At 39.1% G+C, this 72,089-nt stretch overlaps 2 protein-coding genes across 2 annotated transcripts; both read left to right on the forward strand.

The window, feature by feature from the left end:
- The first annotated feature begins 249 nt into the window (after positions 1 to 249).
- cox10 (cytochrome c oxidase assembly factor heme A:farnesyltransferase COX10) lies at positions 250 to 31,916 on the forward strand. The gene is made up of 7 exons (XM_004080592.5): positions 250 to 388; positions 1,700 to 1,842; positions 1,979 to 2,375; positions 3,911 to 4,035; positions 24,032 to 24,102; positions 29,346 to 29,578; positions 31,048 to 31,916. Exons 1-7 carry the CDS (start codon positions 358 to 360, stop codon positions 31,467 to 31,469), a joined length of 1,422 nt encoding a protein of 473 aa, XP_004080640.1. The 5' UTR covers positions 250 to 357; the 3' UTR covers positions 31,470 to 31,916.
- A 2,298-nt stretch (positions 31,917 to 34,214) lies between these two features.
- hs3st3b1b (heparan sulfate (glucosamine) 3-O-sulfotransferase 3B1b) lies at positions 34,215 to 56,035 on the forward strand. Its single transcript, XM_020711996.3, has 2 exons — positions 34,215 to 35,065; positions 52,564 to 56,035. The coding sequence occupies exons 1-2, from the start codon at positions 34,500 to 34,502 to the stop codon at positions 53,180 to 53,182; spliced, it is 1,185 nt and encodes a 394-aa protein (XP_020567655.1). The 5' UTR covers positions 34,215 to 34,499; the 3' UTR covers positions 53,183 to 56,035.
- Positions 56,036 to 72,089: the final 16,054 nt, after the last annotated feature.

A 72,089-nucleotide genomic window follows, 5' to 3' on the forward strand; every position in this document is an offset into this window, starting at 1 on the left:
CTAGTTTAAAAATTTTACTAAAATAGATGTTTAAAAATGTCCCAAGATTAAATGCCTACAAGTTGATGCGGAGAGAGAGGGCATCATTCAGAACACTTCTGGTTCTGCAAATTTCCCTTTCAGCAAAATTTTCTTTTTTATTTTATTTTATTTTATTTTATTTTATTTTATTTTATTTTATTTTATTTTATTTTATTTTATTTTATTTTATTTTATTTTATTTTATTTTATTTTATTTTGACAGACCATCTGACGTTTCGTGCCCCGGAAGTTCTTCTTGTCATCCAGTGAGGTCAAAATGGCGGCATGCTGCATGTAAAGAGGTCGTAACTACAACCGGCTTTTTGTTTCGGGAACATGTATAAAACACCATGTAGAAGGCTGTCAGGTTGGTCAAGAGGAAATGTTGCTTTGTCTAATGTGTTACATTGTGTAAAGTCTTTTTTCGTTAGCGTGTACCTATTGCAAGTCCGGAAGCTAAGCTGGAAATTAGCTAAGCATGTAGCCTCCCGTCCCGGTGAAAGCGATCCGTAACAGTGAGCCATGTTATGACCTTAAATGTCGGGGATAAAAATAAGCAATTATGGAACTGTTTTATCATGTATTAGATGATTGAACGCTGTTTTACTCCGTCTCAGAAATATAAGCCATGTGTTTGTACTAGTTTATTTTATGTGTGTGATAGTGAATTATTATGCTAAAAACATTCAAAATTATCATTGAAAAAGTTTTTATACTGTCATTATTCTTACTGGAGCAACAAATATTATCATGTAATGTGCAGTCAATGTTGCCCCCAGTTGCACCAACACCAGAGAAGGATGTCAGAAATTTATTGCTTCATTAAATTGGGTCACAATTCGTAATCAACTGTAAATCTGCTAGCCTATTTCAGATTTTCTTGCTCCTTCTGAAATTTAAATAGGTCAGTGTGTTTCCCAGCTCTTAAATTATGCCAAATAGTGAGATGTTGGATACCTGTAAGGAAAATAAAGACATAAATGCTTTGGAAGAAGAAAGGTGACAGAATTATCAGCTACTTATTTTTCTATTTTAACATCTTGCAGTTTAAACTCATCCGTTCTGCACAAAATAAAAACAGAATGTTGTATACCTTTTCACATAGGTTTGTCATTTTTTTTGGATCAAATGTATAATAATGGTTTTCTGATATCAATCAGAAATATTGGTATGATTGCCAAGGAGGCCTGATATGAAGCCATATATCCTCAAAAAATAAATACCCACTCTGATGAAAATCACGTTTTTATTTTCTTTTTTTGATGATAGAGAACATGAAAGAATAAGATTAAGATTAAATGACATTTTTTAATATTTCGTTATTTAAATGGCAGCAGGAAAGATCGGGGCTAACTCAGCGTCAACAATCCCGCTCACAAATCAGACGCAAATCTCTAAAGAACGCCTGCTGCTCTGCAGAAACTATCTCTCAGGAAACAACACAGGTTTTTAGATTTCGATTAAAAATGGGTTAATCATAATTAATAGACCACTGGGGGCGCTTTTTATGATCAAAAGATGACCGGAGTAGGTCTTTAACGATAAACAAATTACTGGATAACAAGTGTAAACCAATGCAGTCTTTGTCACTTGTAGTCTATTCAACTATCATGTTACAGGAAAACAGTTGTCATGCCTCTCTGATAATCAATTTAAATTTACACGATTTGTCTTGCAGGTTTTGTTGGAGTGCATGTGAAACAAAAACTGCTTCAAAATGCTCCTCAAAGTAACCAGACTTTTAGCTGCCTCATCCAGCTGCATAGAAGAGACCCTTCAACCTGGCTGACGTATCAACATCTTAATTTCCTTAAGCGACTGGTAACTATTTTCATTTTCAATACTTTGACTTGAAACAGCACTAATTTCTCCTCCGGATAGAATTTATGTCGACCATCTTCTGGTTCTCATTTTTAATTTGCCAAAAATTTTGATTCACTCTCGTTGGTTCTTGCAGTATGTTACAAAAAAAGGCAGCGAGCTCCACCAGCGTGCCATCCCCAAACAGTCACACATCATGAACACTGTGGATGAGAAAGATGACAGTCTTGAAACTGAAGTGGAAAGAATATCGGCCATTAATCCTCTGATGCCAGATTCTGTTTCCCAACCGGATTTTGTTGCCGCAAAGTTGCAGCCCAAACTCTCCACTCCACAACCTGCTATGGAGAAGAAGACTTTGCCGGAAAGAACGGTGTCTCAAGCCGAAGCGTCTTCAGCGGAGCCGCCGCACATCTATGTTGAAACGGAGGAAGTGAGGCAGGCGCGGCTGGACAGACAGTGGAAGCAGCTGAAGCTTGATCTGTCGGAGTTACCGGATATCTACTCCAGACTTTCCAAAATCAAACTGACAGGTAGGATGCTATGTGGCTTTTATTGTGTGAAGCAGTTGGGTTTTGAAAATCTCAGCTATTTCATATGGAGAAAATATTTCTGCAATCTGCCCGGAAGCTATAACAGTATTGAAGAGGTGCATCCATCTGCATAATCAGCCAGACTGTAACAGGTTTGAGGAAAACTGTTAAATTTAGAATAATTGTTGGTGGTTATTCTTTGCTGAGTGCGTTGATGTTCGGGGCTGTGTTCAATATTAAAATCAAGTCTTTTTTTTATTTGAAAAATTAATATTAACTCATTATATTTATGAATCTATTTTCATTTAAAGTAATTTACGAGTTTTTTTTTCAGACAAAAACACATTTCAGTTTATTTCTACTGCAAGGATTTACATTTTTTTAATTTAGAGTCTCACTTTTGTTGAGTTTATGTCATGTGTTATATAAAAAGCACTTTTTATAAACAAACATAATTTTTTCATAATCATGAAAAATAGTTTTTTATTCAAACAGAAAATCAAGCCTAAACTTGTGAATTAGGACTGTATCCATGCAGTACAGCCTTGGGCAGTGATACCCAAGGCTTGTCGGGGTCTCCTTGGGCAAGGCTTTCAAGCTATACGTGTTGTTAACCCACTCTATGAAAAAAGGCTTTCACCTCTGAATGCTGAGTATCATTAGAATAAATGAATAGAAGCTAGGGCTGCACGATATGAGGAAAACTCGCGATATGCGATATTGGTAATTAATATTGCGATAACGATATAAATTGCGGTATATAAACAAATAACAAAAAAAACAAAAACATCATTTCCATTTCACTGCAACAGTTTAAAAATTCTACTCCAAATGACCCTCGTCGACGTAGGAGGCAAACATCAAACATAAAAGGGCTCATCTGATTGATCAACAACGTAAACGGGTCCTTCTGATTGGTTAAATGCATAAAGGGATTTATTTCATTTGTTCAATATTTCAAGCTGCCATGAGTTTGTTTTAGCACATTTAAGGTAATCATTTATTGCGATTTTTGCCGTCTTTTGCGGTATGCATATTGCACAGCTTGATTTCGGGATAACGATAAATTTGCGGTATATTGTGCAGTCCTAATAGAAGCTTACTTTTTTAAAGAAAAAATACATGCAGTTTTAACGGGATGAAAAAAAGTAGACATTTGGCTAAAAACTGTAACAAAGTGCCTGAGTATTTAGAGAAATATTTACTTTTGTGCTGATGCTTTGATTTGACTTTGTTGCACCATGAAATACAGTATATGAAATGATGATGTTCTAAATTGATGTTGCTTGGTTATTGTTGACAAACATTAATTAAAAAAAAAAAACTGACGCACGTGAATCATATTAAACTTTATTTAAAACGAAATGGCTAAATCAGTGAGGAGGGTTAGATACAAAATCGCTCCTCTGGATAGTTTTTAAAAGAAGTTTCTGAAACTTTTAGAATGTTTGCCAGAGACAGCGATCTGGTTAAAGGTCTTAAAAATATTTCTGATGAAATACCCAAGCTTTCCATTTTTTTGTTCTTGATTTCAGCTCTGGTGGTTATTACTGCAGCTGCTGGTTTCTCAATGGCTCCAGTGCCCTTCGACCCCATCAACTTTGTAGTTTCTTCTCTGGGAACAGGCCTTGCATCTTGTGCAGCCAATACAATTAACCAGGTTGGTCGTGTGTGTATACATATTATTATTTTTTTGCTTGCATGAATGCAAAAGAGTGGTGCAAACGTTCAGAACTTTCTGTGGCTTTCATGGTACATAAAACACAAACAGAGAATGTTTTCACTTTTTAGTTTAATTTTTTTTTTGATTAGTCTAATAGGGTTTATTTCTATCTTGACTTGTTAGAAAATGTGTTTTCTACATTTTTGACTCCACAATCAAGCCAAGAAATGGCTGAAAAGTTCCATCAAAAGATGTCCTAAGACGGCACTAAAAATGAAAACATGCAACATTATTGTGTCTATCCACCTGTAATTCAGCTCTATACGCTGCTTGTTGATATGTTCTTGTTTTGGCAGATATCTGTAATAGTGAATTATTTTCCAGAACCCTTAGAAACACTCAACTCATCCTCTTGTTTATCCACTCATCATTCGTTTTTAGCGGGTATCTGAAAAATGCATTAAGCTGACTGTAATACTGTCATTATTTGCCCGCTGAAAGCTTTGTTCCCAGTATAAACAAAGAAGCTCTTTAGTTTAAGTACAGCGTCCATCTGCATCCTGGTGTTGACATTCTACAAAGGAATTTGCTCTGTGACTTAAGGATTCTTTGATAATGGGCGACCTCTCCCTTAGCCTTGGCTTGAACTGTGCTTAGTGATGTTTTTGGCCTGTAATTTGGCATAGACCTTGATTACGCTAAAGTTTAGTGTCCTTGAGGCAGACCTCCTCTCCACCGGAGCCAGAAAACAGGTTATGCTCCAGTTTCTGTTTTGCGCAATAGTGTCCCACAAAGTAGACAACGTGGTTTCATATGTCCACGCTAATACGCACGTGTTTATCCACTCGTATTTGTCTTCTCTGGCTTGAATCACGCGAATTATTCATTTTTTTGTCTATGCAATAGCCCGAAACGGGGTTTCTCTTCATCACAGCCAGAGCAGGTGTGTAAATATGCAGATATTTGAAATATGCTGTGCTCTGTAAATGCCAAAGAGCAAAGCTCAAACATTCACAAGAAATTCAGACCTTTGAGTGACCACTAGACAGCCGGCGCTGGCTGAGTCTAGATGGACGGCAAATTCTTCGCCTTATATTTTCTTAGTCCAGCCTGAAAAGCATATAAATAGAAAATATTATCTTATTTTTTTACTTCATTGAATTTTATAGTTACAAATCGTGAGTAGACAAATTAATTAGCTAAGCATGTACTGCAAAAAGAATTTAAATTGTGTCTGGGAAAGAGTTGGCCTGGAGGATGCCATCATGTGAAGCTTGATCATTTCTTAAAGTCTAGTCAAACACTGATATACAAGTGTGTCCAACATTCTTGTTTTAATAATAATAATGATGGATTGGATTTATCTGCACTTTTCCAGTCGCTCAAAGCGCTTACAGTGTGTCCATTATTCATTCACTCCTCATTCATACTTGGTGATGGTAAGCTACGGTTGTAGCCACAGCTGCCCTGGGGCAGATTGACAGAGGCGTGGCTGCCAGTTTGCACCTACGGCCCCTCTGACCATCACCGGGACATTCATACGCGTTTACACACCAGTGGAGCCGCACTAGAGGGAAGGAGGGTGAAGTGTCTTGCCCAAGGACACAACGACAGTTGGCTGGGGGGAGCAGGGATCGAACCACCGACCCTTCGATCATTGGACGTCCTGCTCAACCGCCTGAGCCACTGCCGCCCGTTTTGCACATTTTCATTTATATTTTGGTTTGTGGATGCAGTGTTTTGTCTTGTTTCACTTTAAATTTGTTTAAAATGAAAAGATGTAAAGAATTATATAGTTGTAAGTAGGGTTGTAGTTTTTTGTATTTTATAATTTATTTTTATATTTTATCAGCAGTGAACAAAAAACAGCATATTTTACACACATAATAAGAAAACTTAAGTTTTTTTAACATTATGGATTTATTTTGTGCATATTTTTTTCATTATTATCAATCATGAATTAATTTAAGCAACAAAACAATCTGTAGAGCTGATTGGGAGCTGAAGGAGTCGGCTCTTTTCAGTGAGCAGAGCCAGAAGAGCCAGTTCTCTCTAAGAAGAGCCAGAATTCCATCACTATATGAGCAGTGAAATCTTTGCTTGCATTGTTGCTGTGGTCACTTTGCTTTGTTAACAGGGAAAACTTTAAATCCATTTGGTAGAACTTTTAATTTTAAGTTTTTAGTTGCAATTATTTGAACTCGCGGGCCACATCGGGTTCTAAAATTCGATAGAATGGCCGGACCAGGAGCAGATGCGTGGAGTGAGAATGATATAACATGGAATGTAAATGAAAACATTTGGATTGAAAATTATATTCTAAAACAGAATATTCTAGAGTTTTTAGTTTAAAAATTTGTTCCCATTTTAGATCATTTTTTTATTGTGAAGCCCTTTGGTACCTTCAACGAGTTGTAAAGTGCTGGATGAATAAAGTTTCATTAATTCATGATCCTTTTAATAAAATAAATAACACTATTTATGAAATAAAGCAATGACCAAATAACACTATGATTTTCAAAGACAAAAATTCAGGAAAAATATACTGATACATAAAAAAAAAGCAATAAATAATGGATCCTCTCCCGTCAGAATTCCGCAGAGACTTTGAGCTCATCACGCGTCTCACAGTTTGCGCAGCTGCGCTGTGACCTGCGCGTCCGTTTCTCATCCAGTAATACTGAAAAAGCACATTTTTATGTCTTCTGCTGCAGCTACGCATATACCTGCGTTACCTTTTCACCAGAACAGTTCCCTCATTTATTGCAGGAGTTACGTTCTAAAAATAACCGTGATCGGTGAAATCCACTGAGACTGATTACAGATGTTTATGGCAGTAAAACTCCTCACTGCACACTTTCTACACTTTTCTCACACAAACATGAACATTTTCTCCTTTTTTTCTCTTGTTTAAATTCTCAAACCTTCATAGAAATTATGTCCAGGATCTTAGAATGAAAACAAAGATCTGATCGATCACAGATTTCTGATCTGAAGAGCTCCGTGTTTTTGTACAGGATACACGGAACGGACTGAGGAGATTGATTGACAGGGTCTCCAGCCAATCAGGACACAGAACAGGATGCACTGTTTAAAAAAGGCAGCATAATCGCTCTACAAGAATGAGCTAAACCGGAAAGATGAACTGCGACGTAGAAAGGGAAGACTGTCTTCTGTTTTATTTGACAGAGACTTTTAGAGGGTTTCAGGTTGGAGCACATACTGCAGAAGGGTCTCTGATATTGTTCCGTGGGCCGGACCAAACATGGAGGTGGGCCGGATCCAGCCCGCGGGCCGCAGTTTGCCCACCCCTGATCTAAACCTTACTCGGGGCCCCTAAAGATGGATTTGCTTGGGTGGAAAGATCACAACCATGTTTTGTACCAAGTGGATTCTTTCTGCATTGGTGTCCTGTCTTTTAATGATAACTATATACATTTACACCAAGATGGAACTTGTGTGGTGGAAAGTTGCATCTCATCAACCCAACAACATTTGCGTTACAATATGAGTCCTTGTACATATAAAAAAGGTGATAAACTTGAAGTATCTTAAATTGTTTTAGAAAGAGAGTTCAGTTGAAGGAAAACATTCCACCTTAAGATCTAGTGACAGGGCCTTTTAATTTTTGTTTGTTCCGTGTGATCCTTTAAAATAGGGGTGCCTCATCATAGATGTGGTTAGAGTCTGATCAAAGCTCCAGGTCTTTTTATCCAAATAATCAAGTGTACGGCTTGTCAAACAAATCAAAGCACAGGAAGACCCAAGGTTGTTTCCTACAGGTTCTAGATCTCCAACCTAATCCTTTAATATTTGACATCAAAGGAGGCAGAACGTTGTACAAAAATGCAACCATGCTACTTTTAAATTAGCTTGTGGAAAGAAGGATAATGTCTTGAAGCTGCTGGAACAGTCCGAAGCCAAGGTTTCTCTCATTCTTCTTAGGAAATACCCAGAGGACAAACGACAAGGTGGTTTCTCCATAAAACTTTATTGTGTTCACGGAACTGACAAAAGGAAGTCACGCAGCAATCGTTTTTGAATATATGCCAATCAAAAGACATGTCACATCTGATTTATATTCAGATCCAGTGGTAATTTGAGCCTCCTTTTGAAACTGTTTTGTGTTGGCAAAGACGTTTTCGTAGTGATGTCTGTACTTGTTTATTATAAATGCGTTTAAAGACCTCAGCAAAGAGAGTTTTTTTTCTCTGGTCACTGGTATTTCTGGAATGGTTGTTGCTCCGGCCTTTGGGGAGCCGGGGCTGCCTTTGCTGGTGTTCCAGTTATCATCACTCTCTGGTCTGACCAGGGCTTTAGCTAATTGAATAATTGGGTCAGATGAAAGTTTGAGGCTGGAGCCTGAAAGACCCCAGGGAGGTCTGATGTCCCTCAAACTGTGGCAATGGGACCTGATTAAGCCTTTTGTTGTCACACAAGAGCCACTCAGCTGTTTTGACAGCATCTGTACCGTAAGCCAACATTGTCTGTTTGCATGTGTTTTAATGAAAGATCAAACTGGCTTGTTGACAAAGGACTGTTTTTTTTTTTTTAAGGGGGAGTAGCGTGCATGCATGTGTGTTTTCTGTGGTGAAGCTGGCACGAAAATAGGAGCCCTGACAGGCCCTCAGACCTTCCCCTCCTCAGTTCAAGCTACACCCTTCTCTTTGTCCTGCTCAGGCATACATTACCCTCCTTCAGGCTTTCTGTTGGAATTTGTCGATTAATGGAGGTGAAAACGGTGTTTACAGGACAGTACACCATAATTGTGCATTTATTCTTTCTACTTTTTATCTTTATTCTTAAAATGGCAACTCTTTTGGAAATACATTACCTAAACAACATATAAATGCTTTTGTTGTTATGGCTATACATAAGATTTAAGTAGAGGGATATATGAGGAACAGTAGATGGTTTTTATTTTCTTAGAATGGGTTTGTTTTACTGAGCCTCAACAGCAATGATTGCTGCTGCTTTTTTTCATCTTCTTCTGTTAGATTTTCGTGAGAGGATCTTTTGTTGTAACAAGATATCCTAACTACTGAAACTCCATCAACCATCACACTCTTTCAAGAAAAACACCAGACTTGTCTGTTTCCATTTAACAGCAAAATGGGAATTTTGAGGACTGTTTTTTATTAACAAAGTCCAGTTGTTGTGCTCAGGTGGATTTTTAGAATTGAACTTTGCAAAATTATTTTGCAAAATATACAATTAAGGCAGGATCTGAGATTTAAAGGAAAACATAAATGTTATGTTTCAAACTATAATTATTTATACGGAATTGTTTTCAGTAGATGTTGGATTAAATTTGATTCTATGCTGAGAACATATAATATAGCAATGTTCTTTCTGTATTATTACCTTGTTTTCCACACTGTAGGGCGCTCCAGATTACAAGCCACACTATCAATTAATGATTTATGTCAAATTTATGTTAGAGTCTGAGATCAGGCATTCAGTCAGACCTTATTAACAGTAATTCTAGTACTTATTTGGAACCTGCTACAAGTTAGCCATGTTAGCGTATTAACAATAATTGTAACACTCAACACCCAACCTTGTTTGCAACACTTAAAAAAAAAAAAAAAAAATCAGACGGCCTTTTTGACAGAGCACAGTTTACCTCTACAAATCGCTTCAATATCGTTAGGGGCAACCAGAATTAACCCATAGATTATGTGCCTTTGATTATAAATTGCTTTTTTTTTTTTTTTTTTTAAATTAAGGCTTTTAAGTGCACCTTATTGTGGGAAAATACAGTATCTTATTGGTCTTTGTTTTTGTCTTTGAAAATATTAACTTGCTTTTATTTTGAAGTGAAAGGTCAAACACTTAGGTGTTCATTAAATGGATGGTTTTAAAAGGAAAGGAAATCCCTTTTTTTGTCCTGCAGATGTTGGTCTTAAGATCTTGTTTTCCACCGCCTTAGTTAAAACAAAAGAGCAGGTTGATCTTTGACATGAACGCTTCTCATCTTTTTATTTGCTGGTCTCCACCAAGCTGTTCATATACGGCCTGAGAGAAAGGATAGACGTTCTTTCTGTGAATGCCCTGCAAAGATGGCACATAAAAGGACTCAATTAATGTCTCTTTTCATGCTGGATTTAAATGAATATTTAACCAGACAGGCCTGTTTAATAGTTAATTTCTAAAACCGTTGGTCTTTGTCATCTGCGGGGTGCCAGTTCTTTTAAAAAAGGCACAAATGGAGATCTTGTAGTCTCACTGGAGAGACAGATGCTTTGGTCTGATAAATAAGTGAATTGGAAAATCCACCTATTTGTTACCCTCAGGGAAAAGGGAGAGAAGCAAATTAAGGAATTTAGCTAAGCGTTGGGTTAACAATAGATTGTTTTGAATGGATTGTATCTTTAGACCGTAAAGCATTCAGAATCATAAGATGCACTGTTTATTCCTGGGAAAAATAAGGGACTTTTAGTACGCCTTATGCTCCAAAAATATATAACTTTTATTGTATTTTGGCACTGGTTATACGTCGCCATTGAAACAAAATTGTCATTTTACAGTAACACAACACTTTGTGAGTTTCTAGTGTCTGTAACTGAATGGGTTGATAGAAGCCAGCCAATTTTTCTTTTTTAGCCAATTTGGATAGAAATGTATTTAAGAATAAAAGAGTCAATTTATTAAAGTTTTTTTCAATTTTTTTTTATTTTGCTTTTTAATTAGATCAAGCTAGCAGAAAATTTAGAAACTTCAGGTAGACAATTTCTAATGCAACTTCTCAGATTCTAGGACATTTGACTTACTCCCACAAAATACCCCTAAATAAAACAAAGTAGAAATAGTTTTAATCAAGCATAATCTGCTTTTAAATAATGATAATTCTATGGATTTTACATGTACAGATTGCTTGCCATAGATTTTCTTAGACAATCCTACAATACATATCTTGATCAACAATTCATTACTATATATACTTTGGCTTAAACAAAATAATGTCTTAAGGCAGGAGAGAAGAAAGAAGCAAACAGATCTTTTTTTTTGTTTCTGTTTTTTGCTGCTTGGCCGCCTCCTTCTTTAAAGCCCACACCCAACTATTGCTCTAAAGCTAACATACCAGCCATCTCTTTGAGCTGTCAGTACTATTTGCCTTTGAGGAAATGTAAAACATGACAGAGTAATGGCAAGTGAAGCACCCCTCTACACCTTCGTGATTAACCTTTAGTTCTTGACAAAACTCCAGAATTACAGCAAATGATAACCAACCAGCCAACAAGATGGACTCAAGCGAGTAGGACTCCACTCACCTCAACAGTGTCTGGAGCCCTTAAAGTTGTCCGCAGTTCTTTCACGAATATAGTCTTAGTTGTTTTTTATATATTTATTTCTTACTGTTGGCACAACTCTATTAACTGGCCCTCCATAAAGTAATTGTTTAAAATCTTTTGTGTATCTATTTCACTTTGCTGTCAACACGTAAACCTGGCTGTTCTGCTTTATGGCGTGTCACCAACGGGAGCGTTCAAAGTATTGAGCAGTGTTGAAAACCTTTCATGTCTGCGGGACAAATAGTCTCAAGTCTCTCTGGGGCAGACTGTGGACTGTAATGAGGGGTTGTCAAACATGTGTTGTTGCAGTTCTTTGTAGAGGTAAACACTTGCATGGTAGGAGTCAGAGGTTTGCATGCCTCTGCCATGGATGTCATGTTGGAGAAATTGAAGCGCTAAGTCTACATTATTTTTAGCAGTATAAAAAGAATAGTTTTGCTATGGTGAAGAAGATATTTTTAAAGCTAAAATTAACTACATGAAAATTTGTAAAAGATTTTTTTATTTTAACCAGTTATTGCAAATAATTGTTGTTAATATTGTCATGTGGTGTGTAGTTAATGGGGTATAATGTGGGTATTACTTTGGCTTTCCTGTTTTAAATGCTAAATATCTTGATCTTTATTTAAAACAAAAATAAAAAACATTGGAATTAAAGGAAATTATACTATGGTGGTCCCTCGCTGTGTCGCGGTTAACTTTTCTCAGAATTTTTTAGCTTTTTTTTCCAGATTTTTTTTTCCGGCTTCTTGAATTTTCATTTATCTTCGATCACATGTAGGTCTTTTTTCTTATTCTATAATACTGGACTTATTTTTTGATGAAGGTTTGAATGAAGATTTAGAGAGTTTAAACATGAGAGAAACGTGAAAATGTTAATTCTGTGTGAGAAAAGTGTACAAAGTGTGTAGTGAGGGGTTTAACAGCCTTAAAACATTTATAACCCCCAATTCCACCTTTTGCTGTTTATTTTTAGAATGTTTACTCCTAAAATTAATGAGGAACCACTGTATAAAACCTTTATTTTACATTTTCTTCCTGAAGACTGTTAATGTTTTTTATACAATACATCTTTTCCTTAAAGTTTAGGTTTGCTCGTTCTGTAGCCAGAAGCAAGTGGAAACCCTCTTTTTAAAGCTAAGATCCGTTGATAATCGCTAAAAGCAGCCCTGTTTTTGGCGGTCCCCTGAGCCAACCCTACATGCTAATTTGATTCAATCTGAGAAGCTTTGGGGGCAAGGGCATCAATGCTGGAAAACAAAGTGGTTACCAACATTTACCAAGTCTTTCCCCAAGCTCTGGGTGTGCCTTACATGCTAAAACCAGGGTTTAACACCGGTTTCTTTATGTTATGCTAATATTTTCCCCTTGACACAGTTTTAGTATTTTCTCATTTCGTTGTAAAGCTTTAGAGTCTGGAATTCATGCATCTTTCTTTCCTTAAAGACGAGTTCCTAATCTTAAATATTCTTTCATCTTGATGTAAATAGAGATTATTCTCACTCAGCTCACATTAGACCCTGTAAATGTATCTGCCAGTGCTCTTTTGGCCAGCGGCATTCATTTTTTGGTATGTCTTTCAGTATCGCTCATTTTCCGTCTTTTCCCAATCAAAAGGTCGTTTTAAATTCAATTCTTCTGTCCATCTTAATGTTCCTTACATCGTCCACATATTTCTGTAATGTCCTTATTTTCCCCCAACTTTGACTGATGTGAATAGTTTTCTTCTCTTGAAGTGCAAGGCTCCTCCGGGCTTCAGGCTAAAAGTCCGTTCTTGAAAGCATGCATCCTATTACACCTTGTCTATTGAAGAAATGTCCTCGGAGATCACTATTGTAAGATGCTCTCAATCAGCTGAGCATTGTGAAGACATTACATTATTACCAGGCACTTGAAATTGAAACCAGCTGTCACTCTCCACACTCTGCCGTTTGGGTTTTTGTGTCGAAGCGTTTAGCTCCTCTCCATATTTCAAATTTTGAAAGGTCTCGTCTCCGATGGCTATTATTCAGGCTGTTCCTGTGATTTCTAACTGCCACCCACATCTTTACTTCTTTATTATCTAATCACAAAGCCTGTCTGGAACAACTGAATAATGCCTCATTGGAGATTTAGCATACCAAAAAGGTCTAGTTTTGTGCAACCAAGGATGGCCTTTGAGTTTTGATCATAGTCTCATTTTAAACTGTAAACAACCTTGGGAGCTATTTCCTTCTGACTGTTGTTCAAAGGCTAAACCTTCTCACTGCTAGAAAAGTAGTTCCATCAATAGATATTTGTTATTAAAAGTGTAATTATCAACAATGCTCATTGTGTTTTCTAGGTCCCTCCATCGCTTCAATTCAACATCTTAGCTTCCTTGTTCGTTTGTCGTCTTGCTTGTGTTGTGTTGACTTGTTGGTTCACCTGTTCATTCTCCACCTGGTGCGGCCTCCCCGCTCTGCTCGGTGTCTTCTGTCTGACTGTGACGTGTTGTAAACAATGCCGGCAAGTTAAAAGGAGACACGGGTCTATTATGAAACAGGAGTCAGCCTGACTGTCGAGGCCTAACTGCTTATTACTGCTCAAAGACACTTCAAAGCGAGTCTTTCTTTGGGTGTGTGTAACACATACATACATATTTACTCAGACGCTGACCCATCCGTACTCTTTACATTAGATGGGGCCTTCTCTTTGTAGCTGGAATTATAACTGTTTTTTTGTTGTTGTTTGTGCTTTACGCAAATCATTGTTTTAACAAAAGAAGGTACCTTAAAATAATGATTAGTTTTTCTAGAAGGGCAGAAAACATGTTTGTTTTGTAATTATGCAAACAAAAAATGTTTTTAAAAGTTTATCATGTGATGGAGTAATGTCACTCTGCCTTGAAAGGACCTATGGAAATGCTCATGTATGACGTATCACTCAATTTTAAAGACAAACACAAATACGAACACTTTATAAAGGAGTTTTAACAAATCCGATCTACATTAAAATTTCTCAACTTTATTTTGAACTACTGCACAGTTTTATCCATACACACCTTAACATTTAACCAGTGAAATGGTATAAAAACTTACAAAATACATTTAAATGTTCCATCTTTTCTTTTAAAATATTTTCTTAAGCTCAAAGCAAACTGTTTTTAACCCCACGAAAATAATTTAGGTTACCTTTAGATTGCATTTAAAGTTTTAGTTTTGACTCGCTAGGGGCAGTTCCACAACGCGGCAGAAATCTGTCAAAAATAATTTTCTTTTGTTGGGTATTCATTACAAGTCAAGTGAGCCCACTGCTTTTTATTTTTTAAACCTCTAACTACCATTGATGTTTTCTTTGTAAGATTTACTTTTTTTAATGTTAACCCTGCTTTAATATTCTCATTTTTTTGTGTTACCTTTTAATTGCTTTGTTTTGGAGATAAGACCAAATCTTTCTAATACTTTGTAGTGTTTAGTCTTAGAGGTGTAGTTCTTATGACTAATTTCTGATGCTAAACTTTGCACTGATCCTTAGAAATGTTGCTCCCTAGATTTCTATTTTCCTTATTAAAACTGACACTTTTTTTCTAAATACATCTTGTTTTTCAGAGGTAAGTTTGATGTTTAATCTTGAAAATACTTACACTCACGCTTAATGTGGTTGTTCTAAACAATCTTCTGCTAAAAGATCTGTCTACAACAGTGTTTTTCAACCTTTTTTGGGCCACGGCACACTTTAAACTTGATACAAATCCAGCGGCACACCAGCAAAAAAAAAAGGGGAAAAAAGGAATTAACTCATAGTCTGTATTGATCTACAGCCCCTCCGCAATCTCACATGCATTTTTGTGATAATTGTGGCAAGAAAAGCTCGAAGTTGCAGCGGTTTTCTCTGATAGATGTAATAAAAGTTAAGTTAGAAGATTTAAAAACTGTCTGATTTGTGTTCGTTGTTGTTTCAAGACGTCAAAGGAAGACTCATTGTGAGCTGAGACGCTGTCACTTTAACCCAATGCCTCATGTATGGAGAGAAATTAGACTCAGTCGGATTTGTGCGTGCGTAATTCTTGATTTGTGCGTAAATTAGGATTTGTGTATGCATATTCTTGCTTTGTGAGTGCGTAAATTAGGATTTGTGCATAAATTTGGATTTGTGCGTGATTTCTTACTCACATAATACGTTTTGTGTATAAGTTAAAAAATTTCAAATGAAAAAAATACAAAATGCAATTTACGTATGCACAAATTAAGATTAAAACAGCTTGAAACTACTTACACACACACACATCTTTAAAAAACACGCACAAATCCCTTGTTACGCACACACGAAGCCAAAGTTACGCACGGATCTACCGTGAGACTGTTTTCACGTCTCACAAATTCGTCCGTAAGTGCTGCGTTTAAATTACCTTGGAATGCTCGGTCATTAGAATTTTCTTATCAGCCTTCCCTTCTAAACGTATCCAGACAATGACTCAATCAAAACATGAAGACAGTAGATGTTAGTGTTGAACATAGAGGCTACTTACTTCGGGGCGTTGACCACCGAGATGGGCCGCCATTCTTCCCGTGACTCTCAGTCTGACTGCCTTTGATTTTTCCGGAAGAAAAAAAACAGTGCCCCCTACTGCTCGTTCCTGTTACGCATTTTGTATCAATTCGGTGTCTCGGAGAATAATATACTTTTAATATATATATTAGCGTTTAAAAGTGAACATCACATTCTCAGATAATAATTTTTATTTTCCTTTAAAGTTTTTTTAAGCCCTGCTACACCCACTGAAGGAAATACGTTTAGAAGGGAAGGCTGATAGGAAAAGTCTAATGACCGATCATTCCACTGGTATTTAAACGCAGCACTTACGGACGAATTTGTGAGACGTGAAAACAGTCTCACGGTAGATCCGTGCGTAACTTTGGCTTCGTGTGTGCGTAACAAAGGATTCGTGCGTGTTTTTTAAAAATGTGTGTGTGTAAGTAGTTTCAAGCTGTTGTAATCTTAATTTGTGCATACGGAAATTGCATTTTGTATTTTTTTCATTTTATATTTTTTTAACTTATACACAAAATGTATTATGTGAGTAAGAAATCACGCACAAATCCATATTTATGCACAAATCCTAATTTACGCACGCGCAAAGCAAGAATATGCATACACAAATCCTAATTTACGCACGCACAAAGCAAGAATATGCATACACAAATCCTAATTTACGCACAAATCAAGAATTACGCACGCACAAATCCGACTGAGTCTAATTTCTCTCCATACTCATGGGAGATGTAGCGCAAACAGCCGCCGAACGCCAGACAGACTAGCGTCTCTGAGCTTCATTGTTTTGTTCACGTTCCACGATCTGATACCGGATCCCGCGGAAAGCTACACCGCTATATGTGAGCTTTAGCTGGTCTTTTTGTTGAAACTAAGCAACTTTATGAGCAGAATTGAAACAAGGAAGTGAGGACTTTAACCACTTCTGATTGGTCATACTGATGACGTGTGATCAAGCCTCCAAGAATGAGACAGTTAAAGGGGCGGAAACAGCTGATGCTACGGCTAAATACCGGTACCGTCATTCTTATCAAAGTGTCTTTAATAGAATCAAATAAACACAAATAAAAGTCTTTTACGATCTTTCATATTCCTAACAACTCAGTGTTTTGATGAACACAGAGCTGATATCCTGGAGATGGTAAATGTTTTTAGATCAGTTAATGAGGGCAATTTCCCACGGCACACCTGACCATCTCCGACGGCACACTGGTTGACAAACACTGGTCTACATGAACTGGTGAAGCTTTTTTCAATGGATCATTTGCTCCAAGAAACAAATCTTGCTGAGGTGGTGACGGCTGTTGTTGTGTTTGTGAAAAATCCTTTGGAAGCTTCAAATGTTGATATGTATCCCTTGATATTTTTTAGGATCTTCTGGGCAAATATAAGACTAAATTTGTGGCTGACGCACACACCTACTCACACACACTTCGTTCCAGTCTGCTTGTGGTCAGACGCAGCCGCGGACGGAATATCTAAACACTTGCATTCTCTCAAAAATACACATGGTCATGCACATGCCCCACTTTCAACTGCTGCCCTACTCTTGAAAGGCTCTTAAACTTCATGTCATGTCAGTCACACCCTCACAGTTATTTGCAAATGCTCGATCACAGCGGAAAGGACTGTTTATTTCTTTTTAAACAAGTGACCACACACACATACACACAGAGCCTAATTCCATGTATTTAGCTTTCCCTGATGTGTTTTCCCACAGTTTGCGCAGCTGAATATAAGGCAGTGTCTGTGTAGTTAATGGCAATTACAAGCCGGTTTGAAATGGCCTCATTAGGGGCAGAATTCAGTTATCAGACTGAGACTAGAGATATGACCGGGCAGTTTTCCAGAGGAATTCCCAATGTTTTTTAAAGTTTCTGCCAGCCATCATGGTTCAATGTCCCCATGAGCTTGTTCCACCAACATTTTTAGATTTAAACTAGTTTCCCGTCAAAAAAATTATGGCTGGTACTTGTTGGGTTAATAAGCAAGTGTTTGTTGTTTTATTGAAATTTCCAATGCCAATCGGGTTTGAATCGATAACAGTGCAAAGCTGCTTTTATACGGGTCAGAATCAGCTCTAAACATTACTATATAATGTTGCATATTAGCACAAGGCTGCTTTTTTCTGCTTCAGAATCCATTGGAACTACGGCAATTGCATAAAGGGATGAAGAGTTACGGTTGTCGAAAGAATGTCAACACTGGAGCTAAAACTCTGCTGTTAGTGTTAACCCCACATACCCTTTAGTTGTAAGAAGCCTGTAAGTTGCTTTGGTTAAATGTTTCTGCTTAATGACTGAACATAGATATAAAAAAAAAAAGTATCACTGAAAAGGTCACCTCTGTGAAAATTGACAAGTTAACCTTTTAAGTGCACGTCCCCCCCCCCCCCTCAATAAATTAAAAAAAAACATGTTAAAGTGTAACATATATGTCTTAAAATCAATCTGTTGATATGAAAGATTAACCACACTGACCCTAAATTATTAGGTCTTGTTATCCAGGTTGTCCTTCTCAGCAAAAGACAACCTTAGTTTATATGACTGAAGTCTGAGACATTAAAGGTAAACAATGTGATCTCCAGCATCTTATTTAGGAAACATTCTTCCTTAAGTAGATAAAAAAGACAGAGCCGGCAAACAGATATTCGCCTGTATGATAAAACATCAAACAATAGGCCTGTTTTTAGAAATCAATGCCTATTTTTCTTTATGTGCTACAGTGATGTAGTAAAACTATAGATTATGTCTTGTTTCTCTCTTAATTTTCAATTTTAACATTTAATGCAGAACATAAAAATTAATAAAAATAATCCTTGGTGAGTAAGCAAAATTGGTTTTATGATTAAAACAGAGGAAGGAATAAAACACGAGTATTTTGTAAATCTGTTTATTCCAAAGCATTCAGAGACAGGAATTGAACTGAATGATAATGAGTTGTAAAATATACCAAATATGGTCATTGTACTATTTTTGATTATATTTCAATACAATTTGAGTGTAATCTTTTGAACAATATCTTAAAAATGAAAAATTATATAACAAATATCACAATACATTTTAATTCACAGAATAGAAATTTGTTTTCTGTTGTGTTGTCAATTAAACTGTAAATATAAAAATGTCTTTTTCTCAGGTCCTAAATCTTTGGGGGGGCGAATTTAATTCGCCTCAAGAGGTGATGTGTGCAGCCTGTCATGTCTCTTCTCTGCAGTAATCTTGCCCATATCCTTCCTCATATCTTCAAAAGTTAAGGGACTAATTATCGGCAGGGCAGAGGTAATGCGGCTCTGCTCAGCATTAATTGGTTGATTAACATGGGGACAGTTTAGCACTCCAGTGTCTCACACTCAGCTCCTTAATCAAGACTTATGCTTTGCCAACTGAACTGCCGCCAGCAGAGCTGCACAGACCTCTGTAAAGGGAGCTAGGTGTGAGTTCAGCTCACAGCTGAAAGCAAGACGTGACCCATTCTTTGGCCAGACCCAGTACTGCAGTCTGTAGAGGGGTGCCTGTCGAGAACAGAAGGCTGTGAAGCAGCAGCGATCCAGTATTTAGACCCAAAGGTTTGAGTAGGTTAACTTTAATGGTTACCTCTCAGGAAGACACAAAGCGCTCAAACAAATGCATGCATAAGAAAATTTAATTAGAAATATTTTAATTCTTGGACAAGATTTGATAGCAACTTGTGTAAAAGTTGAAGCAAGTTATTTGTAAGAAATTATATACAATCTCTATGAAAGCTACAAAGTCACAGCAACCAATAAAAGTCTAATTCCTTTTAACTACAGATGTCCATGTGAGAAACGCCCTGAAACACCTTTGAATTCAATTAATTGTTTTGTGACGGGAGGCACACCACGTCTGTCTTTTAGTCTCCATTATTTAGATTTTCATCAGGACATTGTTGGCCCAAAGCATTGAATTTGTGACTTCTAAGAGAAGCTTAATCTGTGTGCATCTTCGGCTTCTTGCATCTCAAGTGCTTGATCAGAGGCAGTTCACAGTTGGTGTTGAAGGTCCCTTTGTTTCCCTCTAAGTAGACTTGGCTTGCATGCAATAGAGTACCACCCACCTCTGTGGAAGTTTGAATTTATCATTAAACTTGGATGTGCACGCACGTTGGTTTCTGACAAGCGATGACTTGCGATTGTTGGTTTTAGCTCGTGCACCTGGGTTTGAGCAGCTGGTGTTTCTGTGAGTTAAAGCCGCACAGCTGCTTAGCTCTGGCTGTTCCTTGTTCCTTTCCTTTGGAGTAAACACTCTACTGCCTCTGTCTATTGCTCTACAGTATTACTGTTAGGATTATTTCTCATGTGGATTCGATTGTCCTTCTCTCCAGAGGAGCATAAAGTATGGTGCGGCACAAACCAATGTCAAAAAAAGTTTTTTTTTCTTCACAATCTAAAAAATAAACCTTGATAAGCTGCAGTCATCAAAAATGTGCCATTTAGCAAGTGCTCCCATAATTTGATTTGATTTGATTTCAAGCATTGTAGTTAAAGCAAAAAAGAATTTACACATATTTATCAAACTCATTACAGAAATGATGAAATGCATACCGGTAGTTTAAAAAGATAGAAAATAAAACAAAACAAAACAGTCACTTAAATCAAATTTGCTTAATTAAATATAGAGATAATTAACTAAAGTTAAGGAGAGCTTGATGTATTGCTTGAAAAGGAGTGGGAAGAAGCAAGTTTAAATAATCCCACCCCCTACTGAGTTAATTCATTTGATAGTTTTACAGTTTTTGAAATCCGGTTCTGATCAGATAAGATTCTCTTCAAGTAACAAAATCCAGTGCTTATTGATGATTGATTATCTTCAGAAAACATTCATTCACAATTTCAGTAAACAGTAACGGTGATGAACAGTTTTTTTCTTTGCTAACGTCCACACCAGAATGGGAAGCGACTCCCACAGCCTGTTATCAATTCAGACCTCCTGGTTGGCTGTGGGTCGTTTTTGCCTTTGATAGCTTGCAGGATCTGGCAGCTGAACGCCCTCTTTCCTTCTTTGCTGTGCTTTGGTGTCTTGTCTGTTTTTCATCTTCATCATCTGTAAGATAATTGCCTCACAATTATAGGTTTTGTGTATGTGCTCTTAATTGAAAGCAGATACGTGGTCTTTAAAACCTGTTTTAATCCCCAATACATGACTGATTATGCAATGGAAGTAGCTAGTTTTGATATGAAGAGTTTCTGAGGGAATAGTACAATTGTAAACATGTTTGACCTGTTTAACAGTTTTTTCAAAAATGTGAAAAGTTAAAAGGAAGAAAATCACTTAAAGAGTAAATGTAGAAGCTATGGCAAAGTGTGAAAAAAGAATTTTCCCATCAAAGATTTGATTAATGTTAAAGCTAGTTCCACCCAATAAGAACAAAGAAATTTTTATTTTTAAGAAGCAAAATTATTCTTTTTTTAGAGGAACATTTCACTCTACAGAATCACAGAACGCCTTTGATCTGTCTCCTTGGGTCCATCTCACAGCAGAGGATGACATATGTGAAATGCATTTGATGAACAATACATCAGGAATCCAAAATGTAAAAACGTGAGTGAGGAGTCCATATAAAACTAGACTAAAACATGAAAAGATCTACAACACAGAACTATTTTTGCTAATACTTGTAATTGGAAAATAGAGTATAGACATTTAACAACAATATAAAAGACTGTGATCATATGTATTTTTTTCTTATTGTTGAGGACAAATCAGATGTTAAATACCCGCTCTGATGAAAATTGTGTTTTTACCACGATCTTTTGGAAATTTTCCAAAGAAAAAAGAAGAAAATTAGGCCCCAAATTGCATTTCTAAGTATTTCTTTATTGAAATCATTGTGAATCAGAAGCAGATGAAAAAATGTCATTTGAAAAGGATTGCAATTGTGATGAAAAAACTGAAGAAGATATATATATATATATATATATATATATATATATATATATATATATAAAAGCAAATTGTTCATTTTTGTCGCAACAAATAATCTATTTTGATTTCATTATTCTATAGTAGACCTAATAAACCCTTCATTTACAGTGATAAAGCAATGAAAGAAGGCCCCTAAAGCTGGCTTTATTCAGCTGTTCTTTCCCCCTGGTTTAGATAAAGGAAAAATAATCATTTCAGGGGGGAAAAGAGAAATTACAAAAGAATATGTAGTTTTATAGTTTAATGTATTTTTTATTTTGGTTAAGGACTTTATGGGGGAAACTTCTGTATAATAAAATTTTGCTAGCTTGCTTGATCATCAAAAATATACATCCTTTGACAATCTTGTCATTTCCTTCATAACAGAAGGAAACATTTGTAGGTATCCATTATTTTAATTTCTACATTGTTTTGTGTTCCTTTTAGTAAAACATGCCATAGAACTTCTCTTACCTAGGACGGACTTTACAGAACCTAAATCTGAGTGACTAGGGCCTTAGACAAAATGTCATAATCAGAAAAGTATTTTATCTGAAGGTGAGCACATTATACATTTTAGTTATTTGTCATAGTATACATTAAAGGTCTGTTTGTGTGAGCCCTGCCTTAGTTTCCTCAGTTACACAGTGGTGTCTCAACTCCATGCAGCTTTAGATCTGGTGCTGCTGGTGTAAAACATCAGACCTACCTGCCATTGCACACGAACACAAGTGCTCCAATGACTTTATTGCTTTGGTTATAACACATTGCATTGTTGGCGGAAATAATGACACGGGCTTAGAGGCCAGCTGATGCAAACCAGATGAGAAAGGCTAACTTGAAAGCTGAAAGGGAAGGAACCAGAGCAGGTCTGGACAAATTATGAAATGACGGCAAAGCGCCTGCAATGGGGTGGACAAATTGAATGACATTCACAGTAAATCATCTGTACTCAACACGTGATTCATCCCAAAAAAAAAACAAAAAACTTTTGGGTGATTGTGATAGTCTTTTATTGCACAGGTGGGTTAACAATGTATAAGATCTGTCCTCCACTGTATTTTTTTCTCTGTGTTTTTCTTTTAAACATGTGGGATTTTGCTTTTTGGAAACTTAAGAGGGTTTGTTTTATGTGTGCAGTGCTGCAGCGAGCTTGGCCCTGGGCCTGCCTAAGGCCTCAGCGCCGCTCCACTCTACCCTGGCCACAAAGTGTACTCCTCTCTCATGTGGCCCCTGACCTCTTGACGTGTTTCCTGACCCAGGAAATAGAATTAACACCTATGTCTGGGGCCTTGGGGTCCAAAAGCCCACATACGCAGCTGCGCGTCAGCCCAGTCCAAACCAAGCAAAGTAGTTTACCACAGCAACATTTTTATTTTTAAGAGTGCAAAAAGGGAGACTCATTCTACTGTTGGTTTTATTGCCTTTTATGCTCCAGAGTTTGGATGCCACAACACCCGTATCCCTTTATGATACATTGCAGCTCACTCCTAAAACTCAAATGCATTTCTGAGTTTTATTTTGATAAACTTAAGTTGTCCGGTGTCACGATGCAGTGAGTTTGGGAACTACCACGTCAAAGTGGATTATTTGTTTATTAAACTTTTTATGTGCACCATATATTATGAGAGATGCATCCTGGTATTCCAGGGAGTAAGGCCGTCCTCTGTTTTCGTCATTAGTTTCAAGCTTTATAGGGAAAGCGAGTTCACACATCTTTGGTGCCTTTATGCACAAACACATGCAGTTTGGCCGGTTCCTGCATTTAAGCGCTCCATATGTTTGCATTTTAGTCACACATTGCCAATCTCGTGGGAGCACTTTGAAGCATACTCCTCCAGAGCTGATCATAAAACAGGAGTATAAGTAGTTTTTCACATAGTGGTGTCCCAGAGCACCTTTACCGCAAACACCCCCTCACCAAACGCTCCACCTCCTACATCCACTCTGAAATATTAGACCGTTAGCTGAAAGATTTGTGATTTTGATAAAGTACTGCTGAGGCTGCAACTGTAGAAGTGTCCTGTTTTTACCTGATGATGCACTTCATAAAATAGTCGAGTCTTTTTTTTTGTTTTTCATTCACACCTTTAAAGCAGATGTACCTTTTGAACTACACCATGGGAGTTATGGAGAAACTATTCATAAAAGTTGACAGTTCATTTCCTTCTTGGTTTTTTTGTGTAGCTGTGACTTTTTATCAGGAACAATATATCCTGATCGTCCGTCACCGTCATTAACGTGCCTGTTCTCTCTCCACAGTACTTTGAGGTGCCCTTTGACTCCAACATGAATCGCACAAAGAACCGTCCCCTTGTCAGGGGACAGATCAGGTACGATTGTCTTCCTTGTGTATGTAAGAATTGTTTTTCTGATTTGGCATGGGCAGTGCCATTTGCACTCTTTCTTTTCAAAAGTATGTCTTGACAGTGTTCAGGAGAGAAATGAACCAGCCTAGCAACATTTGACAGCTTCTTGGCCACACAAGCTACGATTTTGTACCATTCATGCTGGGTGAATGACAAATCATCCCACTGTTTTCTTGCTCTCTGACTTGATCCTTTCATTATTCATCAACTGGAATGAAACGTAACCTTTTGATGTCAGAGAATTTTTTACAAAAGTAGAAAAAAGCTTTTCCTCATGCCAATTTCTTAGTTACAGACCTCACATCTCAGGGAAGCAAGCTTTAAGGTGTTTATCTCCAAAAGTAGGTGTTTTCATGAAGCAGTGGTAGGCTGGTAAGATTTTGAGTTGTGGTTCAGCACCTCCTCTAATAACCTCTGTACAGTGAACTGTGCCATGCTTTGGCAGATCTCTCTGTGACTGGATTTACTTGTACCTACCTGCCCTCTTTGTGAAGCTGTCAATCGTGAGCAGTGAGCACGAGCACAAATAGTCAGCGATGCGTGAACCAGTGGAAACACAAACCAACCGCATTGTCTATGCTTGGAAACTGCATCCATTGCAGTTTACTCCTTCCCAGATCGCACTAAAATAAGCAACACATTTACGTAAGAAAAAAAACGTGCCTTTCACTAGTTGTATAGCTAGAAAAGTATGTATCGGAACTGCTAGTGTATGCATGCCAAAATTAGAGCTATACAGCTAAAGATGTGAGAACTGTACCGTAAGTGTTCGACTGTCTTGTTCAAGTTCCAGAAATTCTACACTGACCTGTTTAAAAGTCGAAACTAGAGCTGTTAGAGTGGTTATTAAAACAGTTCTTTGACAGTTTAAACTGCTTTTTTTGTCCCGCCATGTCTGTCTGTGTGGCGGCCAGACTCTTTCTCCTCGCTTCCCTCAGTCTCTCTGCTCTCTTTAAACCACACGGTCCTGTGTGAGGATGGAGAGCAGATGGAAAGCTGGACCGTCCTGTCAAACAAACCATCAATAAGGCCAGGTTTTACACACTCTGTGTTTGTGTTAAGGCCAAATGATAGTTCCTCCACTTTGCATTGCTCGACTTGATCTCAACAATATGGGTGTTGAAGTTCGTTGGGGCACCAATTGTGCAGGAATGTCGGTGGTCCTGTCAGCATTGACGACGGCATTCGTGGTTGTGATGAAAAGCTTTCAGGTTGGGCACAGCAGGCCATTTTGTGGCTTCCAGAAGAGGATAAATGCTTTGCAGTTGCTGAGTCACAGATAATTACACTTTAAGAGGTGACTGTTAATGTTGAAGGATTCCTCCCAAATGCCTCTTGATCAAGTCGTTACCTGTCAGTGTTATCGAGTCTAGATGAATGATGTCAGTGTGTGGGAGTATTTGTTCTAATCAAGACAACAAGTATATTTCAAGTGAGGAAAATTGTATTTTTGTCCTGCACCAAATATAATTCAAAAATAACTTTTTTTCTTGGGATGTTTTTGCTCTAAGGTAGTGTATTTTCCACACTGTAGGGCGTGCCGGTTTATAAGACACACTATCAATAAAAGGTCTATTTTCAAACTTATGTCATATTTAAGGTGCACCAAAATGTAAGGTACGAAGTAGGGTTGTGCCGATGGACGATATCATCGTCCGTCGTGATGGGTGACTGACATCCCGATGGAGAGACCACCATCGTGATGCCACGCCCCCGCCACGTTGCGCGTCGACACCATAAGCCGCGGTTACATGTACAAAATATCTTGATGGGATCAATGGTCGGATTAGAATCCAACCGTGTACATGGGCCCAGAAAAATGTTTTCAGAATATAAAAACGTTCACTAAGGTCACACTTTCCGTCGGAATAAATCATTCGCACATGCGCAGTAGGGTTTGAAAACCGGAAGGATATAAATTCCGCCGAGCGGCTTTTTTTTTTCAAACTTTATTGAATGTAACAATTCAATACAAAACAATGTTAAACAGCGCCGAGCGGCTATATACATTGACATGTCAGCTCGGTAAAATACGAGACGATCTTCAAAACGTGCCTTTAATAAAGTTACGGTTATTATGAAACACCTGTTCGCTCATCATTTGAATTTTAATCCGTGGGGTCAGTGCTTTTTCTGAACGAAGCCAGGATTAGCAGTATGCTAACACGGGCTAACAACATTAGCTTTGGGTGGTGCTGCATCCTGTGAATAACATCAGCCTTTATTTAGTCGGGACACGACTGGAAACACAAATCCGCGTGATTGTTTGAATGTTTTCTAAGGACTGAGCGACATTTCTGCTTTGAAGCTCAAACCGCTGTGTGTGTGCTGACGATCCGAGCTGTGCTCAGACACACACTTTTAGACCCGGTTCTGAGTTTGGTTGCTTGTACCCCTAGAGCTGCGGGACGGATCGCAGTCTTAAATCTCCCACACATACTGCTCATGTACCCCCCCCCCCCCCCCCCTTCCCCTCAAACACAAAGCTGGAAGTCCGCGCTCCGCCGGTCCACTTCACTAGTGAAGTGCGGGAGCGGACTACTTCTTTTCTATTTTGTTTGTTACTTTTTTTGTTAAAGTCACTTCCGTCAGTTTATTCTGGATCATCGCGGATTAGTCATTAGTTGGGAAATAAAATGAAAAAAGCAAAAAAACGAATAGCAGTTATATAAGAACGAAAAATGTAAAAATACCCCCCCCCCCGACGATGTCATCGTCCATCCTGATGGTTGACAGCAAACATAGTCAACGGCCAATTTAAGGGACATCGCCCAACCCTAGTACGAAGGACTATAAGGGTCACTCTAAAAATAATAAATGAATAAATATATGAGAAAAAAGTTAACATTTAACGAGAATGAAATCATAAAAGTATAGGAAAAAAATCAAAGTTCCGTGATAATAAAGTAATACATAAACTATAACTTGAGAATTTACTAGATTAAAGTCATGCATTTTTGAAGCAATAGGTTATTTACCAATGAAGATAGAGAAAAAAAAACATAAAAAGCGTATATTTTGTTTCAGTATGAGAGACGTGAAGCGCATAGTAAGCGGTTACTTGCACTTTGATTTCACAAATAAAGAAATAATAAGTGTTCTAGTGAGTCAACACTGGCTTATTATAAGCACAAGGGCATTGAAAAGAATTTCCAAAAAGATTCTTGACCCTCAAGGAGAGGATTTCCGGCAGGTGCGATGTTTTCACTGTCTGCACTAGCCTGTAGCTACAGTGGTCCAAATCCATGGTGGCACATGGATTCCTATGATAGACTAAAGCCTTATGGCATCAGCATTAATGGCTGCATTAATAGATTTAGTCGGCATGTAATGTGAATGAAGGTGTACGCAGCCAACTTTATTTAAAAAAAAGCTAGTAAAATTATCATTTTCTTTCCTCATAATTTTACTACTTTATTCTTGTAAAATGTTAAATGTTTTTCTTATAATTTTATGACTATTCTGGTAAATGTTTTACTTTTTTCTCATACCTTTAGGATTTTATTCTCTTATATTAATTCTTTTTTGTCTTTTTTGGTGGTCCTGATCAACACATTGTAAAAAGGTGGATATAATTCAGACTTTATTAAATGCATTCACAGTAATTCTAGAACTTGTTTGTAACACGCTACACATTAGCCACGTTAGCATATTAACAATACATGTAACTCCCAACATTGTGTACAACTTGTAATAGGGCTGCACGATTTGAAGAAAACTCGCGATATTAATATTGCGATAACGATATAATTTGCGGTATATAAACAATTGGCAAAACAACCAAAAATATTATTCCCATTCCATTACAACAGCTTAAAAATTATACTACAAATGACCCTTGTTGACATAGGAGGCGAACATGCAACATAATAGGGCGCCATCCGATTAGTTAACAACGTGAAGGGGTCCATCTGATTGTTCAAATGCACAAAGGGATTCTTTCAATCCATTAAACACTTCAAGCTGCCATAAGATTGTTTGGCCAAATTTAAGGTAACCATTTATTGCAAATTTGCTGTCTTTTGCGATATGCATATTGCACAGCTTGATATTGCGATAACGATAAATTTGCGGTATATTGTGCAGGCCTAACTTGTACAAAAACAGATTAATACCGATAACAAAATGTTATTGCGACTATTCTGACTCCCAACTTTATGTAAAAAAAAAAACACAGTCCGGTACGCTACATGTTGGCGTATACACAATAACACCAAACTTTGCTTACAACTTGTTAAAAACAAAAAAAACACACTGACATTTTGACAGCGAAGTGCACCTCTCAAACTCGCTTCAACATCAGTAAACACAACCTGAATTAATCGCTCTAGAAGGTGCGCCGAATTGTAAGGCACACTGTCTCCTTTTAAAAAAAAAATTGTGCCTTATAGTGCAGAAAATACAGTAATAAATTCTGTATCTATGTTTTCTAGTGGCTTTTCTTTTCACAGTACTTCTTCAACCATGTTGGGTTTTCTCCATTGACATCATCCAGCTATTATCATAAGCGCTGCTGTGTCAGAAGGATAGCGCAGGCCTGTAAACTCAGCTCAGTATGCATGACGTACCTCACTTCCCCTGACCCCCACTGAGTCAGCCCACAGACAAACTGTCAACAGCTCAAAGGCAGCCGGCACAGCCCCACTTCAACCCACATGAAACAGACACTGCACCACTAATCACATTATTGAACCAAACTCACTGCATTGAAATAAAAGCCCTGTTTGCTTTTTGAAGAAAAAGACCGCGTTTGGTCAAGATTTTAATCTGCGCACTCTTTAATTTATGGAGCATTTAACTGGTGAATTTGAACCAGACATTGCTATCGTTGCTTTGATTGAGTTAAAGAGGAGGAGGAGGCGGAGAAGGAAGTGTTCATCCGGCCAAAACCCCGAGCCTCTGTGGTTTTCTTCAGGTTTTGATCTTCCGGCATGCTCTTCATCCTACAGGAACACCTTTATCCCTGACAGACTCTTATCAGACGAGCGTCTCATTTGAGTCAGCCGTGCACCGTAGCTAAACGGCGTCTGTTCTGATCATATTAAGCTATCACTCTTATCTGGTGTCTGTACAAGCCACTAAACTTTATCATCCCACTGCTCCCAAAGTAGTTTTGCTCTGCTCTTTGTAAGTTTTGTCTTGTCTGGCTTTATCTTGCTGATATAGCTGATCCCTCTTTTCCTTTGTTTGCCTCCTTCTCTTATCAGTCCCCTACATGCCGTCTCATTTGCCCTGGCTTGTGGCGTTCCTGGAGTGGCTCTGCTCACCCTGGCAGTAAATCCTTTAACAGGCTTCCTGGGTGCCCTCAACATCTTTCTGTACACCTGTTGCTACACGCCACTTAAAAGACTTAGCATCACCAACACCTGGATTGGAGCGCTGGTTGGGGCGATTCCTCCTGTGATGGGCTGGACCGCTGCCACGGGCTGTGTGGACCCAGGTATGTTTCCCAAATGGACACAAAGTAAATATTAATATTATCCCATCCATCTTCGGAACCCACTGAATCCCTTTCAGGGTCACATGGATGCTGGAGCGAACCCAGATACTGTTGGGCCAAGGCAGGATAAACCCTGAACAGGTCGCCAGTCTGTCGCAGGCCTTTGTGTTATTCTTTACATTAAATATAAAAGAAGAAAAAATGTTTTTTTGTTTACCATCAAAGCACTAAGTCAACAGCTGGTGGAAATTAAATGGTTTATTTCAAAATCTGGCAAAATTTCATTTTTGGGATCCAGTTTTTCGGGGGTCTCTTTGGTTTCTATTTTTATAAATTGTTTACACATTTCTAATTGGCATTTAAATCTTTCATTTTAGAAAGAAACTTTTAGCAAAATAGAAACAATTTTCATGTTTCAAAATCTATTTATTCTGGAGAAATTCTTCATTTCCAAGTGGATGCAGCAGAGCAGGGTGTTTGTGGCCTCCACAGGGTATTTTCTGTCACAAATACAAGCTTTTTCAAACTCATTCACAGTGATTTGTATAAAGAAATGCTATTTTAAGCTTAATTTTCTTTAAATGTGTCCTCCATCATCGGAAAAATGCCGCAAAAACATGTTAAAAACACAATTTTCATCGGAGTGGGTCTTTAACAAAACACTCGGAGTCAAAATGTTTTGCCTAATGCTTTATATTTATTGTATTTCTTCTCATATATTAACTCTTGACTTTGCTGGACTGTTTGTTGGGTTTGAGTTCACACCTCCGAACAGCCTAATCTGACTGTACAGAAAGCTTAGAGACAGTTTTGTTTCATTGAGTGTAATGCTAAGTCAAGTTAGGAGAGACTTGGCGGGTGATCCAGCCCATGTGTGTTGGACGCATCAAGTGTTTTGTTATGACAGCTACATGAAATATGTGTCATCAGTGCTGCTTCATCTCAGAGAGACCCTGGAGTTCATGTTTATGCCTCATATTATTGTGATTTATGAATTTCTAGCAGCTGCTTTTTATCGCAAATCATTTACGAACAGACAACAGGTTTTCCAAGCTAAATTAAAGTTTGAAGACATGGTTTTAAACTGAAACCGTCAAAATGTCACACCTACGGGATTTTCAATATTTATTAGAAATAAATTGACCATTTTGTTTTTTTAATATATATCAAGATATTTTTTGATTCACTTTGTTTACCTGCATGTAAATACCTACGTTTTTGTTTCATAATGTAGATTAATAGATAGATTGATAGTTTTTTTTTAATAAAAACATGTAAAAATATATTTCAATCACTTATTCAAAGTCTAAAATCAGTTTTTAAGTTTTGCGTTGGCTTTCATCTCAGCAGTTGGTTCTATTTTTTCCCCAGATGACTGAATTAAAGAAATAGTTCTTTAAAGTGTGCAGCCTCTATATTTAGCCTCATTAATCCCCTTCTTCCCCTTTTCTTTTCTTTTATCCCCCCAGGTGCTTTGCTGCTGGGTGGTTTCCTGTACAGCTGGCAGTTCCCCCACTTCAATGCTCTCAGCTGGAACTTGAGGGAAGACTACTCCCGCGGCGGTTACCGCATGATGTCCGTCACCCACCCCTCCATGTGCAAGCGCGTGGCGCTGCGCCACAGCCTGGCTCTCATCGGGCTGTCCACGATGGCGCCCGTGCTGGACGTCACCACCTGGACCTTTCCCGTGATCTCCTTACCCATCAACCTGTACATCAGCTACCTGGCCTTCCGCTTTTACCAAAAGGGAGACCGTAACAGCGCCCGCAAGCTCTTCTTCTGCAGCCTCTGGCACCTTCCCATGCTGCTGCTTCTGGCTCTCACCTGCAAGAAGTACAACAGAGGTGGCGAGGACTCTGGGCCGGCGCCACTCACAGTGCCAGCTAACTAATGTGAGAGAACTCACAGCTGTTTTTTAAAGAATTCGAAGAACACCATTGATTGTGGATATGTACATATTCTGTATTTATCTCTAAAAAGTTTATCTCTGTTGGTCGTAAATGAACCTGTACAGTTTAAACCTCTCTTTAAACACACCTCAGCGCCTGGACAACCTCAAGGGGATTACAAATGCCTCATTTTTTTTATTCATCTGGAGTAAATATGTCAGGGTGTTCTTAACTTTTACTTAATCTCTGGTAATTAACAGTTAATAAACCCTATTTTATTTGCTGGCGTTGTGGCACTTTAGTCTGAAATGAACCAAAAGCAGAAGGTTGAACTCTCTAAGAACGAATACTTCAAGAAAAAAACATTTCATGATTTTTGTTGTGTGTCCGATCTTTTGTACGTCCAGCAGCAACATCGGCCTATAAAATAAAAAGGAGATGCTGACTCAGCGAGGTGTCTTTTCTTGTCTTTATCACTTCAAGCCCAAATGTAAAGCTGTGTTCAGCTGGCCACCTCTGCGCCTGTCAGTCAACATGTGCTCCCCTTCTGTGCCGTTTACCCTCAGTTTTGGTGTTTGGTTACCATCCGTGCATGTGGGGAAGTGGGCACACGGAGTTGCCATCATCCCCCTTCTAATAAAAAAAGAAAGTCGGAGATGGCGTGCGGGATTTAGCCAAGGCCGAGAGACCTGAAACGACATCCTCCTGCAGCATCTGAACGGATGTGAAGTTCGATATCAGAGGGTGTGAGAGGGGCCAGCTGTTGCAATCAGAAGAAAAACTAAGGAAAAAAATCCACAAAACCTGGGTGAAGATAGAATGTCCATGTTGACCTCCGGGCTGCAGGGTGACGGCCTGTTGTCGTTGACAACAGCCGCTTGAGTCGAAGAACCAGCTCTGATCTCTTTTCCTCAAAATGTTCTCTTCTCTGTTGGTCCTGTCATGTTAACCTTAAATCCTCCGAGTTCAGCACAGGAAACTTCTTCTTTTTTTTTTTTAATAAGAGGTAAACTTGTGTTTTGTAGCTTATTTAAATACAAATGTGCAACTTGTGATGGAAAACAAACTAAAAAAATATATTTTTTGCTGGCAAAAGTTTGATCTAACTTGCCAAAACGATGTGCTCCCTTTTTTTTCTCCAACTATGCATTGAATTCTGGTGCATGTTTTAGGCACTTTTTTAGATATTTTTTAGATAATACAAGCATAAATGCAGTTTGTTTTTTCTTAAAATATTACGAAGTTTAAAATTAGAAGAACTTGTTGAATGCAAGATCTTTTTTCCCCCAACTTCCTTTTTCGTTCAGATAAGTCAAATTCTACCCTTTAATTATCCAGTTTTAGGTTAAAACTTCCCGCCAGACGCATCAAAATCTCCAGTAAAGCGTGTGTCTTCAGACTACAGCAAGTTCCCCCACACAGGCCATCTGCGTGGACGGCCGGGGCTGCGTGCTCAGTGTCGCGCCCGGACAGAGGCGCGTCAGAGCGGGGCAGCCGCGCGCAGCAGCCCGGCCCTCCTCCAGAACTTCTTCCAGGATGACGGATGGTCGCTGGCTGCTCTTCAAAGGGCTGCTTGTTACAAACCAGAGCCGAAAGCGCTGCAGAGATCCTAAAGCAACATTTACACTGAAACTGGATCACCTGCCTGAAGATTGCATCACAAAAGTGACTTTAATACACGGAGAAACGACAAGAACGGTGTTTTCTGAGAAAAAAAACAACTATCTGATCCTAATTATCTTCATTTGTTTTCCTAATAAGTGGATGTCCTTTAGAAGAACAAAACAGTCTATTTGTAAGTTTGTTTTATGCTCAACTGCGTGTAATGACAATACATAAATCCTTCACATGTTACTGTTTTCAATTAATGAACTCTTTTATATATATATGTCTATATTATTGCAATCAAATTAGAAATAAAAGTATTGGAAATCAATTAACTTTTTTCAAAGTTTATTTCAGTTATTCGCCACCTTTTTGTAAAAAAAAAAAAAACAATTTGAAAGTTTAAATGAAGTTTTGTCAACTAAAATAAAGTTAAATATATTTATATAAAAGCCGCAGATAGCTTGTTTTGTTATTGATTTTTTAATTATTTAAATAACAGTCCAACTTGTAGAATTCAATTTAACAACATTGGAGCATACTTTTTTCAATGTAAAAGTAAGAGTAATATCACAAATTGGATTTAATAGAGCCTAAAAATAATAAAACCGTATATATGAATCAATTTGTGAACTTGTGAATTTATTTATTTGCAGTAACTGACGGTTTTTCACATCCCCAAAACGTTGCTAAATTGATAATTCCACATCAAAATGACTTGTGGCACATTAAAAAAATAAAAGAGGGTCAAAAAACATTTAAAATAAAATAAATAAAAAGTATGAATATAACGTCAATTAAATACAGACAACTTACTTTTTATTTCTGTTAAAATTATGATTTTCTTTGCCTAAAGATTCCAAAAAAGACCATTTGTCTTGTTTGAACCTACATGAACCGTTTTCATCCGCGGGAATTCGCAGAATTCTCTGTTAATGTTTAAAAATCAAATTTATTTTTCCAAACTCCACAGAGTCCGGCACGCGCGTCTCATTTCCATACCGAGGATCCCACGGCTAGCACCGCCCAATCTCTCCTCTGATTGGCTTTCCCGTATCAACAAACCTGCTGCCATTTAATGTCTGTGCTGCTATTGGCTGCTGGCGGTGTCACTCGTTTGGTGTCACTGTATAACCCGCGCGGCTCGAGTGGCGGGGCTGACAAACCTGAGATGAACCTTCACGGAGTGGCGGAGTGAATTTCTCTTTAGGAATAGGAACAATATTCCCCCTAAATTATTGTTAATAATACTAGCTTCATGTTTTTTAGTTATCGTTATTTAATAATTGTATTCAATACATTTTTTTCCTGTGATTTGTTATGCTACTAGCTTGTTTTTTAAATATGTTTTTAATTCTGCGGAGGTGTCGCCGGGAGTGAGTTTGGCAAAATGCGCCGCTGGGAGACGATTTCCCCCCGAAAGGCTTATGGAATATAGCCTGCTTTGTCACAGTCTGTATGCCTTGTGGTCCAGCCCAGTGAAAAAGAAACTTGTAGTGCTCGGCATCATGTTTTTAGTCTGGGTCTACATGCTGTACTCGTGCGTGGGCCACTGCTCCACCATGCCAAGTGTCTTGGTGGGCAAGGAGACCGGCACGGCGGTGGGCAGGAGGACCGAGAGCGGCGGCGCGGACCTCGTCTCCCGCCTGCTCGCTAAACCGCAGCCGTGGGAGGATGTGGAGAGCGACTACGAGGAGCCGTCCGTGAGGACCGCCGCGTCCCGGGACCTGCTCAACAACGAGGCGGACCGGCTGGAGGACTGGGAGGAGGAGATGCGCGCCGGGGAGCAGAGAGCCCCGGACCCCAGCGCCCTGTCCAGCTTTTCCAACGGCTCCGGGAGCAAGAAGCTGCCGCAGGCGATCATCATCGGGGTGAAGAAGGGAGGCACTCGGGCTCTGCTGGAGTTCCTGCGGGTTCATCCCGACATCAGGGCCGTGGGAGCGGAGCCGCACTTTTTCGACCGCAACTACGACAACGGACTGGAGTGGTACAGGTAAACTTTCATTTAAACACAACTCTCTTCAAATGAAATTTAGTGCAGCAAAGCAGCTTCATTCCAGATCATCTTCAGGCTTTTTATTCTAGCAGTGGAATGCAAAATATTCCAATAAACTCAACGTTTACGCTAATTGATCTTGTAAAGGTTCCTCTCTTTCAGTCATAACCCCACTGAATTTTTATTATAATGAAGGTGTGCATATTTTTAATCTGCTTTAAAGTTTCTTGCACACGTCATTTTTTGTCCCCTATCGCGTCAAATCGTTCTTTATTTAAAAATTCTTCGTGCGTAAAAGTGAGGTTTGGAGAGCTGTGCGCACGGGCCTGGCTGCTTCTGCATGCGCAGTGATCTCTGTCGGACACACAGCAACACTGCAGCCTAGCGACCCTTCAAATTACAGTTTTTATCATCAGAATATGATTTTTTTTTTTTAATTAATGGGTGGTCATGTTACCATTAAAAAAACTACAACAACAATCTACTAAATTATTAACCTTTTTTTTTAAAGTAAAAAAAACGATGATGTAAAATAATAAATGTACCAAAAAGATATAATGGTGGAAAAAAAAAGTTGTATTTGTCCAGATTAAGCTCAAAATGTTTCCATATCTAACAGGCTCTATGTAGTTCAAGCATTCTTATGTCAACTGCCCCCAGAGAAGGGGATCTACAAGACAAAAGCGAGAGGCCTTCAGAGAAGAAACCCATTTAAAGTCTTCAGAGCTTGATAAACTAACTTTACCTCGCTCATTTCCATCACAAAGTGCTAATATAATGAGTGGAGGAACTGTTGAGCTTCATCATCGCAGCTGAATGCTCACAACATGCAGCCTCGTTAAATGGAATGGAAGTGGTTCCTTTGGTGTTTTGCAAATCTTCCACCAGAGTTGGAGGCTTTTGGTTTCATTTGATGGTTGATTAGACGAGGCTGATTTTCATAATCTGGTTTTAAACCCTGTTGGAAGTTCATTCATGGACAGCTTTGGGTGCAAAAATGTGTTGACTTGCAACTCGATTTCAACGGTTGAGTTTTACGGATGTTGTCAAGTCGGTGACTTTTGTAGGCCTTTTCTGTGTTTTATTTCCTAAATCAACGGACTTCTTGAAGTTCAGATTTGAAAGGGGTGGAGCCTGTAATGTACCACCAAAGTCAACCATGAAAAACAAAACAAAAAATGTAAAGAGAGATGGTTTTACAACTTCCCCTTCAAATGAAAAGACATTTCACATAACCTGAGCCAGGGCATTTTTTGTGATTTTAACGTGTCGAGCTAAAAGTGCAGCTTCTAATTTTTTCTTTCTCTCAAGTTGCATTTAGGGAACAGTAAATTTAGTCATGTCAAACTTTTATGGGGGGAACTACTGTCAGAAATGCGTGTTTCATTAAAACAGATGGTTTTAGTGGTCCCAAGTGAAGGAGAAAAAAAAATCATTTTGTGTAGTGAGGATGTACATAAGAAGGAGATCATACCTTATTTATTACTTATCCTTTTAACCGTCCCATTAGGACCAGTTCCTGGAGATGACTTTGGAGGGAAAAGTGGAATTTTCCAGACTCAAATTCTGTCAAAGATCATTCATAGAGACAGTTTGTTCATGTCCAGGTTGTGTAACAAATTTTCCCGTGTTTGTTCGTTTGCATAAACAGCTTCCATCCCCCCTAAAAAAAAGAGACGCTCACGTAGAGCTGGAATTCCGGCAAATAAATGCAGCCATAGAGAGGAGAGAAGAGAGGAGGAAGCGGCCTGAAAGAGGAGCTTCAAAATAAAAGAAAAAAACGCGTCTCATTGTGGATTTCTGATGCACTTTGACAGTTTTTACTTGTGCCAAAGACAAACGCATGATTCATGTTTTTCACTGAGGGGGGGTCCTTATAACTGGAGGTAGACATTTTCACAGTGAGGTCATGCATGAACCAGCCTGAAGGAACAAACACACACAGAGTCGGAGGGACTGAACTGGGATATTTAGTTGCTGCAACAGTTTTATGATGCAACAAAAGTAAAACTTCTGTTATCTGATGATAAAAGGTGCTCTTCATCTGCACACCTTTCATCTGCTGCAGTGGAAGCTTCTCATGGTGCAGAAACTTCAGAAATTGTGGGTAATTTTAATTTCAATGCTTAAAAAATGCAATTCCATGAAATGAAAAAGTGAAATAAAAAAAAGATGAAAACTATCAAATAAAAAGTATGTGAAAAGAAAAAAGAGGCTCAAAACCATTTTTTGTATTATTTATGTTAAAAACTACTGATACGTTGTCTCAATATGGATGTATGAACATTTTTGGATTAAATCAAAGGTTTCATTTGTTTCTATAGTTATTTCTGAATGGACTATAAAGTGAGAGATGGGCCAAAAGGTTAACTTGATGATCTGGTTAAATTGGATGCAACTCAAAGGTCTTTAATCTGCCTTTTTTTTTAAGCATAGATGTGGGGAATATTAGAAAAGCATGTGTCACACCTGCTTTAATAGTGCAGACTGTAGACAACATGTCTGTAGACTCCGTCCTGAATCAGGATGTCTCTGCTCCGCCTTTGTATTCAAACTGCGATAAACTCAGAGGGAAAACAAAATCTCAAAGCAGCATCAGAAGAAGCTGCTTTGAAAGCTACAAAAGGCACAACTGGGTCATTGTTGCAAAAGAAGGAAAAAAAAAATCTTGTTCCACTATCAGAATTTTCCGGAAGTCTGTGGCATTTTTAACCCCCCCCCCCCCCCCCCCCACTGGTAGTGTGTGAGGGTGTGTGTGGGGCTGCAGCTCCGGGCCACGCTGAGGACAGTTCTGGATGGGTGCGCGTCCTTTTATCTGCTCACCGCAGGAGGACTCCCATTTCCACGGAGGTGACCCGTCCGCTCCGCACCGCCGCTGACCTCACCCTCCTTCCTTCCCCTTTCAATGGCTGCAGAGGCCACCTGGTTCTATAGAGTGTCAGTGAAAGGCACCAAGCCAACTAAACACGAGCTGCTGGTGTTTGCATACATTGTGGGAAGTCGGCGGGTGCGCAGAGGTGTGTCTTTTAATGGATGTTTCGGTAAGGCTCAGCTGTGGGGGCAGTAATAATCTTCATCTGCAGCCACAGGAAACTGAAGCGCTCAAACACTGTATACAAACGTGGCCTAACTCCTCTGGGATGGCCAGTATTGATTAGTCAAGCGTGTTTGGACGTAATGTGTAGAGATGGGTTAAGGGCCCTTGATGGGGTCAGAACCACGTCTGAGTCTGTGCTGACCATCTGCAGGAAGCTGCAGCCCCGCTGGGGGTTTTATCAGCTCAGCTCTCAAAGACCCAATTCGATAAAGAAAATGTGTTTTGGGTGTTTTTAACATGTTCTGTAATGGAGGAAATATATAATTAAAATGACTTAAAATGACCTTTCTGAGTATTTCTTTGTTCAAATTGTTGGGAATCAGAAGAGGATGAAATAATGCAGTTTGAAAAAGATTGGAAACTTCAATGGGCAGGCCCCATCTCCATGCTCTGCTCCATTCCGATGCATCCATTTAGATGACTAGATCCGTCTACGTCTTAGTTTTCCTTGTCTGAGCTGGCATCTGGCTCAGAACTGTACGACCGGATGGCTGCAATATTCGACCCCATTTTTGTTGCGCCACTAATGTTAGCTAGGGGCTGTAGGCTAGTGAGAGAGGGTGTAAACAGAGAGCTCCCAGCGGTGGGGAGGGGAAGTGGGGGCAGAGTTGTCCCACCCACAACTCAAGAGGAGAATTTAATGATCTACTGCCGCTCTGCAGAAACTATGTCCTAGAAAACGACAGGCATTTTTTGATTTTGCCTAAAAAAGCATCATCATAATTAAAAGACTACTGGGAACTCTCTTAAAATAAATCAAAAGATGATCAAAGTGGGACTTTAAAGCGTCACCATATCTTCCAGGAGGATTCGGTTTTATCCAGTCGTTCGGGGAAAAACACTCCATTCACAAGATTCAATATTCCGGCTCCTTCTTTGCCTCTATGATTCCTGGTAGTCCCTGGTCAGCCAACCGTGCAGCTGACAGCAGGTTCACATCCTCTCATTAAATCTTCCACTTCCAGTTCCTTCCTCGGATATCATTCTACAATCTCCCAAGAAACACTCCACCAAGCAGCTGTGCGTTTGTGCCGCTGATGTGTAAGAAAAGTGTCACACCTCACGGTCTGTTTGTCCAGTCCGGCGAGGATCCAACTGCAGGCCTCACTGACCACTGACTCGCTTTAGTCGGTCAGCGTAAAGGCGAGCGCTCTGTCCTCCGCTCCTTCCTCCTGCCTAAGCTGGCGTGGCCCATGTGGGTGGAGGAACAGAGGAAAAGACAGCTTTCAGGCGCAAATTACAAGCGGTTAATAGTGAAAGGGGAGGCCTGTGGAGAAGGGAGTGGCAGCACTTTGTCGCCCCCTCAGCCCTCCTTCTGCGGGTGTCCAGTGGCACATCAGTAGAGACAATATGACCAGTCAAGCAACTGTTAAAGAAAAAGAAAAAACAGGAAGTTAACGCTACAGTAAACGTTTGCGGCTCATCCTCTATTAAAAAAAGACTGTCTCATTAAAAAATAAAATAAACAACAACAAGAAACTACCCCCGCCAATCTGCAAAGTGTAAATCAGGAGCTTTTATAATGAGGTGATAATTTAGACCTTGTTCTACAAGTCAGAGCAGAACCAGACATCCTCCCTCTAGGGTTTAATGGTCGATCATTGCTGCTGTTTAAACACTCCTTGCTTAATTGGACAGATGCCGTTTTCTATTTTGTGCTATGTATGCTTTCCTGGGAAAAAGAGGAAGCTAAGAAGAGCAGAAAACATTGACGCTAAAGCTGCAAAAGCTGCACTTGTTCCACGTATGGAGTCCCAGAGGTGGCCATTAGGGTGTTGGAGAGGGCCTCAGCCTGTGGGAGAGCACACACAGACGGAGAGCGCCACCGCCGCTCCCCTGAGCTTTACATTAGCCTGGCAGGGAAAGAGCAGAGCTCATTAAACGCTGCGAGTCCTCTGCGGGCACCTCGCTGGGCCACGGTCGTCCCCTCCATTTAGATGTACTCTCCTCGTGCCGTCGGGTTTTTCCCTCATAAGTGCTGGCAAAACTCTTCAGCTTGACTCGACAAGCTGGACACACTCCACTTTCGATGGCAGCACATGTGTTTTTTCTGTCATTTTTAGCAGTTAAACTTTTAAACTGGTTTGCTTTATTCAAATGTGACAAATCCCAAATGAATATGGACACTTCACCCCCAAGCACACTAGAATAATGTTAATTTTATGACAATTAAAAAGACAATAACAATGCTTGGTATACCCCCTATTTAGAAGCTAAATTGATAGAAGTGCTTTAACCCTATATCAACATTTGTATCATATTTAAGATCTCATTAGCATGATCCAAACTTTCCTAAAAACCCATTAGATATAAACTATTTCAAATTGTCTGCCCTGTAGTTCATAATCTTTCCACTAGAGGCAGTAGAAGGGCTTTTCCTGGTCATAACTCTCAAAGGCAAGAGTTATGTAAATTATCTTAAACTTTATGTTGAAAATAACACATCTATTGTTTTCTTTAATTAATTGATGTATTAAAGGAATATTAAATTACCTAATAATTATGTGTTAATAATACAGTTAAACTATGTTAAAAGTGAGAGAATCAACTTTGAGACAGTGTGTAAATAAGGTCTTTTTTTCCTGAACATGCATCCTAATATTTTTACATCTTAGGGTGTATTCAGACTGGACACATTTGGTCTGCTTTTGCTGACGTAGAGTAACATTGATACATGCGTTTAAAACTGTGAGAGAAAGATGAAGTTTGAATGAACTAAAAGGAACTTAATTATTGATAATTTCTGCCACCAGTTACTTTGTCCCACCCTCATAATTCCTGACAAATGAATGAAGAGACCTTTAGTCATATGTCACTTGTTTACAAACTTTACTCCGGAACAGGAAAGTCCCCTTAACTGCTGTCTGAATGCAGACCAAATGCAAGGTTTAGAACTCGATCCAGACCAAATTAAGCAGACTGGGTCCGGAATTATCCGTTTTCCCAGTCTGAATACACCCTTAAACTAACATTTTTTGTCTGGGTATCATCAAAGTGTTTTAAAAATCTCTTAATGAAAAAACAAAAACAATTTTCCATCAATTCTTTGCTATAGTTGCCTTTATAGGGTTAAAGTGTGTTCATAAGCTTTCTAAATGTACAAATTTAACCCAACTCCTGCATAAGTATTAAATTTATGGCTGTGTTTCACTGGGATCACTTAAAGCTAGAGTGTGGCACGTCAACATACACTGTAAATGAATGTTAGTTACATCCAGACACTTGCCAAAAGAGTTTATGGTGGGGTAATGGCATTCCCACGCCGGAGCTCTGTTATAGATTTTACGTCAACCAGCAGTGATTAGTTTGCCAGGGTTAAGGAGGGGAAGAACCCCGGCTAAAGAGCTGTGCAAATAGGAGCACCTCTGGGGGAGCAATGGGAGTGAGTGCCTCTACACGACATTTTAGACATTTGTGGTGTAAATTCGGCAATTGTTTTAGAAGAAAAACAGTGATCAGTAGACGGGAAATTAATAAAATATCTATCTGGTTCAGAGAGAACCAGAGAGAATTTATTTATCTTAGTTATCTTCATCAAACGTTTCCTAATCTCAGCAAAATATGCAAATGGGTTAAACTATTTCTGGTTGAAAGGGGAACAAAAAGTAGAAATTCCGAGCTGGATACATTTTTTGGATTAAGTTGGAGAATATCCAGACTTCATTTTTGCTAGGACAAACTGGGAATTTAAATGTTTCTTTTTAAAATTTTAAGTGTAAATGTTTAAGTGTAAAAGTTGCTATTTTATTAAAGATGGAGCAGTTTAGGTTTTTCCAAAATTGAGTGAATATGTGTGCACTTAAAAAAAATGTACCCAACATGTAAATGAAGTTTAGTCCTTAAAATAAATTTGAAGAAAAAAAAAAGAATTCTCCCAAAGATAAAAAAGAAAGATTTCTCTTCTAAATCTTAAACTCCTCTTAAGCCATTCCTGGTTTAGTTTCAATAAAATAGAGTACAAGAGAAAACAAATTGGTAGGTTCCAGTACATTAAAAACCAATTGCAACTGAATACAAGCAAAAAGAAGAATCAAACATTCAGTTTTCAGTTTACTGTATGAGGAGGATGTAAAAGTCTTCAAAAAAACAACAATGTGTCCTATGTAAGGCGCTCCACCTTGCAAATGGTTGTGTATACTGATGTTGAAGCCATTTTAAGAGGTACAAGGCGCTGTGTCAAAATGTCCGTCTATTATTTCTAAGGGTTGCAAACAAAGTTGGATGTTGCTGTAAATACACTAATGTCTAGCGCTGTCAGACTGTTTATTTTTACGTGTTACTAACAAGGTTAGTGTATTCCCAGTAACACATTTTTTTGCGGTATTGGGCTGTTTTTTTTAACATAGTTGTGTGTTGTCATAAATAAGTTAACGCAGCTCATTTGTAGCGATGTCGGACGATCAATGTTGGGAATTGAATTAGCGCAGTCACAGTAACGTTGTTTCGGCTGTATCAGTTTGTTATTGTATTTGATGCAAACAAGGTTGGGAGTTACAGCTATTGTGAATATGCTAACATGGCCAATGCTTCTAACGTGGCTAACATGTAGCGTGTTACAAACAAGTTCTAGAGTTACTGTAAACACAGTTAATATGGTCTGACTGATAAACTAATTGCTGACTCCTTTGTTTTGCTAAACGAAGCTTATAGTTTTGTTTGCTCCATTGTACGGAAAACGCGTTCATTGATTTTTTTGGTCTTTTTCAGGGCATAAATTGTTGGGGTTTAACTTTTAAAATCATAAAAAATAAAAAAAATAAAAAAAGTTTCATGACTTGTTTTTCATGCAAAAATACACTTGTATACAACATTACTTTGTCTTGAAAAATGTACACACACAAGCGGATATTAGGTTCATTAACATGTTCACCAACTTAGCCATGTTTGTCTTTAGTTTTGCTGTTTGATTTATCAAAACATGATTCATTTGTCCTCCACTAAAACATTCGAAAATGTTATTTTCTTTCGAATCGCTGCTCAATCTGTGGCTTCTTGTGTTGATTTGTGCTGCAGCTGTGTGATGGAAATATATTTTAGCCACTGCGGAAATGTTGTGCGTCAAGTGCAGACACGGGAGACAAAAGAGTTTTGTTGTCTTCACAGGTATGATCTGAAGAAGGCTCAAATTCAAAGAAAGGAGTAGAATTACCGGAGGAATGCTCACGCCACTCTTTCCACCCCTGAAAGGTGCAGGTTAATTGTCACTGGAGCTGTCTCACCTATTAACGCTAATTATATGTTGGCTGTCAGGCTGTCTTGAGGAATTTGTAAAGCATTAACCTGCAACGACAGCTGGAGGATGAGTAATGGGGGCTAAATAATAACTCCAACACGCAGGGGAGTGACATACAGTAGGAAGGAAATCCCCTCTCTTGCAGCACACAATGCAGTTCACCTGTTTTCTAAAAGGTGTGCAGGCAGTTACGGGTGACAGCCAATTCAAACAGGATGCAAAGCAGCTTGCTCCGACTCCGTGCGCCTGGGGAGTGGGGGTGGTGGCGTGTATGTTCTCCTGGAGTCTTTTTCATCTTTTATTCATCTTTGCTGCAGCTAGATCAAGGAGTCATGTGCCTCCTGGTGCATGTCAAGTGTCAGGAAATCAGCCAGACAGCCCGGTTTTGTCTTCACACCCTGAAAACGTTCGCACACCCAAACAGCTCGCAAAAACGCTAGTCTGCAGCTCCTATTGTCTTAGCTATTCGCTTGTTGCAGTTCATCAGTTGATTTGGCTCTGGCTGTCAGTCAGTCGCACCCTGATGCTGATGGAGTGGAGGAATTTGAGGCCAGCTCTGGACTAACACCTTCAGCAAACACGCTGATTAGAGAGGATTATCAGCGCTGAACAAACTCCGCGACTAATCACAGTTCTAGTGGACTTCAACTCCACAACGGCCTCGCCTGTTCTATCAGCATCCAGTCATTTGTCCTGCATCATTCGTTGATCAAATTGGCAAAATTCTGTCAGATAAGCAAAACTTTCAGAGCAATTCCTTAGAATCGAAAGGAATAAAGCTCTGCACTTCTGAGGGAATACTCAGTCTCAATTCATGAGGGGACGGAGAGGAGGTCTTGTTGTTTTCTGATTTGCACCATCCTTTTCACAGACTCCCCTGTTTTATTTATGTCACATGGTGGGCTCTCCGGCATTCTTTTCTCAGTAATCCTAGGCAGCCATCTATTGCCTTAGTCTGAACTGCCCTTACGGTTGGGTATAGGCTGTCTGCAGGCAAATCTATATGCAAGTGGGGTCACAAGAAATATCAAAGTTGTAGGTAGCTCGGTTATTAACCTGTGGGGCATAAATGTTCATGCACATTTTTTACCATGGTCACGCTGCGGTTGACAGATCGTAGCAAACACTTAAACAACATGCAAGGGTGAGTATGGGTGAAGTAGGTGAGACGCTGGCACATCATGTGGATTTTTCCTTTTTTCAACCCTCCAAATCCTGCACACTGCACAAGTTAGTGCATTTAAAGTGAAAAATGCACGCTCCTTGCACATCCGTTGCATGTGGTCTGGGTCTTAAAAATGAGGAAATTAGGCAATCATAGTGAAGTCTGTGTTGACATCCTATGGGTACCCTACTGGTGCACTTAGATATCAAGTGCACACCCTGTGCATGCAGCAGTTGCGCATGGTCAGTAAGGAGTCAGTAGCTGCGTTTACATGGACAAAAGTAATCGGAAAGAACGCTTGACCGGAAGAAAAATGTGTCATGTAAACACGCCGTTCGGATCAAAATTTCTTTCCGATCGAGATAGATGGGTGATGCTGATTGTTGATCCGATTGTTGCGCATGTAAGCAGTTCATTCCGATCGTGTGTCACTACTGCTCTGATTTAACGTCATGCATAGACGGTGTTTCGCTCCAGAGAAAGCTTTGGAGCAAAAGTATGTGTAACTTATATTATACTTCACAGGGATAATCGTACGTTCCATTTTCATGATGGGGTTACTGGTGTTACGTCATGAGTCTCAAGGCAACTGCAAGACAAACCTGTGCTCCTCTTAAAATCCGTCCGCTCCTCAATGTGACCCTCTACCCAAAAACCCACACCACCTGTTTGGTTCAACCCCTGGTCCAGTTGTGTGACTAGGGCATACGGTCGCAAGCCATTGTGGTTTCAGTCCGGACCCAAAGTCACTTGAAAAGAAAATTTTTAGAGATTATAATAAAAACATGATAGTCGTGCAACCATGGTGCTGTCTATCATGAGGCAACTACGACAGAGTCAAAGGGGAACATCTCAGGAAGTGTTTTCACAGAAGGGAGCTGACATGCAGTCATTTCATGTTTTGGTTTGTTTATTTTTTTTTCTGTCTTGCTGTTGTGTGATACTGGCTGGGTTTGAGCCCAGACTGGATGGACTGTGACCACAGCGCTTGACGCCTGCTCTCATTCCTATTGATTCATGATGTCTGCCATAAACTCCCCCCTCTCATATGCAGGCTTGTACTCGGGGCAGTTTGAGGCACTGCGCTGACTGGAACTCCCTGGTTCAGAGACAAATGATGGCCTAGCGAGTTGCATTTTTTGGGTTAGCCGTTGTGTTTACGCGGAGGGTCAGTGGATTCCCAGGCTGCTCTGACATGTTGCAGCTCCTGGAAGGAGTTCAGGGGTCTGGGAGCTGCTTTCATTAAGCAATCTCAGAGTTTGGATAGCTCAGTGTCAACGGACTGCTTTGGAGATCTGGATCATTTCCTTCTAACAGACTTTTTTTCTTTCCTTTTTTTTTTTACCCCCAAAGAAAAATGTGTGTTTTGACTTTTTTACTTGTAGCAGGTTCTCTACTCATAAAAATGGAAAGATTTGGCCTTTGTTAACAAGTTGTCCAACTTCAAGATTGGTGTTTCTTTTGATGAGTTTTAGGACTTTATAGAAAGATTTTAAGAAACCCCAAAAAATGACTCAGTTCAGTTGCTCAGTTAGGAAGAATACGATGACGTTCTGACACACTACGTCATCCAGTTTTCATACTAGGCCAGTCGGAATTCTTCATTTGAGCTGAGGATTTGGAAGGGCTTCCATTACCACCAGAGTTCCCAGTAACACCACATTTGGTAATTTGAAGCATTCCTGCAATCAGTGGACAATCCCATCAGCAGTGAAATCTGTATGCAGACACAGAAGTTTATAACACTACTTTTAGAGTGAACCAAGAAGGCAGGGTCCCCTTTTGGGGGGAGAAACCTCACTTTAATAGGTAAACGGTTTGTCTTGTCAGGAAATGAAGTGTCAAAAAGCTCCAAGTGAAGGACTTCACCAAAGCAATGATATCTCTACAAAAGAGCTTATTGAACATCATCATTATCATTAGAAAGGTTATTGAATCAAACAGCCAAGTGGGTAGATTTTGTGAATTCATTTCATTTAATACCTGAATATTGATTTTAATGAAAATAATATATATTTTTAAACCTGGTCCTTTTCTGTACTGATGTCCACTAATGAGCACAACTTTGCTTTAAAGTCCCACTCCAATCATCTTTTGATTTAAGTACAAAAAGTTCCCAGTGGTCTTTAAATTATAATTTTTACATTTTTATCCAAAATGAAAACGTCATTTTCTTGGTCATAGTGTCTGCAGAGTGGCCGAAGGTCATTAGAAATTCATATCTGAGTTATGGGCGGGACTGTTGGCGAGGAGCATCCCCGCCCCCTTTCCCTCCCCGTTGCTGAGAGCTCGGAGCATGCAATTGTAAGCTTAATTTTCCTAATATTTGTCCTCCATCATTAGAAAAAAAGCCACAAGATCATGTTTTAAAACACCCAAAACACTATTTTCATTAGAGTGGGTCTTTAACGACCCAAAAATAAATAAAGCCTTTTTCTGAAAAAGTCCATCACATCAGTTTGAGAAAAGTCTGTGGTTAGGAGCAGCTGGAGAAAAAGGGAACTCAGAGAACTTTTAGCATTTTTTTCTCCCACTTTTTATCCTCCCTCTTTGCACTTGTTACGTCAAACCTGGATCAGAAAAGAGTGAACTAAAATGGCTAAAACATGCTGTTCAAAGTCCTGGATTTCTGGGATTGGGATGTGTTTGCTTCTCTGATCTTGCTTTATTGTGACAGGTAAGTTTACCCTGGAGCTTCTTTGCTTACTGTTTGGTGTTTGTGATCGCCTCGGTGGTGTCACCTCCCACGGGTAGATGGCCCTCACTTGGGTCTTGAAGTCATGGAAACGGCTCCAACTCTAAATGGTGAACTCCACCCTCCTTTCGCTGCTGACACAAAATGCCCTCTGATTTTCTCGCATTCAAATGTACAAACCCCTAATTTGAGATTCAAATCTTTCCCCCTTCAAACAACCAGACATGTGAGACAATTGAAAACATTCCGGATCGAAAATCGACAGACGTGAGGCTTTTCCTTTTGTCTGTGAGCAAACTAGTCGTTTCGTCTGGGATGCTGTGACACACGGTGGCTCAGTGGCAGCCCCTTATCTTCACATCAAAAGTGACAGGGGGGAGGCGGAAGCATCAGACAGAAATAACCTGTTTCCTGCCTCCCGTTTAGATCTACTGGGATGATGGCTCTTTAAAACTCAGGCCAGAGGCCTTCTCCGCCTGCCCACGTTTAATGCAACCGTTTGACAGGGGCCTCTGCCTTCTGTCTTATCACGTCTTCCCACATGGAATTAGTCTTGGAGGGTAAAGGTGCAGGTTCTAAAGCACACCAGCAAAGGAAGGAAGGAAGTTTGTGTCATGATATTAGATCTTTACAGTATTATTGTTGCCGCGGCAGACAGCCGGACCCTGAGGGGCCGCTGTTATCTAAAGAGAACAGGGTGTTGTTTGGAGGACAGTTTTGGCACACGCTTTGCTCAAGAGCCCTCCAAAGGGCCTCTCTTAAGGATGAAGAAGTGCTTCACTCAGCTGCCAATGATGACCCTCCCTCCCACACACCTCCCAGCCTTCCTCCTCCTCTATCTTGCCCTCTCTCTACCCTGCCCCCATCACCGCCCCTCGGCCCTGACCGCTGCCCTGCTCAGTGGTCAGGGACAATGGTTCACTTTGAAAGAAAAGCAGGGGAAAAAGAAGAGGCCGGTGTCACAGGACTGCCTGTTTGCTGACGGGATCTTTAAAAGCAGCACCTCATAAATCAAAAATGAACATAATGGGCATTGTTTCTGCAAGAGCTACTTGTCGCACTAAAATTCCCCTCCTCTTCTTCTCCTTTTTCTCCCTTCTCACACCCTGATTTGCTCCTTTGGCAGCCTGAGTGGGTAAAGTCAGAGGTGGAGGTTTTTTATTTGGGTGGGGGGGAGGAGGAGATCTTTTCTTGTGGCATTGCTGCTTTTAAAAAAAAGGCTTCCTCACCATTTTCTTTCGCACCGTCCCCCTTTTTTTATGCTTCTGCAACCCCCAACACTAGCTGTTAAAAAGAGGAGTCCCTTCGCTTGGATCAGCATAATCTGTCACATTGTAACTCCAGCCTCCTCCCCATCTCCATGCCGTATTGTCATATTGAAATCGGATTAGACTGCGCAGCATTTTCAGTTTAATTCGGGGCTCTTTTTTTTATTTGAATCTTGGCACATGGGTTGACGAAAAGGTTGCAACCACTCTCACCATTGTGCATCGAGAGATCGGCGACGTGCAGCACCGTTTAAGTTGTTTGGTTTGCAGTTTGCAGGATCCCCCACGCTCTTGCATGCACAGAGTTCGTTGAGTGTGTTGATTTCACCAGTCCATTAGTGAGATTCTAGTGGCAGCCTTGCACCCCTGTTTGCTCCCTTCACCGCTCTGACATGTCAGCATTCAGGGTGATGCTATCATAATTAGATCACTAATGGTGAATTGGGATTATGCAAATCTACTTATGCCATTTCATTTTCTTGGTTACTTGACATCACCATTTGATGTTTTTTTTTTCTCCTACTCTTTGCACACAAATTTGAGCACCGAGCTCTGCATTGCATGAATTAACCATGTGTTAATGGGCATGAACTAGATTTCAGCTCTTGCATTATTTTGTGGAGTAGTGCCAGACCTTGCAAAGAAAGTGTCCAGCGTTTCATCTTTTTTTTTTTTCTTTTACCTCAAGTTGAAAATATAATTTAACAAGCTTAACAGTGAAGATGTTGCCGGCGACATCTGAATAGCTGAGGTTGTAACGATTCATTTTACCAACGATCTGATTCATAGTCATGTTCACATTGGTTCATTTTGAACCATCTGATTCTTAGTATCCCTTGTGCTTTCCTAAGCACTTTTTACCATTGGGAGTTGGGTCATCTAGACCCACTAGACAGTGCTCTGAACCTTTTTTCTTCAATGATTTGTGATCTTCACTGGTGTCCATGGATTACATGAAATCTTTCCACCTTTATCCACCTTTGTCATGGTAGGGAGAACACGTCAATGTAAGGGTGGGGTCATCTAAGATAGCACAAGGGTTAAAGGCGATCTAGGACATGTTTAGCCGAACATTCAACCAATGTGACTTAGAGATTAATACCTAGGTATTGAACAGTCCAGGTGAAGCTTTCCAGATTCCTTGTTTGCTTCAGCTTAAAAAGCTTTCACAACAAAAGCAGGCTTTAGGGGTACAACAGAGTTGGTGTGTGCTCTGATAGATCGATGCCATTGGTTATCTTTCTTTTTAATGCTTATTTGTGTATTGATCACAATTTACTTTAGTTTTCCAACATTATTTAAAACAGCCTTCCATTTTTAACTGATCATGAAACGATGATCACAAAAATCAGAAGGCTATGGCGAACACGTTTTAAAAAATGGTCTGTCTTGACACGCAATGCGCAACAGGTGAGCTGTCAGAGCAGAGCGTGCAGTAGGCAACAAATTCTGCTGACAATTACCTGCTTCCTTCTCACATTACACTGACTTTGTGTCAGGCAGCCGGAAGGGTAAAGCCAGTCTGATGTCTGGTCTGGCTGTCACACGAGGCTAAATGCGTAAAAAAAAAAAGCTACTTTTCACATAACCTGTTGTACAGTTCAAAATTTGACCCCTTATCTGTCCACTGGGAATCTGAAAGAAGCATTTGATCCCATGTAGATCACTCAGGCTGGTTTTCTTCCTGGTCCAGAGCCCAGACAGAGAAAGATGATATATCCCCCAATGTCAGTCAAACAGCTCTTATCGGCTCCTCCATAATCTTGACTTTGCGGTTTGCCACCAGTTGTGAAACCTAATGCTGAGAGAGCAAAGCGCATTCACTTTCTATGGAACCAGCCACTTTCAAGTGCTGCTTGTGTAGACAGTGCTGATCTAAACCTTTCTAGTCATTATAAAAGGATCTCTTTTGTATCAAAAAAGCTGCAACAAACCTGATCAACTTTCAGTGCCTTGGTTGTTTGATTTCTTTTTAGTCAGTCTGCTGTTGGTTGAGATATCACAACAATAAAGAAATGGAGAAGGGGAATATGTGGTAGAAGGAGAGGGCTTGGATTCATAACTGAGTATAAAGTCTGAGATAACCCTTTGATGTCTAGATTGAAGCACATTTGAATACAAAAATAAATTTGCAGTCCCCAACCTTATAGGCCACGGAGCGGTTTAGTGTCAGACAGTATTTTCACGGACCAGCCTGGACTGGGCTCTGCTTTGGACAGTTCACGCCTTTATATAACCTAGTCATTTCTGATAATAGACACCTTGGAGAGCATTTTCCTGCTTATACCATGGTCACTTACGACAGAAATGAACATTAAATAACAGTACTTAAATGTTGTTAAGTTTTGGTATTAAATCTTTTTTCACAAGAAGTGGACTATTTATTTAATATGTGGAGTGAGGGAACAACTGTCAAGCTATATTCACACTGCCCTCTGCAACGCGTGTTCACGTGAGCACTTTCGATGAAAAGTTTAAGTAAACGCGCATAAATTAGCATTTCTGGCGTCTGCGTTCAAAACTCTTGCATTCACCCATAGCTATGCAAGTTTCTACAAATGTTTTCAGGCTCTATGTACAAAACGTGAATTGAAAGTTAAATAGGTCAAACGTTTAATAAATGATTTATTGATGACATCCCTTTAATTAACAGAAGTGCCAACTGTTTGAAAACTGAGGAGGTGGAGGAGAAATTAGATGACACCAAGTCCATCATATATCGAAAAAGAACCGTAAAGGAAGAAGCCTGGAGCAGGATTTACAAGATTTGCAACGCTTCAAAGTTTCGCACTAAGTGTCTTCCAACTGTAGGTGGTGGACATGCACTGCTCATCCAGTGTGAACACAGTGGGCTAAATGCGTGTTCAAGAACTGGCGTTTAGTGCATTACTGAACTTGCGTCACATGTCCAGTGTGTCCATAGCTTCACAAAAAATCCATGTTTCGAGTAAAGACTCCTGTTTTTTGTCTGTTAAGAGGAGCTTTCCTTTTATCTTTGAAGTCGAGGACTCTTCTTCTGTTTCTTCATTGGCTTCTCAGTGCCTTAACCCTTTCCCAATATGTTTGTTTCTTGTTAACTTTGCTAGCTCAGAGGTTTCAGTTTAAAGGTCCCGCTTTGGGAAAGTAGCAGTTGGATTTTAGAAACATGACAGAGTGACTTGACAAGCGTTAAGAATGAGTTGAATGTGGTGCAGAAAATCCTGTAATTTTCTAGAATCAGATTATAAATAAAAATGTAGGTTGTTTTTTTTTTTCTCTGCCGCCTGGTACCAGCTGTCCCATGTCGGGGACCACTGCACTAATAACCTTCAGGGGCTTGTATTCACCAAACATAGCAGTCTCCATTTGTTCCTTTATACATTGATAACTTGGCTGAGATTCTACAATTGTCAAGCTTGTTTGTCCCCCATGTCTCCTTATTTTTGGGATGGCCAGAATTGGCAGACACAATATCAGTCTTTTAAGTTTTATATGAGCTTAAAATAAACCAACAGCTCTAGGTTTAACAAAAAAATTCACTGTCTTTTCTTCTATCTGTCCATTCGTCACTCTAAATTGGCTAAGGCTTTGATTTTTTTTTTCTTATGATCAAAGGAGAATTAAAGCTTGGACTGGTTTGAGAAATAAGGGCTTGGAAAATAATTTTAGAAAGCCACGTTAATGTAAGTGGGTGAGATTCATCCCAAAAGAGGAACATATGGCCAGATTAGCTTTAGGAAAACACATGATTTTAATTCCTCACTTGTTTAAACAGAACTTGGATAATGTTTCTAAATATCCCTATAATCGTGTAGTAAATGAAGGTTTTCTAAGGGGTTCTTTTCTTTTTTTTAAAGTGAGATATCTCCTGACTGAGTGAGATTGTTGACATTGGAGAGCTGCCTGCACTAATAGGTTTTCAAGCTCTGTAATAAGGCTAAACAGGCTCAGTGAGTCATTGATTGCAGAACGCAGTACACTCCATCAGCTTGATTACATTATCCGAGACCTTTCTCCATCTTACCCTTCTCCTAACCTTTAATTCTCTTTCTTTTTAGGGAGCTGATGCCGAAGACCCTGGAGGGCCAGATCACCATGGAGAAAACCCCCAGCTACTTTGTGACCAGAGAGGCTCCAGCACGGATATCAGCCATGTCCAGGGACACCAAGTTAATCGTGGTAGTGCGGGACCCCGTCACTAGGGCTATCTCTGACTACACACAGACATTGTCTAAGAAGCCTGACATTCCCTCTTTTGAGAGCCTCACCTTCAAAAACAGGACTACAGGGCTCATTGACACTTCCTGGAGCGCCATCCAGATCGGTATCTACGCCAAGCACCTGGACAACTGGCTGCAGTATTTCCCCATGGAGCAGATCCTGTTTGTCAGCGGCGAGCGTTTGATCAGTGACCCGGCTGGAGAGCTGGGTCGCGTTCAGGACTTCTTAGGCCTCAAGAGGATCATCACAGACAAACACTTCTACTTCAACCAGACCAAGGGTTTCCCGTGCCTCAAGAAAGCAGAAGGCAGCAGCAAGCCACACTGCTTGGGGAAGACCAAAGGACGGACTCATCCGAACATTGATCCGGAGGTGGTACAGAGGCTGCGGGACTTCTACAGACCCTTCAATATGAAGTTCTATCAGATGACGGGACATCATTTTGGCTGGGATTGACGTAAAAGTCCCAAAACACTTTTTTTGTTAAAGTTGTACATTTTTTATTTCTCTGTAATTCAAACGCAAGACATGGCGGTATTGAGATATATGTAAAATGTACAGAAATCTATTTTATTATTTATTTTTATTTTTAAGCAATTAATTCACAGAGCTGCCTAACCATATTTGTACATAACGTTTAACCCACGTTTTTTTTTTCTTTTTAACATTCCTCATCTTGATTCAGATAATCAACAACAGCTGAAGTCAAAGCTGAGCTGGAAAAAGAAAAGCACTAAAATGAGTGCTTCCAGAGAAGTGTAGAGCATCAACCCATCCTCATTTACATAGGCATCATAGCTGCTGCCATTCTTTTGTGAAATTCTCTGTTAGAATCCAGCTTTAAATCCCTTTCATCAGCCCAAGAAGCAGTTCTAATGTCCCATTTCACTCAATTAAGGCTTGATCAATAGACCTAATTGATACTCATTGTGTCACTCATGCTTAAAGTATACAGCTGCCCTTTTCCCTCTCAGTGCTCCTGCTGCCTGTTTTAATGAATGAAGCATCCATCAAACATTAAATCCCATCTCGGACCACATAAGAGCACATGTTAACATTATGCTAATCGGTGAAAGGTAACTGGCAGATCGATCAGGCCCCTTCATTCAGAAGCGGCGCTGGCTTTGAGCCAGGCTCATGCCCTGTTCTCTCTGCTCAAAGGTCGTGCAAAGTCTCAATCAAGTTTCCTTCAGAGGCCTTTGATTTGTTGAGAGCAGATAGCTGGAGCTCAACAACAGTGTGTGCCTTGTTTCACACTGAAGCGACGTTCACGCTGCCCTCCGCAACATGCGTTCAACCGTCCACTTTCAATAAAAAAGTCTATGTGAATGCGTGTTTTGCGCTTCGGTGTTCAAAACTCTTTTTTTCGGGCTCTATATACAAAACATGCAGCTATTGAACACACAATGAAAGTCAAACCAGGTTGAATTTTGACCAATCAGGGTAGTAACTGGTAGTAACGTATGGATGGTGTCCCTTTTAATTAACAAAAGTGCCAACGATTTAAAAAGTGATTATGGAGGAGAAATTAATAATTGTGGTTGGTGCCCAGACAAAATTATATAACGCTAAATCTGTCATACATCTGGAGCAAGATTCACAACACGCTTTGACATTTTACGTCAAGCTTTTTCCAACTGTAGGTGGCTAACATTTGATAGTAAACATTAGCAAAAGATCAAGAAGAAGAAACCACTCCCTACTTGTCCAGTTTGAACACCATTTGCTAAACACACTTTTAAGAATACACGTCACATGCCCAGTGTGAAGGTAGCTTAAAATGGAAATCTTTTGTTGGAAGCAGACATGGCGTATCGACCCCAAAAATGTTTTGAAGTTGAGTCAATTTAAGGGCTTCAAGGAATAAGATTTTCAAGTCCAGTAGCGCCGACTTCACTTCAACAAAAGGTCACCTAGATGAATGAGAACCTTCACGGGTCCCAAGAATGTGCATAAAGTTGCAACGAGGTTTCCCCTCAGTGAAATGCAGCCGCCCAGACCTGACATATGTTCTGAAGAAGTCAATGAGACAATAAAAGATGTTTTAAATGCTCAGATCGCAGCATGAATAGCCTCAGGCAGGATTTAGCTGTCTGTCCTCTGGTGTCATCAGAAAACTTCATGAGTCCTCATCCATGGCTTTTATCGTGTATGCCTTATTCATCCTCATCACATTCACACTTTCTACTACAGATTTCAAATCCCTGCTTGTTGCCAAAAAGAAATTAACTTTAAGGTGTTTCATGTTTTAAAAGATTGATCTCCATACTTTTCCTTTTTCCTGCAACCTGAATTTATTATTTAGTCTCTCGTATTTGTACTTGAATTCTTGATATGCAGGAGAGACATATGCGACCATCGCGCTTTGACGTTAATGCTCTACAGCGAGCAGAAACCAACTAACAAAAGCACGGAGCGGCGTTCTCCACAAAGTTCTGTGCGACACTGTGCTATGCATGACTGGCGTTGTGGCCATTACATAAATGCAGGCATAATGGCAAGGGATTATCAACATCCAGAGAAGGGTTTTATGTGTTGACGCAGAGCCCAGACTGAATGTAAATGAAGCTCACAGAGGGTGATCTATAAAACTGTGACGAGTTTCCTAAAGTAAAAAAAAAAAAAAATGCTGTGCCTCTTTACCAGTTCAAAATAATTAGCCAGTTCGAGTTATAAAAGATAGATAAAGAGCAATCCTATTTTTCTTGCTTTCAAGTTGAAATGAACTGCCTGATTAAACTTCAATTTAACAGTTGTCAGCAGGGAGATGGAGGCAGTTAAACTTTTCTTTTAATGTGTGATTCTTTGCTGAGATTTCTGGAAAGAAAAAGCCTTTATCTCCCTGCCTGTCTCTTTTGTGCAATGCTTGATTAGAAATGGCATTTATTGGTGACCTCTTTTATCAAGTTTTTACATTCTAAAGGAGTAGATTCTTTTTTCCGACTTATGGGAGTACTGCATATGAATTCTGGTCATATTTTCAAGGGGATTATCAAGAATACATAAGAAAATGGTTGCACACATGGATCCATTCTATGATGCTGCTCTGGCTATGGTTGAGTTTTAGTCAACCTGTACTGAGAACTAGTATGCTTGTCTTGTTCACAAATGACGTATACAAGCCGATCTGTATATACAAAACTGGGAAAGATATGTAAATCAATTATTTTGTGGTATTTACATCAAAGTAATTAATTTTCACTGTTCAAGAGCAAAAGGGTACAGATGTTTCTGGATGAATAAATATTGAGCATTCATAATATTTCTTTGTAAGAGGAAACAAATAAATACATATATATTTTACCAATATTTTGTGTCTGGCTTTTGCTGCTTCGTTGTTTTTTTCTTCATGGTTTCCTTTAGATATTACTTAAATATCAACTCTAAAAATAAATGATAAACATCTACTGTTTGTTTATTTATTGACTAGAACAAGATTGTAGCTGCGCAATTAAGATAAATTAACAGAAGCGTTTCTTTCTTAACATGTAAGTGTTATATCTCAGAAAATGTATACATTATTATACTTATTCAAACATGGGTTCATTTACCTCTTAAGAGTGGTTTTAAAGTCACTATCTTATGTTTGTAAAGTTTAATCATTTAGTTAAGTAGAAAAACTGCTGCTATTTTAATGCATTTCCTTTTTGAGCCATTTTACGAATTCGATGCGCGTTTGTTTCTTAAATAATATACCACTAAAAATTGTGTTTCTGAGTAATGGATCTATTTGAACCTCTCAGAATGTTTTTTTCACATGAAATCCCAAAACTTTTTCCAAAAATACTTTGGGACTTAGTTTTAAATTCAACCCCATAACAGGACAGTCTGACTTCTGATTAGCACTCTAAAACTTGTTGAAACAAATTCTTCCAGTTCGTTATTAATTACCTGTGCCATATACATTTTGTAAGTACATTTTATTCCATTCTAAATTATTTTGAGTATTTGAATGATAAGTCCAACCTTCAACCATGTAATGCCACAATCACACCGGGCTCGGAAACGTGAAGATGAGCGACCACTTTCACTGACAAGTCTATGTAAATTACGCATTGTCAGAAGTAGGACCTCTGTCTCCTCCTCTGGTCACCATCAGGAACTGTCTCCAGAGTGGTGACCACACTGCATCTCCCAGCAACCCCAGCGCACACTTCCTGGATGCTGCACACCCGACTCTCATTCGTTCATCAACCACAGCATACTTTGCACTGCACTGAGCCACACTCAGTGCAAAGTATTATTTGTGCCACTCTGCCTTCCTTACTGAGCGCTGTAATTGCATCTGATCTTCTGTTTCTGACTCTGTTTGCCTGCCACCTGCCCCGACTCTCACCTGGACTCTGACCACCCTGTCTCTCCTCGGATGATCTTATCCCTGTTACAGACCCCTACCTGGCTGACGTAGCTTTGTGGACTTTTATCTGATCTAATAAACCTGCTGCATTTGGATCCACACATATAAATGCTCCTTTTTGCTAATGCGTTCAAAACTCTTATGTTCACGCGTTACTACGTTTTTAAGTCCGTTTTGGGGCTCTACACACTAAACATGCGGCAATTTAGTGTGACATTACAATACATGGAAGTGAACATCGGTTGAAAATTGATCATTAAGCAGAAATTCTCATTTGCGATTCGTGCATGGCTAGAATTACGCAACGCCAAATCTTTCATATATTAAAAAAGGAGCTGTAAAAGACAAAGCTTAGAGCAGTATTTACTCCAAGATCAAGCCTCTTCCAACTGTGAGTACATGCACTAGCATCGGACAGAGACAGTCCAGTGTCATCACCGCCATGCTAGAAGGGCATTAAAAAAACCCACCTTCAGTGTGTTCCTTAAAACCCCACATGCCTGGTGTGTAAGAAGCATAACAGTTTTTTTGTTACAGGGTTGAAAGAGATAGGATTAATTTTTTTAAATCTAATATGTTATATCATCAAACTTCTGAGAAAGCATTTTTGTGCTTTCAGCTCCTTTCAGGTGCTTTGTCTTAATTAATGTAATAAGAGGTAGTAAAAGTTTTTTTTTTTTTAATACATACTGTTAGTGGCAAATCAACAACCATTCTTTATATAATATCATTTGAAGCACATGCAAACACAAATGTCCAACTTCTAAGGTTAAAGTTATAGTATTTATGTGTTAAGAACCAATGTAAAAACCTAAAAATTCTTATTAATGAGACCAACATACCTTAAGACAATTCAACGGAGAACTAATATATAGACTAGTGACCATATTTTCTATAATTGTTGGTAACGTTTGACTAAAACCAAAAGCAAAAAACAGAACTGAAGTATTTATTCACTAAATTTTTTTAACCCTTGTGCTATCCTATGACCCCACCCTTACATTGACGTGTTATCCCTACAATGACAAAGGTGGATGAAGGTGAAGAGGATTTCATGTAATCCATGGACACCAGTGAAAAGGGTTCAGCGCACTGTCTAGTGGGTCTAGATGACCCAACTCCCACTGTTAAAGTGCCTAGGATAGCACAAGGGTTACAAGACATTTAGGCTAGAGTACTGATAAAGACAGCTTCTTGTGTTATTTTTCATGTTCAAACATGTTTTGTTTTAATTATTTCTTTTACAAAACTAGTGAAGGAATAAAGATGAAACACAAAACTGCAAAACACAGAAAATAATTATCTTCTTTACTGAAAATAAAATGGCTTCCTATGCATCCCACACATTAGATTTCAAATACAGAGTAAACACATTTAAAGGTAAGGCTGCTTTGTCACACACAGCTGCAAAAATCAAAATTTTTTTCTAATCTTTTAGGTTGAGTGTAGCTCTGCGGTTATGGAAGTGGGGGGTCTGTGTGGTTTTGTGTGACCCATGCCTGTGTGGGAGGTATGGAAGCTGGCAGTGGTGGGTCTGCTGTTTGCTTATCGGAAATGCCCCTCTCCTGTTGCCCACACCCTCACTCCCAGTAAAAGCCACCGGTGTTTCCTTCTGGATCATAATGAGATACACCTCCTGGGCGGTTTGTTTACAAGGCGCTGAAACACCTCTGTGTATTAACAGGACTTTTGTTCACAACTCCAGAGGTGATGTTTTTATAAACTTCTCCATGAGCAAAGAGCTTGTGTGAAGTGTTCTGACTGAAAAATGTTCATTCATGCATGCATTAGTTCCTGCTGACTATCATCAAAAAAGGTTTTCATGTCAATTCTGATACAGCTCAATCATTCACTTATCAGCACTATAAATCAGTTCATTTCAAGTGGAAGTCTAGAAGTACTGAGAGAAATATGATTATGAAATAGCTACTATGTGCACCTTTAAAAACTTGTTGGGACATAGCTTTATGAAAACAAACTACCCTGCAGCTATAGTTAGGGTGGAAACAGAATGTTTCTTTGCAAAATTTACTTTTTCTTCTTCCAGTGTTGGAATTTTGCATTTATATTTTTTTTCTGGGGTTGAAATTCGTAACTTTTTCACTCATTTTTGAAGCCTACATGACCATGAACTTACAATTCTCCTCTCACGACTGCAGCAAGTAGTCTACCGTATTTTTCTGAGAACACGTTTTTGGATAGTTTGGCTGGTGATGCGACTTTTACTCAGGTGCAACTTTTATGTAATTTTTTTTAATAGGTAAATAAATAAATAGCAACAACTGCTACAGGGCACTGTAGGTGTGTGTAACAGTTTTTGACAGCAGCACTGAATGAGAAGCGTTGCTCAGTCTTACATGGCACTAGGCTAAATTGTTCAAAAGCATCACAGAGAATGAAGAATTCGATGGATTTAGTGATTTAAAGTGATATAAAGTTTAGTTGACTTGTTAGTATGTTCTTTATTTTCTAGTTATCTCATTAAGAGCTCATATGTTGCTCTAATATGCTAGATTTCTATGTTACATGAAACTAAATAAGCAATAATGCGTTATAATAGGGAAACCTGCATATATTCAGTCTATTGTTGTTATCTATTTTATGAAATGTCTGTTCAAGTGCAACTTGTATTCCAGAGTGACTTACGCTATATTCACACCAGAGACGTGGTGCTCATTCAAGAACATGCTGAATGCGGGTTCTTGAACGCACTTTTGGCATATGGTATTCCCCCCGCACTGTTGCTACCTGATACTAGCACATATAACTAGCAGCGCATATCTCGCAAATCTTCCTCCAGACCTTTTCTTTCACAGCTCTATTCTGATATATGAAAAACTTGGTGTCATAGAATTCCACAATTATTCATTTCTCCTTCATGATGAATTTTCAAACCTTTGGCACTTATATAAATTGAAAAGGAAGCCATCTTTACAGCACTACTAAATCTAAGTCCCTGATTGGAAAAAAAAATCAACTGGTTTAACTTTTAACGCATGTTCAATGGTCATATTCAAAACCTGCATAATATATTCGTTTTTTTCTTATTTATTATGCATTTTTTGACCGCAGCGACCTGTACTCCAAAAAATACGATATGCTACCTGGTTGCTTATATTTACTGTTTGGCTACCTGAATAAAAGTAGTGGCTTGGCTTAAAAAAGAAACGGTTAAAAAAATTAAGCATCTCAATCTTAATTTACTTGATTTTAAAAACGAATTTAATGTAGAACTTTTTTGCCCTAATTATCATTTTCCAAGCACGCCAAAACAGGCATGTTCCTGGTCTTAAAGCCCTGAGGGGGATATGTGCCCTAATGAGTAGAACAGAGCAGAAATCCCCACACTGTGCATGCGGTGAGTGGTAAATAAAAAGGTAGATAAATTATGTCTTTCCAGTCTGCCACATACTTTATCCTGAGGGAATGTAAACAAAAATCTGAGTAGGGAGTGTCAGGGGTATTTCCAAATGAATTTATCATATTAGCATAAAAACTGAGTATCCTTGCAACTTTAGTTAAATTGAGAGAACTTGCTGTTTATTTAAGCCTAAAAAGGTGCCACACTGAACTGAAAGTGAGCCTGAATGCATGCATGTGTTGCATTAAGAAGAAAATGCAATAATAATCTACTTAAAGAAAATATTTTGTCAGGATGAAAGTTTAAAATATGAGTCACTGTTATTGTATTGTTTGTTGAAAAGCTGAATAAGTGTCATGCAAAACAAACATCAGTCCGTGAAGCCAGACAACCATGGCTAAAGTAAAGATCAGTAACTGTTGAACAAAAACAACTTGTGGTGCTCCAGATCGGCCCGTTTCCTCGTCCAGCAGCAAGTGCTGACTTGTTTTTCATCGGAAATCATCGTTTGATATTTACATGTCTAGAGCGGGATAATTGCTCAGCTGGAGCACTGAAAGACATGCAGGAGAGGAAGACAAACAGGATGTGGTGGGAGTGATTAAAAAAAAGCCAGAGCCTGGCAGATTGGAGTGCAGCTCGCTCCTTGGCCTGCATCCAGCTTATTCCCTACAGCTTTAAGTCACCTGTATTAACTTATGACTAACCTGATTAACCTGTTTATGGATCCAACAAGAATGATAGATTTCTAGGCTGGCAGCCAAGCACGCCATCTTGAATGAAATGGTTTGTGTAATTAACAGAGTTTCAGGCTGTGATAGGGGGTAATTGTAGCATTTGCAGATGATGTCTTATTGTCATTGAGGGTGCTCCCTGTGCTGTTATGGGTACTGACGGCTGCCGCTTTGGGCTTTAGGAAAGAAACAGACATCTGGCAGTGCTGCAACATTCAAAACACACATTGACTCCCCCCACTCACTATCTCACCTCCCTGGTTCAGCCCCCTCCCCCTATTATCCTTGCTATCCCATGATACTGTACTTCCAGAGCAGGTTGCTGGGTGGTTTGTTTGATCATATTAGCTTCAAGTTGCTGTGGAGCAATTCCACAGAATCCAAACAGCAATGTCACAATGGCTTGAAACACAGCAGAAGTGCAGTTGGGGGGTGGGGGGTGCATTAAAAATTTAGACTTCTCTCTTGTTAGATCTCAACAGGGATCGGCTATTTAAGAGGGAAATAGTAACTTGGTAGATGGCTTCACACACAGTTGAGTGCTGCAACCCATTATGGCCATGGTTGCCTTCTGCAGATTTCACTTAAATCAATCACAGAACAAAAAAAGCCTAATGAAAACACTCTCTCAGAATTCCATCATTTATATCCTTTTTTGGGGAGATAAATGTATTTGGCATTGATTGTATATGAGAACTGGACCCCTCACATTCCAAACAGGAAGTACCCGCTGGTTCCAAGAAGCTAAAATCCCATAGACTTCTATTGAGAAATAAATAGCAATTACTCAGTCATTCTATTTGTCAGACCAACCATTGTTGCTCTTCAACCTGTTTTTTAGTAAACATTTTCTTGCTGCCTCATGTTAGGATGAGAGTTTCTTAAAATTTACTCTACAGGGTATCTTCCACCTATGAGTTGTCCTTTTCAAATGATCTTTACTACTTATGTTTTTTCAATGTAGACTTTCCATCTCAATGTGATGGAATTTTTGGCAGCTTTGGCTTAATCAACCTCTTAGTACCACATATGTATTGGTTACAAAGGAGGAACAATATCAAAATTGTTTGAGGTCAAGTGCAAAGTTTTTTCAGTCAGTAGTGGTGTAATACACCTACAAGGTCAGTGTGGTTGTGTTATTGACTGAGTGTGATGTCACCAGATAACGTCAGTAAGCAGTGATTGGTAAGAGTCAGTCTGAGTCTTTGTTTCTATAGCCACGGCTTTCGCCAATCAGGAGTGAGCTGGTTGGAAGTTCAAACCTCTACATCTCAAAAATCTGTCAATCAAACAATTTGAAGATTTGACTTTGGGCCACCAGGCACCACATCTTTATTTATTGCTTATTTTCAAAAAAGGTTGTAGAGATGGAATTGTTACTCTAAAAATATAATAACAGAGTAATAGCTGTTTATTTCTCAAAAGAAGTCTATGGGATTTTGGTATTTTGGAGCCAGCAGATACTTTCTATTTGGAAGACCAGTTGTCTCTCGGTCCACTGATCTCCAGATTGGTTCAGTGCGTTATTGGTTTCTTGTGTGGCAGCAGAGTCGCTATCATTGTGTGAATGGGACTTGTGTGTGCACGTATTAAATAGGACATGTGAATTTAAAGCACTTTAGGCCTTAATGAAGGTGGAAAGATACCAAAAACGTCAACTGTATTTTCTGACAAATGTACAAATTCCTGTTTTAGTGACCCTGTGATTGGCTGTAAAATCATCTGACCTTAGAGAATCCAATTTCAATGTGTTTCAGCTAAAAATAAAAATACATTTAAAAAAAGCAACAGATTCAAAGAGAATATGGATGAAAGATGACAAATACCTCCTTCTACATCTCAGGAGAGCTACAAATTGATTTCTTTATTGTCATTTTTTACAAATCTTTAAAAATTATATTTTCTGTAACACTAAATTGATGTTTTTATTGGTTAGATGTTCTAATTGTCAAAATTTGTGCAAATATTCAGTTAATCAGTTGAAATAAATAATCAGTTGAAATACATGAGTTTTTGTATAATGAATCATGCAAGACTCAGTTTTGGACCTCAATTAATTAAATCCCCTCTTGTATAATATTCTAATTTTATTGAGATGCTCATGTAAAACCTTTGACTCTTCTAATTGTTGGCGTCTTTACTAAAACATGACAGAGTAATGCCTAATGAACCCATTTAAAATGATCAGTTTTAGCTGAAGTTAGCCACAAAAGACATTCTGCAAAAAAAATAGGGATACAAATTTAGAGGTGAACTGACACATATTCCGTCTGTCAGAGGAAAGAGACTGCTCATTTCTAAAGAGGCAGCGCTGTCTCTGTGGAATTCCCCACAGTAAACAAAACCACAGCACAGACGAAAAGTGACCTACTCATTCACTGCAAATATATGTGGGGCAGAATTCACAAGAACTTTTTTGTTGTTTTGTTGTTGTTTTGCTTTATACTTATTTTGAATAGTTAAGCTTAAATTTAGATGTGTTTTTTAGAAAACGCTTCAACATCCTCAGCAAGGAAAAAATTCTATCTGTGGAGCCGTTGGCTCAGGCTTCCCTCTCCTCCCCCATCCAGTCCTTTATTCCCCATCCTCTGTTTCCTCTGCCTTACAGATGTCAGACATGCTGCGACAGGCTGAGCCCCCAAGATGTTAAAGCAGGAGGAAACGAAGGAATCAAGGGGGAGCCTGTCTTTTCACCGCAGGTACCAAAGGAGATTAGCCAGTTCACCTGAGGAGAGGCCTCTGCTGGTGTACATGGGGGTAATGATGGGCTCAACAAAGGCGCTTGGATTGGAGTCCTGTGCTGCTCGGGTTTTTGATTTCTCAGATCAATCGGTTGTACTTCTCAGTTTCCTTTAATCAGGACGAGATCAGGTTTTGGCTTGTTTTTTTGTAAGACATAGTGAAGTTTAGTAGAGAAAAAGCCCTACAACCAAGCTATGTGCATCTGTTATCTTAAATTATAATCAGAAGTGAACATTTGAGGTATTTTTCCTCTAAATCTGCTCCATTTCAAGACAGAAACAGCCTGATGCCCTAATTTAGGTCACATGGAAGCCCTTTTTACTCCACAGATTGCTGTGTCACCAAGAGACCCAGAACACAGCAGTCTGCCACACATGGATCCACGTCTGCCTCACGATGACTGGGGAAATGTAAAGGTATAGAGGCAAAGCAGATGGGCTGCATTGATGAAAGAGAATTAATAAAACAGCTGTAGACAGATGTTCCGACTGATGGAATTCCCTTAGCAGTCAAAGGCCTTTCTATCTGTTTTTAAAACTTTTGGTCTAATCATTTACCTTTTTCTGTGAATGCATGGTATCCATCTCTCTGTAAATTTTCCCATTTTCAATATATAAATATATATATATGTTTTTTTGTGTAGTTTTGACATTTTTGTATTTTTGAACATCGAAAAAAAACAATGCAAAAATAGAGAGCAAATGGTTTTTGTGTTATATAACAAAAATCAAAAGTGTAGAGACAAACTTGAAATGCCTAATTAAAAAAAAAGAAGCAAAAACAAGGTCAAAAGAATGGGGGGAAATAGATTAAAGACCCACTCTGATAAATACCAGTGTTTTGTGTTTTTCACGTTATTGTGGAATTTTCTTATGAATCATGAGAACATAAAGAAAATAAGGTTCAGAATTGCATTTCTAAGTATTCATTTATTCAAATTGTTGTAAATCAGGGGCAGATGAAAAAATTCAGCTTAAAGAAGAGCTTTTTTGTGACATAGAAAATAGGCTGGGAGGGCCACAAGTTCCCTGCTCCACTCCATCCTGATGCATCCACTTGTAGACAAAAAGAGCCATGTACGTCTTTGTTTTCCCTGTCCGAGCTGACATATGGCTCAAAACTGTGCAGCTTGATAGCTCAAATTTGCTCGCCATTTTTGTTGCACCAGTAATGTCAGATTGCGGATGAGAGGGCATGTAAGTTGGCCAGAGAACACATAAACACAGAGATCTCAACAACAACTCAGAAGCAAATTACTAACTCCTGCTGCTCTGCAGAAAATATGTCCAAGAAAGCGACACAGGTTTTTAATTTTTCAGCTAAAATTGGCATATTCATAAACAAAAGACCACTAGAAACACTTTCAAAACAGCTCAAAAGAGGATATTTATAATATTTAAAGTGCTCCAAGGATGTATTTTAAAGGGTTTCACAAACTCATGTTTTTTTTAAACCATAAAGGACAAAGGTAATATTCTTTTTGAAATCTTCACGTTAAATTTTGAATGAAAACCATGCTAATGGCGGGTTGTCATCATTCCCACATCATTGACGAACAGATGTGATTGTCAGACACTGAAGGTTAAAGTGTCCAGACATTTCATAAACCGGTGCATTTTCTCTTTTACTTTTATTAAGAGACAAGTTAGCCCTTTTACTTTATTTTTACTTTTATATTTTTATCACAACATGCCGCGATAAAGGTCGTTAATGAGCTAAGAGAAAATGAACTGTCTTTTGCAGAAATGTCATTTCGTTTCAGTGACAACATTGGGGGAGAAAAAAAAATATAGAAAAACATCAGCATCCATTAACTTCCACCCCATGTTTACCCATGTGTGGCATAAACATGTCAGTGAACTGGTCCCACAGTGCAGCTTTTGTGCATTTTTGTTTGCATAAACACATCACTTGTGAGTGCCAGTTTCAATGTCCCTTTGCACACTGATGCCGGGCTTTGTGTGTGTGTTTGATTTCTGAACCCCCCCCACTGTGTCACTTAAATGTGGTCAGACACAGACTGATGGCCATCAATAATGCAGAAGATCCAGCGGCCCGCGTTATCAGCCAGAACCACTGGTCTGTCTCTGCTGGATTCTTCGATCTCCACAGACGGATGGCTTTAATTTTCTGTCTGAGGGGGGAAGCAGGCGAGACATTCTAAGTAGCTGCATGTGGGAGAATGAATATCATCATTTGATATAACATTTGTAGATTAACTTTGGATGGTGAATGAGTCTTGATAATGGCTAAAGCGTTCACCACTGACTGATGAGGCAATACTTCAAATTCTGTCACGAGGGGTGCATGCCCAGTTATTGGGGGTGATGGGGAAAAGCAAAAATATGTGTAAAAATTGGTTTTTCAGATAGAATAAAAAATCCAGGGGTGTAATTTATAAATAGATTAAATTACATTTTCTATCATTAGAATTTAGCACCTTTTTTTTTTTTACGTGAAATAAGATATTTAATGTTGCACAAATGAAAGGCAGGGAGTTTGACTGGTTTAATTCTTCTTTAGGACAGAGGGAGCAAGCAGAAAATATGCTGTTTGGGTGTAAGCATGTGTGGGCACATCTTTGCACTGCATAAGTTTCCAAACACGCCTGTGCTGGCATCACAGCACCATCTGCCTCCAGGGAGAACAGCACAACATTTCATCTTTGTCTAGGTGATGTCACAATCAGACCTCTGTGGTAATGCTTGCAACTGCACACTCAATTTGCCACCACATTTGTCTGGAAATCATTGCTCCTGCGACTTCCGCCCACTCGCAGCACCAATCAGGCTGTGATGAGAGGTGGCCCGGCCTCCTGAGTAAAGGAGGAGCCTTTTTTCTTTTTTTTTTGAGGTGGTTTGCTAATGATGAAGGTGCTGGAAACTTTGTGCCTTCTACACAGTCCTGGCATGAAAATGAGCCCCAATTGAGGTTTTCCTCAGAGGACGTAAACAGCTGAAGGAGTGGTGGTGTGCATGTGTGTAAGAAAAATGAAGACATGTCTCAGGCTGAGACAGTTTTTCCCTGCCAACATTTTCCCTTTCCTTAAAGGCTATGACATCAAATGCCTGCGTCATATTGCATTTTGGCATCATTAACAGTAAAAGAATCAAAGCATTTCTATAATCGATTTATTTTCATAGCTGCTTTCCAGTCTTACAGACAAGCGGTTGGTTTTTTAAAAGGGAGTTGACATTTGATGGTGAGATGAACGTCATACCACACAAATTGGGGCCATGAACCCTTCGTATGTGTCCATGCATTTTTCCTCTCTTGGCATAAAAAAACAGACTCAGAATGTCTTATTTTGGTGCATGCTGCCATAAAGACACAAAAGGGTAATAGCTTAATTCATAGAGAAGCCTCTGATCTGCCTTTTCTTCAGTATGTGACTGCCAGTATCTTCGTATGTTCGATAATTTAGCAGAATATTGGTGTAGGCAGACACTTTCAGTATTGGCATGATTCATATGAAAATTTCAGTTAATGAGGATTTAAAGCTTTAGTTCAACAAACGTGAGCATGTTGTGACTTGCAGGTTACCAAAAAATTGATCCATCCATCCTCCCATTTAGAAACTGGGGTAGTACCACATTTAAATTCTGCTGGTTGTATGGTACTCTTCTCTCATTGTACAAAGAATTTTTAATGAGTCTCTTGGCAGGATTGACTTGATTAGGCAAAGAATGCCATCCATCCGTCCATCCATCCATCCATCCATCCGTCCGTCCGTCCGTCCGTCCATCCGTCCGTCCATCCATCCATCCATCCGTCCGTCCGTCCGTCCGTCCATCCGTTCGTCCGTCCATCCATCCATCCATCCATCCATCCATCCATCCATCCATCCATCCATCCATCCATCCATCCATCCATCCATCCATCCATCCATCCATCCATCCATCCATCCAGTGGCCTTGAAGTGCAAATGACAGCAACAATGCAAAACCATGTAAAGATCACAACAACTAAATTAAAATAAAAAAACACTTTTACTTTTTAAAAATCAAAACACAATTCTGGAAACCACAAGGTAAAAAAAAAACTTTTTCGAATACAACAGTAATATCTAGAACTAAAAATGTTAAAAAATGAAACAAAAACAAGAAAGATGCAAACGTAGGTACTATGGGACATAACTGACTGGATGATTATGATGATTAAGAGGGAAAACAGAAGGTTATTTTGGCCAAACTGTGGTAAACAGTTGATCAGTGAAATCAGTAAACTTCTGCCAGAAGCTTAAAGAAATACCTATGTTGGAAGATGCCAGATCACTTCCGGTTGAAAAGGAGAACAAACCTCATCATCCAATCAGGAGACTTTCCCATCTGGTTTCTTCTTTATTTCGTTCCATTTTCCTGTATTTATTTTCAGAGCACCTTCCACCACCAGCCAAGTTTTTGTATTGAATGATTTGTTGATGTGATTTGCACTTCAGGGCCACCATACATTTCTTATTGACGAAGGATTTAAGGCAACACATACCTGCAACCTTTTGTTGAAACGATTGAAACTTAAGTTATTTTAATGTACTACTATCTATGTTGCCTGTACAGTCATTTCAAAAGGCCAATTTTTATACCACTCCAGACAAAAATGCCCCTCATTCCTTTAAATTATTGGAGATGTTTGCACAGAATCTATACTTAGCATTTTATGAGGTATTGGATGCAGCCTCATTTTTAGCAACTTCGTAAAAAACGAACATGATTTTTTTTCTTTCCTAAATATTATTGATGAAGGAAATGATAAATCTTGCTCACGAAGAGATAAAACAGTAGGGAAGTGGCATAATTCCATCTGGATAGATTTTTTATAATCCTGACATGATATTCAGGTTTTGCTGAGTATTAAACTAAAAGAAGTCTTTGGGGTCACCAGTGAGCACAGATATGCTGGCATGCATATTTTACAACCTCCAGACAGAAAGTAGACTTTACAAAGGTGTAAGCGGGGAGAAGACATGGTAAAAGTATTGTCGGATTTTCTTTTCTACTCTAGAATGAAGGCCATGCTTTGCTGAGTGTAAAGAAGAAAAAAAAAAAAAAAACAGCATTAAAAGTGCAGGAAAAAGAAATGGGAAAATGGGGTTGAAGAAAATCTGTGAACTCTTTCCCCTCCCTGTTACCATTTTCTGTCCATTAGTGTGAGTGGTGCTCTTCTGGTCTTTGGTTGCTCGACTTATCCCCTTTAGATGCATGAAAGAGTGAGGGCAGCGAGCAGGTGGAATATGGAAGTAATGGAAGCAGAAGTATGTGACAATTAGAAGCATTCCTGTGATCACAGGATTATCTAACCATCTTCTTCAGTTATCCTTAATTTATGCGAGCCAACTTTATGGACAAAAAATACTTTAGAAACTAATAAAAGAGCCTTCTAGTATTCTTAGAAGAGAGAGCTTTTAATAAGGCAAAAGTGATTTGCACTTAAACTATGTATAGGTATCAACAAGAACTGAAAGTTAAAAAAAAAGTGAGAAAGAATTGACTAATGGAATGAACCGTAGATTGAGACTGGTTTAAATGATCAAGATCTTTTCAATCAAAAGTGAGAAATTTCTGTTTCTGTTAAACTCTCTAAGCCTAATGAAAGCATAGTTGGTTTTCATATCTATTTCTTTCGTTTTTGCATCTATCTGGCTATAGAGTTTTAGAGGGTTTTCCTATTTTTAGCCGTAGACATAATTTTTCAAAAGAGTTTTTCTTTTTTAGCCAATTCAAAAAAAACAAAACAAAACATTGTTTTGCTCTTTGCCTTGTCTAAATCAGTGTGGGATTGTGGAATATTTCTTCAGAACCTAGTACATGCCAAAATCCAAACCCAGCAAATTCTTGCAAAACCCAGTTAACCTTTCCTATTGTCTTTGATTCAATGTTACATTTTATTCTTTGATGACAGTGATCCCTCGCTATATTGTGCTTCATTTTATGCAGTCCCCTCTGTTTCAAAGATTCTTTTCAGTGCAATTTTGCATGTTTTTGCTGTCATTATTTTTTTTAACCATGCGCTGTGATTTGTGTCCTGATAGGCTGTTGACCTTGTAAATCAATCTCGTCTGTACTATGTCTCCTGTGTTCAGTTTGCCACAATTACATAAATCTTTTACCAGAACCAGATGCTTGTTTTCATTCTACAATATTCACCTTATTTTTCTCAGAAGGTTTGAACTTTGAAAGTTTAAGCAAGAGAGAAATTTTTGTATTAAATCGTATACAATTTGTAGAGAGGAGTTTTATAGCCTTAAAACATCTAAACTTAATAGATTTCACCTATTAGTAGTTATTTTTAGAACATAACCCCTGCAATAAATGAAGAAACTCTGTATTGTATGCAAGTTTTTGACTTGAATTACCTTAATTATTAACCTATGGAACGTTTTCGCTAAGCAAATGCAAAATGCTCAAAAAGCAAAATAATTAACCATGAAGAGGCAAGACCATCACAGCACAGAGAGGCTTTTTTACAGAGAAACTGAAAAGGAAGTCAACGTGTCAGTGAGTTTCCTCCAAAGGAGCTCTGGTGGGGGAGAACTCTGACGGGAAGAGGTCTGGCAAACCTAAAGTCACAACTGAACCACCGGACACGTTTCTGAGAGTTAACACCTGCATGCCACAGAACAAGGGGCTCGAGAACAGCACCATTGTGTTCATGTTAAGCCAGCCTCTGTTTCAGTTGTGAGGTGATCACTTGGGGTCATGATCAGTGCAAGGTAGCAGTATTGCTCCCTCCCCCCTGTGCTATTTTCTAAAAATATGTCATCCATGATCACTAAAATGCCACAAGAACATGTTAAAAAAATGTTGTTAGACTGGGTCTTTAACATCTGATTTTACCCCTTCAATTTCAACATAGTCTAATGTTCAGTTTGTAAGTGGACATTCTGTAAGATGATCCCAGAAAGGGTGGAACTTACAGCCATGTCAAGACAGGATTTGCTCTCATTTCCTGAAGGAATGTCCATTTGGAGTAACCACTCAGGGTTTTAAGTCCCTTTTATTCACAGGCTCCACACTTTTACTGAGATGAAGAAATTAGTCCAGTAAACAGCACCATCAAGATGAAGCAGAACGGCACGTTAGTGTGCACCCTCTCTGCCTGAGTGTCTCTTAATACCTTTGCGAGTGTGTCCTTCCACTTTGTGCATGGCTCCGCATGTTTACAGTCTGAGTAAGGGAGTCCAGGAAGACCCCCAAACACAGCAGAGCGAGGACTTTGAGTAAAAGCCAGAGTGCTCCGTGAGAGAACGACCAAGAAAGCAAAAGACAGAGCTCCACTGTACATTTACAGATGAAAATTTTATGATGCTAAATCTAGACAGACTTTTAGTGTCAGTCAGGATTACGGCAGCGGGCCGAGCACTCATTAAATTTTTAAAACCAGAGAGAGATCCCTGGGTGCATGGACACACAGCAGATATGATGAGTGAGAAGAGCATGAGAGCAGGAATTGGATTACAGGTAAACAAATGGATCGATCCCTGCAGAAGTAAACCATGCCTTCCACAGCTGAATTTGTCGGCTTTGGTCTGAGCTCCTGGATATCTGAAATTCTGCTTCACTTTTATAGTGAAAGTTTAACGTGACAAGATGAGGGATTTGGGAGCGTTTGCGTTGATAAACTGTGCAATAAGAACTGACAGAAAGATGCTTCCAGCAGAAATGAGTGCACAGAGAAGATGATTGTAGGTCGCCGTGACAACCATCCAGTCAGCTGAGGACTGGATTTTATAGTGTGTTTGAAGCTTGAGTGTGATTAAAGGGCTAAATGTCTGGATGTCAAGCTGCAAGTGATCCTATGACTTGTCATAACAGGGAACTTTTCTCCAGACTTCTGTGAACATTTATAAATAAATGTAGATTTTTATAGCTTACAAATACCAAAGTACTTTCGTTTCTCACCCTTTATCTGTTTGTGTCCCTGTACAATAAGATCTAGCTGCACACCCCTACATCTGCCTGTCCTGTTTTGATGAAAAGAATTTGTTGCAAAGCCCTTAAACCCCACAAAAGGGAGATTAAATCAAAGGATCTGATTAGATTTGAATTAGAATGGATGTGTTTGCTGATATTCAAATATTTGTGAATTTCCCAAAACCTTCTACATCTTCACCTGTTGGGCTTCTTTACTCATTTAGTTCAAAGACATTGTAGCTTACTGTATTTTTCACAC

This window comes from Oryzias latipes, chromosome 19 (genome assembly GCF_053564925.1).
Source record: "Oryzias latipes strain Hd-rR chromosome 19, Olatipes_Hd-rR_3.1".
In the NCBI taxonomy this organism is placed as follows: domain Eukaryota; kingdom Metazoa; phylum Chordata; class Actinopteri; order Beloniformes; family Adrianichthyidae; genus Oryzias; species Oryzias latipes.

Bases quoted from the DNA above. Each gene is read 5' to 3' on its own strand.
- cox10 (XM_004080592.5), top strand. From the start codon at position 358: ATGTATAAAACACCATGTAGAAGGCTGTCAG. The intron at 1,843-1,978 runs GTAACTATTTTC...TGGTTCTTGCAG, and splicing joins TTAATTTCCTTAAGCGACTG to TATGTTACAAAAAAAGGCAG. The intron at 2,376-3,910 runs GTAGGATGCTAT...TCTTGATTTCAG, and splicing joins TTCCAAAATCAAACTGACAG to CTCTGGTGGTTATTACTGCA.
- hs3st3b1b (XM_020711996.3), top strand. From the start codon at position 34,500: ATGGAATATAGCCTGCTTTGTCACAGTCTGTATGCCTTGTGGTCCAGC. The intron at 35,066-52,563 runs GTAAACTTTCAT...CTTTCTTTTTAG, and splicing joins AACGGACTGGAGTGGTACAG to GGAGCTGATGCCGAAGACCC.